General features: G+C 46.4%; 4 protein-coding genes and 1 long non-coding RNA gene across 6 annotated transcripts in view; all 5 read left to right on the top strand.

Annotated features, from left to right (window-relative positions):
• The window catches only part of LOC120703712, a 4276-nt gene extending 534 nt beyond the window's left edge, over positions 1-3742 (top strand). The window contains exons 1-2 of the mRNA XM_039987873.1: positions 1-2209; positions 2245-3742. The exon at positions 1-2209 is cut by the window's left edge and continues 534 nt beyond it. Of these exons, the coding sequence (XP_039843807.1) occupies positions 331-1476 (1146 nt within the window). The 5' untranslated portion in view covers positions 1-330 and the 3' untranslated portion in view covers positions 1477-2209; positions 2245-3742. The remainder of the gene's footprint in view (positions 2210-2244) is intronic.
• A 21389-nt stretch (positions 3743-25131) lies between these two features.
• On the top strand, positions 25132-26844 carry LOC120703711 (GDSL esterase/lipase At5g55050-like). Of its 2 annotated transcripts, XM_039987872.1 has the most exons (5): positions 25132-25427; positions 25581-25714; positions 25808-25920; positions 25993-26068; positions 26144-26844. In XM_039987872.1, exons 1-5 carry the CDS (start codon positions 25163-25165, stop codon positions 26630-26632), a joined length of 1077 nt encoding a protein of 358 aa, XP_039843806.1. In that variant the 5' UTR covers positions 25132-25162; the 3' UTR covers positions 26633-26844. The 2 variants fall into 2 exon arrangements, with proteins under 2 accessions (XP_039843806.1, XP_039843805.1); XM_039987871.1 differs by having other exon boundaries at positions 25808-26068.
• Positions 26845-27394: 550 nt separating this feature from the next.
• On the top strand, positions 27395-28307 carry LOC120703710. The gene is made up of 3 exons (XR_005687173.1): positions 27395-27694; positions 27929-28062; positions 28164-28307. It is a non-coding gene; the product is annotated as an uncharacterized LOC120703710 (long non-coding RNA).
• Positions 28308-33373: 5066 nt separating this feature from the next.
• Positions 33374-35475, top strand: LOC120703709. Its single transcript, XM_039987870.1, has 7 exons — positions 33374-33535; positions 33619-33832; positions 33926-34123; positions 34198-34371; positions 34450-34839; positions 34921-35142; positions 35217-35475. Exons 4-7 carry the CDS (start codon positions 34309-34311, stop codon positions 35307-35309), a joined length of 768 nt encoding a protein of 255 aa, XP_039843804.1. The 5' UTR covers positions 33374-33535; positions 33619-33832; positions 33926-34123; positions 34198-34308; the 3' UTR covers positions 35310-35475.
• A 689-nt stretch (positions 35476-36164) lies between these two features.
• LOC120702170 (GDSL esterase/lipase At2g23540-like) lies at positions 36165-37342 on the top strand. Its single transcript, XM_039985915.1, has 2 exons — positions 36165-36508; positions 37209-37342. The coding sequence occupies exons 1-2, from the start codon at positions 36165-36167 to the stop codon at positions 37336-37338; spliced, it is 474 nt and encodes a 157-aa protein (XP_039841849.1). The 3' UTR covers positions 37339-37342.
• The last annotated feature ends 33859 nt before the right edge of the window (positions 37343-71201 follow it).

Genomic DNA, 71201 nt, shown 5'->3' with positions numbered 1-71201 from the left:
TGACGAACCAGTAGAGTCGCAGGCGCCTGAGCAACAGCAAGAAGAAGAGACGCTAGACGACTCCCACATCGAGCTCAGAGGAGAACGCGAGTTCCAAGCCTACAACATCTTGAGAAACAGGACCTTCGGCCACACGTGAGTGTTCGACGAAGAACTGCTGAAGAAGACAGGTATGGACACCGAATTCGCTAGTATTTGGAAGGCCGTGGGATGGTCAACTTTTGCTGAAATTTCTGAAGAAGGTTCCCGGGATTTGACGATTCAATTTCTTTGCATCTTGTGGAAACTGAAAATGGTGTTTCATTTCGATTTTTCGGGAATGAGTTTTCAATGACTTGGAAAGATTTGAGCACTCTTTTGGGTTTTCATCCAAGATGCACTACTGATATTGAGCACGTAATCCGTGCATACCACAAGGAAAGTTTTTGGCAGTCCATCTCGGGATTAGCCTCGTATATGCAGCCCCATTGTAATGATATTCAACATCCGATCTTGCGTCTGATGCATAAATGGGTTGCACTTATGTGTTTTCCAAGGGAGGATCTTCGAACGGTTCAGGTTGATGAACTTCGTATTCTTTATGCCATGGTGAACAAAATTAAAATTGCCCCCGTTAAAGAAATGGTTTGCCAGTGGCTTGGGGATTTCAGAATGGTTGAGCCTGTTGAATGTACTTCACTTATTACGCGGATTGCTAATGGTTTGGGTGTGTTAACTTGGGCTCAAATTACTTATATTGCGGCACCCCGTATGCAAATTGATTTGGCTTATTTGGTACAAGGACATACTTTAAAGAGTGCTCTAGATGGCTCGATTATATTTTTCTTTCCCGGCTATGTAAACGAAATCCCGCTTCCTAACCCGGGGCTTCGTTTATATAAGAGCAGGAGCCTAACATTTGAACTGCAGCCTATGGAAGCACCTCGCAGGAGTAGTGTGTCCGGAAGAATGACCAGGAGTAGGTCCCGGAATGCTGCAATGGACATGCTGCCGCCTCCGCCACATCCTTTTCATGGTTATGCAGGGTATGCTCTAGCTGGAGGGATGGCCGGATCCTCGTTCGAACATCAACCTAGTTGGGACCAGCACATCCCGCAACCCGAGGCCGGTGGGTCATCATGGCAGAGTGCAGGAAGCTCCGACTGGGAGCAAGCCGCCAGGGCCAATTGTGGCTACAGTGGTAGCTCCAGTTCAAGTGGGGCACCCCCGCTCTTCGCGGCCCGACACTCATTTTCAGCACGAAGCTACCATGATCTCCGTCAAGGGATCCATGATATCAACCTTAGGACGGATGACATTGAGCATACTACGCAGCAAATCCAGAGCACCCTCAACATACATATTGAAGACACAATGCAGCAACATGCCCAGCAGCAAAGAGATCATATCACCATGATGAATTTCCTGAAGAAGCAACAAGAGGACAATCTGGCTTTCTACTGGTACCATGGTTATGATCCTGGACCCGGACAATAAGCCAGCTTGCGGGGGAGAGCTCCCGGAAGGTAACATGTATCCTTGCATTTGCTTATTTCCCTTTTCTCACCCATTGCATTGCATCGCATAAAAACTTAAAAATGACAAAAATATTTGCTATCATTTCCTTTAGTTCATTTGCTTATTTTCCATGAGCAATTATGCTCAGTTGACATGATGAACAGTTGCTCTATTTTATTCTCTCTATTATGCTCAGTTTACAACTTGTATTCTCCAAGAATTGGGTTTGTTGGTTGGAAGAATTTAACTTGAACCTGAAATTTTGTGGGTTGCAAGTGCATGATCCAAGTCTAAGTTGTTGAGAAATATAATATGATGAATTAGAGTTACTACAAACTTGTTCCAAACAAAACTTTACGTCCAAAATTTTTATTTGCTCAAATGACAAAATGAAAAGTTCCTCAATGATGAGAAAATTCCTACCAGAGCCATATGCATGCATGAAGCCCTCATTGATCAAACTAGTACACATGCTGCTTATTATCATTTTGAGCTTTGTCAAACTTTGTTACCTTTGTGAGTTTCATTTCATGCTCTCATGATAGAGATCACACACACACCACCATCACTTGCTAAACCTTCCACAACGGAGGTTAGCAACCATTCGCCACTTATTTACCATCCAAATACTCCGCAAATATAAAATGATCTCTCTCTCTAGTACTACACCTAGAAGGGCATGAGCTAAAAAAATATATGTGGGCACATGAAGGTCCATGAATAGAAAAAAAATGTGGGCACATGAAGGTCCATGAGTAGAAGAAAAAAAAGAGAGAAAACCTAGCCATGTCCTAAAATAGAATGAGGAGAGAGATCATATACATGGAGTTTCATTTATTCATTTCCCTTACCATCCATCCACCACACACATGCACATCTCGATCATGGTTATATGACTTGTTTACTCTATTAGGTTCAGTTTTTGACTTAGCAAATATTTGATACAAGTGTGCCTTATCATTCTTCCTATCCATGAGCTCCACATAAACCATTATAGAATAGTAGGAAGAAGGCACACTCAGGCCTTGGTTAGGGTTCAAACACATTGAGCGATTCGAGAGCGTCATTTGAGGAACTCAGTTTTATTTCTAAAATCTTTGAAAACCTCCGGATGTGAAGATGAGCAAAGAATGAATGAGTAGTGCTTTATGAGTCATTCTATCTTTCAACCGCCCAAGATAAGGAAAATGCATGATGCCCCATGGATACTAAGGTAAAATGGTAAGAACTATTGCCAACTTATTCAATTCAAGGTAGAATATTTTGTTGTAATATGAGCATGGTAAAGAAATGAGATATTGTAGCAACTCCTGATCAACAACCTTAAGTTTAGCTTTGCTCAGGGACGAGCAAAAGTTCAGCTTGGGGGGATTTGTTGATGCTCAATTCAGACCATTTCTGAGCGTCTATATGATTAAAATAAATGGAAGAGCTTGCATTTCTTGCACTCATGATGCTAATAAATCACCGAATTCCACATGTCCCTTTAGAACTTTATGAGTGCAGGTTTTTAGCTGAAATGGAGGGCAATCATACCCTTTTGATCCAAGGAAGAAGACGCCGTCCAATCACGTGCTGACACACAAGCAACACATGGATTGGAGGGCCCACCAGAAGCACAACCCGACTTAACACAAGCCGTGTCATCAACTAGGGGTATGAGGGCCCACATGTCAATGCCTCAGCCAAAGGGGAAGGCAGGTGGGGCCGGACCATGGCCGGCCGACCACCATGGTCGGCCGATGGCCCATGGGCCCCACCGCCTTACTCCTTCGACGTGGCACTCTCTCATTGGATGACAATGTCGGTTTGAGGTTCAAGAGCTGCAGAAACCAGCCGAGGAGAAGGTGACACCCTCCTATAAATATTAGTGGAGGGGTCTCAAATGAAGACACACCAAGAGTTGGAGAAAATTCATATTTTGTGCAAGATGTAGTCTTCATCTTCACTTGTAGAGGTCCTAGGCTAGTGAAAAATTCAGGTGTGGAGTTGTAGTAAAGGGCCTAGAGTCTTAATGACTACGTTTGAATGTGATTCTATCCCACGGTTTGTAGAGGTAGCCGGCAGGTGGTGATAGCCCTGTCCGTGTCCTAGTAATCCTCCATGTTCGGGTAGGATGGTAGGAGGTGCATAAAGCCGTATGGTTGGGTTGAACTCTTCTTCCCCGCTAGTAGCGGTCTCCCTTATCCATGATCTAGGTTCAATCTTTGTGTATGAACGAATCAATTCAATTATATTTCATGCATGCTAGATAGTAAATAAACTCCGTTATACTTGTCTACACTCTAACTTTGTGCTAACCTAAGATAAATATTAGTTGAGTGCCTCTCTTGTGTCACACTACCCATTTATCATCAACTGTTTATCCCTGGTTAGACCCTGATTATTAATCCATAATAACTTCCATGCTTAATAAACTTTTTACACCACCGCCTTCCCTGCGAAAATATAAATGACACCCCAGGTGCTCTCGGGTAAACTGCTACGGCGGTACTCCGTGCGCTTGCGGATTTATTCGTGGCTCATGAACTACCTGCCATCTCATTGACATCTGCGGGCATCGTCGTTCGAGATCACTTGATTTCTGCGATGATGTTGGTTGGCGTCAACATTTAGCTGGGAAACCATCAGGGCCAGACGCCTTATTATGTTCCATCTAGAATACTGCCTCCCAAACTTCTTCATAAGAGAACATAGCTTGTAGTTTATCTTTTTCAATATATGTTACCTGTAGAATATCATCCCTACGACTCTCATCCAAAGAAAGGAAACTTGGGTTTGAAGGGCCAAATCCATGATAGTAATCTGTAATGTGTTTTTTTAATTCTGCATCTCCCTGAATTATTTTATCTCCATCCTCTAGCTGGAAAATTCTGGTTTTCCTATGTTTTCCATTTGCTACGATGTGAAAATATTTGGTGTTCATATCACCAAACAAGAGCTTCAAGATTTTTCCTCTTTGATACAACTTAATCTCTTCCTCTCAGAGGAGTTGAATTAGTCGTGACTTTAAAGTTTGTTTCAAATCAATCTCCCACTGTTGTAGTGCTTGAGTTTTTGATTTTTTGTTAAGCACATCTAACTTGGAGATGAGTTCTTTTTTCTCCTTGTAATACCTGTTTTGTTTTTGGCCCAACCCCTGAGAAATTGACGGAGCCGTCTAATTTTAATTTGCCATATCTCAAGGGGAGAGATCCCGCTGCAACTTTGCCGCCACGAATCTATCACTACCTCTCGGAAGTCATCATGTGTCAGCCAACCCAATTCAAATCTGAACAAAGGTTGGGATGAACCTGGTGATAAACCAAAGGAGAGTAAAAGTGGCGTATGATTAGAAGAAATCTCTCTTAAAAGGGCTTGAACTGTGGCCCTTGGGAATTTCAGCTCCCAATCAGTGGAGACCAGAACCTTGTCCAACCTCTCAAAGGTAGGTTCTGGAAGGGAGTTAGCCCAAGTGTAATTTCGACCAGTTAATTCAAGCTCTTTGAGGTCTAGACTATTTATGACCGCGTCTATTTATGACCGCGTTAAACAGTGATGGCCACCGATCATCATAGCGATCATTATTTTTAGTGAAGCGGCTTGTCCGATGGGATTAGAGTCGTTTTCAAAATCTTCGGTAAAACGGCTTCATTCTCCATGTGATGTTAGGAGGTGCCGGAGAAGCCACAAATTTCGGCTTTATTCTTTTAATGGAAGCCGTTTTGGGCTTCTTCTCCGGCTTCAGTCTACGTTTTGCAAATCAGCTTTTAGTAGAGCTTCATATGAAACTGGTCGAGAAGCCCCCTTTAAGGCCCTGTTTAGCACAGCTCCGCGAAGGGCTTCTCCCCTGGCTTCACGTGGAGCTGTGCCAAACGGTTCCAAATCAAACAGCTTCACCGTCCAAGCCCCTGAAAATCCGTTCGCAAATTAAGTGAGGGAGCCGGAGCCACCCCGCAGCTCCTTCCTTATCCCAGATGCGGAAGACCCATGCTACCCTCAGAGCTGCGACGGGAAAGAAGAGAGATGCACAGGGATGTTGCCTACCGACGGTACAAGGCGTGGCTGCTTGGTGGTGCTCGTCGTCGCCGACGGGGCTCGTGCTCAGCAAGACGGAGTGTGCGACGCGGCCGGTGCTCAGCGAGTCGGAGTGCACGACGGGGCAGTGCTCGGCTGGGCTGGAGGGCGCGGCGGGGCCAGAGCTCGGCAGGACCTGAGCGCGGCAGGCCGGAGTGGAGCCGCCGTTCAGCGGCGCTGCGCGCAGCTGTGTGTGGAGCGAGCGGTGAGCACTGAGCAGTCTCCGTGAAAGGAAGAGGATAAGGTAGAACCGTAGAAAGAAAGTGGAATTGGTAGGAAAAAAAGTAGGAAGAAAAAATTAAAAATAAAAGAAAGAAAAAAAGAAAAAAAATGCATTATTAATAATGATATTACTTTTTTATTATAACTGTAATTACGTTATAATAATGGTGAATGCAAACATCAAACTTATGTGTATAATGAAATATAATAGGCAAGGGTATATTGGACATTTGATATCTTTAATTCTATTCATGAAGAGAAGCCGTTTTACCAAATATTTTTCAAAACGGCTCCAGCTCCATTAGAGAAGTTGGTTTGTTAAAGAAGCAATAGCCGGAGCCATTTTAGGAGGAGCCGGAACTCTACCAAAACATGCCCAAAGCTCTACCAAAGGGGCTCTAATACAGTCGCCCGCCGCCATTTGTCAATGGTAGTGCTGCTTCATCATCATCAGAAACGAAATCAAATGAGTATGGCTGCTGAAATTTATTTGTACACTTGGTCCACAAGTACGTGCACTTGCATTATAATAGGGGATCGGAAATCTGGTATTATTCCTATAGCTAGTTAGGAAAAGAAGAAATCAATCTGGCATGTTGTCTGGTTATTTATTAACCGCCCCACTTTCCACCACCGCCACCCCCTCCCGACCTCCTCTCCACCTCACCGCCGCCGGAGCAGGGCACCGGAAGCCCGTGCGCCTGCTGGGAAGGCGGCGGTGGGGCTCCACTCAACTTCCCAAGGTGCTCCCGTCCCCTGGTCACCAATGTGCTCCCGTCCCCTGGTCACCAATGTGCCGGCGCCGGGCATGGAGGCGGCTGCGGCGGCGGCGGCCTGGAGCTACAGATCCGGTGTCCTATAGCCCGGATCCGATGATCCCGGGGCCGGATCTTCGCGGTGCGGTGGCGGCGGTTTCCCCCCTCGGCTGTGGCGCGTGGGCCATCGGCTCCGTGAGGTGGCCCGGGCGGCGTGACTTCATGGTCTGTGCCTGCGTCTGCCGCCGGTGGCGCGAGGGGGCCCTTATCCTCGCCTCGCTCAAGCTGCGGCTACGGCCGCGGCTCATGGCGACAGCGTCCCCGAGCTCGCACGGGCGAGACTCCGGTGGCCAGGTTGGCGTCGCAGCCGAGAGCGGCGGTGGACGCGGAGGTGGAGCCAATGATGCGCATGGGCGCAGGTGGGCAACGGCTGCTGTCGGTTGGAAGCGGCCGGTGCCAGTGCCAGCAGCGACAGCCTAGTCGGAGGGGATGTACGACACAGCTGTGCGGCTGCCGCTTGCAACCGGTGCGTCGATGCCCTCTCTGACGACCATGGCTACAACTCAAGACGCTGCGATGTGCCTCGCTGCAACACTCACACACGTGTGGTTCTTTAGCAATAGCAGGTCAAATCTTGTTGCTTTCAGTGTGATCTTGGTGATTGATGGGTGCTGGGCGAAAGCTTTGCCCGGTGTAATGCCGGTGCCGGCGGCGGTGATGTCCTTGGGCTTCACATTCCTTCATGGAGGCGCCGCCGTAGAACCCCTAAACCAAGTTCCATTATGAGGGATTTCGGGTGAAAACCCATTCCGATCTTCCTGTCTAGTGGTGGTGGCGTCGGTTCGACATCGTTCCCTTGGTGAAGGCATCGCTTTTGAAGATCCCCTCGTACCGCCGTTCACAATGCCCCCTATGCTCCTGGCGATACCGGGTGCCTTTGTTTTCCTTCTACTAACGTTCTTTTGGAACTTCTGATACAGGCCGTTGCCTTGCATCGTGGCTCGGTGAGTGCCTCCATTTGGCGCCTCTACTCTGTCGACGCTCCTCTTGATGGTGGCATCAAATCTTATGCCAGGTGGTGTTTCCATCTCTTCCATCATTCCCCTACGAGGCTTCCTCCCCTTGTACGGCATTGGATGGCAGTGGGTGGAGCCCGGATGCGCTACAAAAGGTGTTACCATCAGCTTCAAGGGGGGTCTTCGTGTCCCGTGAGTCCTGGTTTGCGCACCTTCTACCATTTTTAGTCCCCACTCCATTGGCCTGACTCTCAGATGGAGGGTGACAGCGGAACGGCGTAGCTACGAGGCATGGTATGGATGTGGAACGGTCATGGCTCTTTGGGCGAGCATGTTGTTCAATGGCGGTTCTAGTGAGCGATTGGTGGTCATTCTCCGGCTTGTACCTTATCTTCTGAAAGTGTATGTGGCGTCGATGTTGTATCCGGGTGTACCTTTTCCTCCGTTTTTATTGCTAAAAATCTTGTAATATTTTTACGTACCCAAGGTCCTTTAAATGAAATTCAGGTGGGGATGCCCCCCCCATGGTATCCAGTTATATATATTTGGCAGCATTATATTGTTAATTTCCTTGTGCTCATCATGAGCTGGTACGTACTATCTGGTTAGTTAGTTTTATATAACTACTAGTTGACCATAACTACCAAACTAGTAGTAATATAATGAACAAGCAAGATTATATAGCGCTAGAGAATGTAGACATGGCAGGCACGTCGTGTATACTGTATAGAAAATTGTCGCAACAACTGTGCCGACAGAGATAGATACTCACTCTAATCTAAAATTGTAGATCGTTTTAGCTTTCTAAGTGCGTAGATTTTGTTACGTAATTACATACACTAGATATATATTAAAACCTATGTATCTAAATATGTCAAAACAACTTATACTTTGGAACAGGAGAGTACATAGTTCGTTTGTAGTTTATTTAACAATATATAGGCCTAACTTTTTTAACCTCTAGCTAGTATTGCTACATAGGTAGATATATGTATTTGTTTGTTTAATTTACTGCAGGTGTACGTGGTTGTGCATAACTTTTCACGATTAGGAATGAAGAATTCTGCAGCCATCTCATACGTGCTGTTTGATTTTGTTTTTCGCGACCGTACTTGAGCACGTTTTTCATTAAGAGGGAGAGAAAACAAAGGTACAAAAAGATTGGTTTCGGAGACCTGAAACCAATCCAGTACAGGGTTGCAAAACGATTACATGTTTAAGACTGCGCGACCTAAAGACCTGCCTAACGCGGGCAGAGCCAGCTCTAAACACCTGTAACCAGCCTGGAACCATAACAAGACTTCATCAGCGATCCTAGATAGGACATCAGCTATCGTGCCGACACGACGATTAAAGATCCGGTTATTCCGCTCCTTCCAAAAGAGCCAGCAAACCAATATCGCCAAAGCGTCAAAGCATTCGCGGCCGTCCTTACTGATTCTCTTCCTGGCGCCCGTCCACCAGTCAGCAAAGGAGTGAGAGAGCCCGGAAGGGGTCACCTCGGCCCAGCCGAGCCTACGTAGGACCAAGAACCAAATTTCTCTGGAGAAGACACAGTTAATTAGAAGGTGGTCGGCTGTTTCAGACGTCTGTGAACATAGGATGCAAGAATCGTCGTCCTGTAGGCCATGTCTCTTGCGGCGCTCCGCCGTCCAGCATCTATTGGGGAGCACTAGCCATAAGAAAAATTTGCATTTTGCCGGTGCCCTGGCCTTGTAGAAGATTTTGCCTCCCTCGATACGGCGCGCGTTTGATTTTGTTATGTCTCCTTTTTTTTTGAGATACTGTTATGTCTCCTTTCTGATCAAGCACTCACTATAGGACTAATTATTGTAAGCAAGCAGCAGCAGTGGGCTGGTTCACTATATACATGTCCTCTCTCTACTGGGCCACGTGATCTTAGGCCACATAGTAAGCAAGGCTGCACTGAAATTTATTTGTTGGACCTGTCCCATGGGCCGCCCCCTCTCTCTCCTCCTTTTGCACAGGCCCATAGTGTTAATAAAACCCATACATAGACACAGAAGACCTCTTCTTCTTCTTGGTCTTTTTTTTTTTTTGCGACTTTCTTCTTCTTGGTCGGTCATGCATGCTACCAAAAAGATCATATCGAGCTCACAGAATCACAGCTAGGTCCAGTAATTAAGATTAGCTGCATGCACCATATCATATCTTCTCAGTCTCAGCACTCCGCGCCATGACGGTCGACATATCAGAGTGCTTGTCACGCTGTGGAAGTTGTGGCAATGGATGTTTAATTACTCAAACAATGGTTGGCGATTCCATTTTAGATTATGCGACTGAGATATGAGTTATCATATAGCTAGTCTAGCTAGGATCATTTTACCAATACCATTTGTCAAACACTCAAACATATCACTTATATGATGATGCATGTAATAATCAACTATAGCCGCATGCATCATCTGATCCAATACAAAAAGGTTTACTACTACAGAACAGGCCTTTGGTCCAAGTGATTTGTCCCGGCTGCCTTTGGACCCGGGACCAAAGAGTGCTTTAGTCCCGGGTCCAACAGCTAGCCGGGCAGTGTGGGGTGGGGGGGGGGGGGGGGGGGCAGAGGCTTTTTGTCCCGGTTGGAGCCACCAACCGGGACCAAATCTCCTCCATTTGTCCCGGTTGGTGGCTCCATCCGGAACCATTGGTCCCCGGGGGAGCTTGTTCCTCTCATCATTCATTTTTTGTTTAGCTCAGTTTTTATTGTTTAGAAATAGAGAAATAATGGGAGGTTTCATTGTGAAAGTTTCTTCATTTTTATACCATTTGAACTCAAATGTGTGTGGTACTTTTAGCTGTGCATATATAGACAGATTTACTTGTTTTAGTTTACCTAGATGAGTATAGAGAGTTGATGTGTGATTTTCTTGTATAGAGAGTTGATGTGTGATTTTCCATGTATAGAGAGTTCATATTATTATTATAAATGAAAACTAAATTTTTATTTACAATGTGAGTATATATATTACAATGTGAGTATGTATATATTACAATGTGACTATTTATTATTTTATTAATTTTTTTTGTATTATTAATAATTAGTTGTATTTTGTATGTGTCTTCATTATGTTGTTGTAAAGATAAGTGTAGAGAGTATGAGTTTGCCACCTGTGAGTACATTGGAGCGTTGGGAGTCCGCTTGGGCGGCGGTACACAATCAAATGGAGCCCACCGGACATTCCCTTGAGTTCAGACCTGAGGAGCGTGTTGGACTTCTGAGATGTCGTATTCGTCGTTGGTTTAAGAGAGCATTTCAATGCTTTGAACTTGGTCGAGAAAATCGCAAATTTCAGCGTGAATTTAATGTCGAACTACATGGTACGGATGACGATCGCGAGTTGATGGCTCGATATAATGTAAGACGTGAAGCGTCAGGGCTAGCAGAATTTGACCGTAATGTGGAGAGACTTCGCGAGGTGGTTCACAAGGCCTCGGTCAATAGGTCTCGTGAGTACTTTGTATTAGCATGCATGTATTGTATTTGCTATTATTTCAGCTTGGACCATTTATATTATTATGTTTGTGTGATGGATTATGTAGACCTTTTAATTAATCGTTGTGTATGAGTAATGTTATTACTTTGGACCATTTATTTTTCTATTCATGTTATTCAAACAATGCAGATGGACTGGCAATGGATGTACAAAGCTGACCGACGTACCAAAGAGTTCATTGATGGCTTGTATTATTTTTTGAATGTCGCCGAGGCAAACAAGCAGAATGGTTTCATGTGCTGCCCATGCTTACACTGCCAGAATAACAAAGATTATTCCTCTAGAACAACCCTTCACAATCACATTTTCCGTCAAGGTTTCATGCCCAATTACTTATGTTGGACCAAACATGGAGAAAAGGGTGTTATGATGGAAGACAATGAAGAAGTAGATTATGATGATGCCCAAATTCCAATCCATGCTGGATTCGGTGCCTTTTACGATGATACTGCCATGGAAGAGCCTGAAGCAGATGATGCAGAAAATGAGCCCACCGACGAGCTTGGGCAGGCATTGTGCGGTGAGCGGGAAGATTGTGAGAGTGAAAAAGAGAGGCTAAAGTTTCAGCAGATGATAGAGGATCATCGCAAGTTGTTGTACCCAGGATGTGAGGATGGGTTGAAGAAGCTTGGCACCACACTGGAGTTGCTGCAATGGAAGGCAACATATGGTGTATCAGACAAGGGATTTGGTGAATTACTAAAACTTTTGAAAAAAATACTTCCTAAAGACAACGAATTGCCTAGCACGACGTACGAAGCGAAACAGCTTGTTTGCCATCTAAGATTGGAGGTACAGAAGATACATGCATGTCCCAATGACTGCATCCTCTACCGAGGTGACTACGAGAATTTGGATGCTTGCCCCGTATGCTGTGCATTACGTTACAAGATCCGAAAAGATGATCCTAGGGAAGTCGAGGGGGAGCATCCCCGGAAGAGAGTTCCCGCCAAGGTCATGTGGTACTCGCCTATAATACCACGTCTGAAGCGTCTGTTTAGAAATAAAGATAATGCTAAGTTGATGCGATGGCACAAAGAGGAACGCAAGCAAGACTCAATGTTGAGACACCCAGCGGATGGGTCACAGTGGAGAAAAATAGATAAAACATACACTGACTTTGCCTTGGATGCGAGAAACATAAGGTTTGGTTTGAGATGGCATGAATCCTTTCGGTGAGATGAGCAGTGGGCACAGCACTTGGCCTATCACTCTATGCATATACAATCTTCCACCATGGCTATGCATGAAGCGAAAATTCATCATGATGCCTATACTTATCCCGGGCCCAAAGCAGCCCGGAAATGACATCGATGTATACTTAAGACCATTGGTCGAGAAACTATTATTGTTATGGCATAAAGAAGGAGTACGGATGTGGGACGAATACAAACAAGAGGACTTCAACCTACGAGCATTGTTGTTTGTAACCATCAATGACTGGCCTGCTCTTAGTAACCTGTCGGGACAATCGAACAAGGGATATAGAGCGTGCACACACTGTTTGGAAGATACCGATAGTATATGGTTGACTCACTGCAGAAAATGTGTATACATGGGTCATCGTCGGTTTCTTCCCATCAGACATCAGGTACGAAGGAAAGGCAAGCATTTCAAAGGGCAGGCGGACCACCGAACAAAACCGAAGCACCATACTAGTAGCGACATCTTGGAAATGGTCAAAGATCTAGAAGTAGTATTTGGAAAGGGACCAGGTAGCCAACCTGTTCCGAGCGAAAACGGATTGGCGCCCATGTGGAAGAAGAAGTCTATTTTTTGGGAGCTACCATATTGGGAAGTCTTATATGTTCGCCATGCAATTGATGTGATGCACCTCACAAAGAATCTTTGCGTCAATCTGATAGGATTCTTGGGAGTGTACGGAAAGAATAAAGATACACTAGAAGCACGTCAGGAATTGCAATGAATGGAAGACAGAGATGCCCTACATCCTGAAAAGCGAGACAATGGACGACACTATTTAAGTCCCGCCAGCTATACTCTTAGCAAAGAAGAAAAGAAAAGTATGTTTGAATGCTTGAGTAGTGTCAAGGTTCAATCTGGATACTCATCGAATATAAAAGGAATCCTAAATTTGCAAGAGAAGAAATTGACAAACCTAAAGTCTCACGACTATCACGTGCTTATGACTGAACTTCTTCCCATTGTGCTGCGGGGGATTCTGCCTGAGAACGTGCGGTTAACCATCGTGAAGCTATGTGCCTTCCTCAACGCAATTTCTTAAAAGATAATTGACCCAGACAATCTGACAAAGCTGCAGAACGATGTGGTACAGTGTCTTGTTGGATTTGAGCTGATATTTCCACCATCATTCTTCAACATTATGACAAATCTTCTAGTGCACCTTGTGAAAGAGATTGATATCCTCGGACCTGTATTTATACACAACATGTTCCCCTTCGAGAGGTTCATGGGTGTACTAAAGAAATGTGTTCGTAACTGTGCTCGTACAGAAGAAAGCATCGCCAGTGCATACGGAACAGAGGAGGTTATTGATTTTTGTGTTGATTTTATTGATGATCTTAAACCGATTGGGTCCCTGAATCGCGGTATGAGGGGAGACTAAGTGGAAAGGGCACACTAGGAAAAAAAATCTCATGTCTACACAGATGATGACTCATTCAAGAAAGCGCATTACGCGGTTCTTCAACAATCGTCCTTGGTGGATCCGTATATCGAGAAACATAAGAAGATTGTAACCTCGGAATTCCCAGAAAAGTCTGAGACTTGGATTACACGTCAACACATCGGCACTTTAGGCAGCTGGTTGCGGAGACATCTAATGCATAACATGGATATAGGTGAACAACTGTTCTTGTTGTCTAGGGGACCATCCTGGAATATCTTAACGTACCAAGGGTACGAGATAAATGGGAACACATTTTACACGGCAACCCAAGATAAAAATAGCACAAATCAAAATAGTGGTGTGCGTATGGACGCCACAGACAGCAATGAAAAAAAGGAGACATTTTATGGTTATATTGAAGAGATATGGGAACTGGATTACGGTCCAATTTCAAGGTGCCCCTGTTTCGGTGCCAGTGGGTGAAGCTGACTGGAGTAACAAAAGATCAATAGGGTATGACAATAGTTGATCTTAACAATCTTGGGTACAGAGACGAGCCATTCGTCCTAGCCCAGGATGTTTCTCAGGTTTTCTACGTTAAGGACATGTCTAGCAAACCAAATAAGGGGATCAATAAGCAAACCGATGCGCCAAAGCGACACATAGTCCTTTCAAGTAAAAGAAATATCATTAGAGTCGAGGACATGATAGACTTGTCAGAGGACTATAATAACTTTGCTGACATTCCACCTTTCACAGTCAATGCTGATCCATGCATCCTGCTAGCCAATGAGGATGATCCATACTTGCGCCGTGATCATAATCAAGGGACATTTGTGAAGAGAAAGTCTGTTATCGTACCAATACCTGCTGATCCTTGATGTATTAGAAACTTTTTATGTAATATTTCATAAACATGTGATGGGAAATTTGAAAATTTTGATTTATATATGTGTTGCATCAATTTCTCCTCGCACATTGACACCCTATATATGAGAATTGATTAAGTTATATGTGAAAATCACTTTTTTAACGTTAATGTGCTGAGGAAACTCATTTTATTTCGAAAGCCAATATTTTGAAATATTTCTATTATCTAATACATATTTGCATGGTCAAAATAAAAATTATAATATATATAAAGTTATATAAATTATGAGTCCTATCACTTAAATAAAATGCAATATTTTTGCTAGACATATAGAATCTAAATTCATAGAGAAACTTTTTTTGATAATTTTTGGACTCAATATTTTCTTTCTACGCAATTAAAAGCTGATAGTCCATTTTAAAAGAACAAATTAAAAAGGAAATGAAAAAAAAAGCTGATAGCCCAAAGTTTTGGCGCCAGAATGAAAAACGGGCCTCATTTTCGTCGCGACCCGCCAAAACACCCTTTGATCCCGGGTCATGGCTTCACCTGGGGCCAAAGGGGGGGGGGGGGCCTTTGGTCCCGGTTCCAGCCACCACCGGGGACCAAAGACCCTTTGGTCCCGGGTGGTGGCTGGAACCGGGACCAAATGCTCCCACCCTATATATCCAGGCGCCCTTCTCCCCTGCCTCCTCCCCAACACTTGGTGGTTTTCTTGATCCGTCCGCAGCCGCCGCCGGTCGATTGCCATCGTTGTGCCCTGCCCTAGAGCGCCGCCGCCTCATCATCCCCGCCCCGAGCGCCGCCGCCTCGTCGACACCATGCACCGCCCTCGCGCCACCGTCCCCCGCGCGTTCCCGGCCCCCGGAGCACCGCGCTGCCACCGTCCACCGCTTTCGAGAGCACGTGCCGCCGCCTCGACCCCCGCGCCGCTGCCCCGAGCGTCCGCCCCGAGCGCTGCCCCGAGCGTCCGCCCCGAGTGCCGCCGCGCCGTCGTCCCCTGCTGTGAGCTGCACCCCGATCCCCCTGCCCACGCCGGCATTGCACGCCAGCGGGCGGCCCTACAGAGCATTGCACGCTTGATGGAACAGTAGCCCCAAATGTTTTAGGTTCAAATTTGAGGGCTACTATTTTTTTATTATTCAATTTGTATGTAATTTAAGTCCCAAATTTCTGGATTAATTTGAGGTTCAAATTTAGTGCATTAATTTGTTTGTAATTCAAGTCCCATTTGTTTTGTAATTGAAGTTAATTTGGTGTGATTCACATTAATTTGTTTAGTGCATTAATTTGTTTGTAATTTAACCTCAATTTGGATGTATTTAGATGGAAATTTAGTTTGAAAATTTAGTATGGAAATGATTGACGGAAATTTAGATGGAAATTTAGTAATGCTGAGGACAGCTGGTGATGATTGCATCCGGTAGCGCCACGACAGCTGGTAATGCCGAGGACACCGGTGATGCCACCAATACCGACATATACCTCAATATGTCCGGTGGCGATGAAATTTATCAACCAACAGCTGATGCTGATGACCAGGAACCAAACGTATATATCTTAACATCGATCATTCTTTTTATTTGTCGTACTTACAATGAGTAATCACCATGAATATATATGAATTTTTTTTGAAGCCATCTGGATCATCAAGTCAGGCCAAAAAAACAAAGCGAGGCCTGACCAAGAAATTGGAAGGGCGATTTATCATAACAGAAGTGGCTCCAGATGGTGAACCGATCGCTCCAGAAGTAGCCGCAAAGAAATACATTAGGCAATGTGGTTGTCTTGTTCGGGACCACATCCCTATCAGCTTCAGGTTATGGAAAGATAACAATCCAAGCGAGCAAAGGGATGTGGTGCCTGAAAGAGAAAACGAGTGGCTCTGGCGGGAGCTGAAGAAGAACTTCAGGTTCCGGCTGAATCAGAAGAAGCTGCTAAGCGCTGGACCCTGAGCAAGATGGCCGAACAACTTCAAACATTCAAGAAGAATCTAACAAAGAATTATATCAAGAAAGGGAAAACGCCAGAGTTCACTGGAGACCTTGTAAAGTAGAAGGACCACTGGAATGCCTTTGTGGCATATAAGTCTTCAGAGCTTGGGATTCGAAACGTGCAAAAGGCCAAGGAAAATGCCTCCAAGAAAGTATATCATCACACTCTTGGGCAAGGTGGGTACAAGATGGCAAAACCAAAATAGGAGAAGATGGAGCAGGATTTGATTGACAAAGATATCACGCCTGCGACCATCACCTGGTCTGAACGTTCAAAGAACTGGTACTATGCTCATGGTGGACGGTTGGACCCATAAAATTCAGCAAGTGGCCCGCAGACTACAGGAGGTCATACAAGCAGTTAGCCGAGGCAGATTCCAGCCTGATCGAGAAAAGGACGAACTGACATACGCCCTTCAGAACCTAGAACATCCGGGGTGTACAAGGGGTAAGTGAGTGGTTGCGTGGAAATATGGCTTCAGAGATTACATCGATACATATAGAAGACGGGATAGAAGGAAGAACGAGGAGCGCCTTCACTTGCGAAGGCTAGAGGAACAGCTCCTCTCACAAGATGAAAGAATGGCAGAGGAGGTTAAATGCCCGGTGGCTGTTGGTATTTTGTAACGTCACGAATAAAATCCGCAAGCGCACGGATACCGCTGTAGCTTTCACCCAAGAGTATTCCAGGGTATTGTATCCACTAGGGAACATGAGTACACTACCTACGGGTTCAGGCTGTCCAATGACACACACACACTGGTGTAGGAGGATAGGAAAGAGAGGACTTTCTAATATCTAGAATCTATGTTTAGAAGAAGAAATCACATCGCCGTTATACTTCGAGCTGAAGGTATCGACCGGCTTATACAAGCCGATAGTTCCAATATTTGCTCTATCCAATATCCGAATGTGGAGGATTACTAAAAGGCTCGAACAGGGCTATCACCACCTGCCAGCTACCTCTACAAACCGTGAGACTATCAGACAACTGAGTGGTATAGTCCAGCCTAGACACCACATCTACGCCTTTCCCTACTAACTCTAGAGGCGATCAGGGTTATCCTTTTCTATTCGGAGCTCATTCTAGAGTCAAATGCTACTCGCTAGCATGCACATCATCTAATATAAGGCAAAGATGATAACTTACGATATAAACTCTAATTCTAAATAAACAAAGAAAGTCTCGAACACTTACAACCAAATAAGCATCCGTCGAGGTACAAGCGGAGAAGAGCGCCGACAAGCCCGGCACATCCCCCGACTATCTCCCTCACTCTCGTAGAGGTACAATTTGGAGAAGAGCGCCATTGCCGATGCCCCTCCTGAGTACCTCTACTCCTAAACTCCCTAAGACTACTCTCACTCAAGTGAGAACTCAAGAGAGGAGATGGTGTGGTGTGTGGTGTGTGTCTCTATTCTCACCCCTCCCCTTGTATTTATAGGAGAGAACCACCAGCCTCTTGCCCGGGAATCAAGCCAAACCACCATGGAGCACCAACCACACACTGCCACGCGTCATCTGAGAGTCGGTGGGGCCCATGGGCCGTCACCACTGGGTCGGCCGACCTAGCTGGTCGGCCGACCGTGGGCTGGCTCCGTTTGCCCCGGTCTTTGGTCAGAAGACTGTTAGGTGGGCCCCCATGTCATGTATATGGGTAAGGGCCTGTCTTGAGTCGGTTTTGGTACTCTAGTGGGCCCGTAGATTCGGGAGAGGGCTCAACAGATGAATATTGGGATGTGAAAGGTGGAAGCTCAGATTCGATTGTTGAGTGACTCTCATGGCTTGACGCGGATTCCTTCCGGCGGGGTTCTCCTCGGTCGGTGGGAAAGGAAGAGTTTCCTAAGAAATTATCTAAGATTGCTCTCCCTTCCGCTGGAGTTAGGTGTGCAAATGAACCTCCGGCGGCGAAGTCGAGTTTAAGGGCAGACTCCATGTCTAAACCCGAGCAAAAGATGTTCAATGATACATCATCGGTTACAGATAAGTCTGAGCTAGATGCCAAAAGGCGTAAAAATCTAGCCCAAGCTACACCTATAGATTCCTTCTCTAATTGCTCGAAGTCGAGGATGTCAATCGGTAGGGAGTTTATGCGTTTAATGAGAGAGAACGAGTGACAAAAGTCAGCTCGAAACTCTTCCCAATCAACATTCATACTTCCTATCGTGAGGGTGTACTATTGTTCCGCGCTCCTAATGAGAGAGAAAGGAAACAATTTCCACCGCAATATTTCCTGTGTCATGCCTGAGATTACCAAGCTCGAACACAGTTTCTCAAGTTCTCGCAAATGGTCAAGGGGATCATCATTGATCGCTCCAGAGAAGGGTCATTTCCGAACCATGGCTATAAAGCCTGGGTCGAGTTCATAGCTAGATGAGGAAGATGGTAATGGCTCAGAGAACTCGCCCATTGGGGTAGAGAGCTGTGGAAAGGATAGCTGCTCCATGGGTAGCGGGGGTAAAGGTAGAAGGAAAGAAAAGGAAAAAGATACGAGGACGACTGAGTCCGAAGATAATGTAGCTGCTGTTCCCTGGCAACGGCGCCAGAAAGCTTGTTTGTATTTTGTAACATCACGAATAAAATCTACAAGCGCACGGATACCGCTGTAGCTTTCACCCAAGAGTATTCCAAGGTATCGTATCCACTAGGAAACATGAGTACACTACCTACGGGTTCAGGCTGACCAAGGACACACACACTAGTGTAGGAGGATAGGAAAGAGAGGATTTTCTAAGATCTAAAATCTATATTTAGAAGAAGAAATCACGTCGCCGTTATACTTCGAACTAAAGGTATCGACTGGCTTATACAAGCCGATAGTTCCTCCTGAGTACAATTTGGAGAAGAGCGCTATTGCCGGCGCTCCTCCTGAGTACCTCTACTCCTAAACTCCCTAAGACTACTCTCACTCAAGTGAGAACTCAAGAGAGGAGATGGTGTGGTGTGTGGTGTGGGTCTCTATTCTCACCCCCTCCCCTTGTATTTATAAGAGGGAACCACCAGCCTCTTGCCCGGGAATCGAGCCAAACCACCATGGAGCACCAACCACACACTGCCACATGTCATCTAAGAGTCGGTGGGGCCCGTGGGCCGTCACCACTGGGCCGGCCGACCTAGCTGGTCGGCCGACCGTGGGCTGGCTCCATTTGCCCCAGTCTTTGGTCAGAAGACTGTTAGGTGGGCCCCCATTTCATGTATATGGGTACGGGCCTGTCTTGAGTTGGTTTTAGTACTCTGGTGGGCCCGTAGATCCTCATGAATGCGTCTGATTCGTCGAGAGCTTGTTGCTTCGGATCAACGACGTGTCCCCTTACTTTTGGGGCTGCGTTCTCCTCTCATTTCCAAGCATAAGCAACCTGCACATAAATGTACACCAACACTCTGTGGAATTTGTTAGTAATAACTCCTACCACTAGTGTTGACGCTCGTCCTTTATACGCTCATGCAGGAGCTGATAGCCTGCTCTGATGGTCGGGTTTGTATCTTGAGGCTTGAAGCCTATTTTACCTGCATTTCTGGCCAAATTCCAATGTAGCAATATTTCTAAGAGAAAATGTGAAATTGGCTCTTTCTGAATAACATAGGCAGGTATGAGACTTTATTCTCATGATTTCAGGCCCTAGGTGACACTAGAAATGAGTCGTTAGTGAGCGTCAACAGTGACCTTAGCAATGAGCCAGCAGCAACAATAGCAAACAGAGCCTGCAGAGCCTATTGTCGATGCGGCCGGCCTATCTCAACGTAAAAGTAGCTGTGCCTCCACGGGCCTCCCTGCCGATACGGGAATCGCCGCTATTGATACGACAGTCGAGCAGCACTATCTAGTGGATGAGATCACCCAGTGGACACCTTGTGCGCTTTAAACTTGCAGTAAGAACTTAAGCTTCACGGTAGCGTACGGTTCCGCCATGCCAAGCACACCGGGTGAGGTGTACCATGGGCGGGAGATCCCGGCTGGATACGCTAAAGTTGGGGTCGAGGAGGTGTGCAATGATTGGAAGAATCTCAAGCTCGATATTCCTGGAGGTGACGGGGAGACAACACTAGCAGACGCTGTTCATGATTACATCCTATGGGACAAGCGGTACATCATCCTCAAGCCTACCGATCAGGGATCAAGGCCGGCATCGCCGCAACCCGTTCATCGTTCACCTCCTCTGCCACCGTCTCCGGGAGCTGCCCCAGAACACTCTGCTGCTGAGCCGCCATCTCCTAGGCAGCCATTGACTACTCTTGCTGAGCCGCCATCTCCTAGCTCACCTCCTCCGTCACCGCCAAAGAAGCGAAAAAAGACAGAGCCAGAGAATAAGGATAAACCACTGGACCCTTAAAAATTAAAAATTTTTATTGGAATGAAGGAATCGAATAGGAGAAAGTTCATTGAGAAACCGCTGCTTTCGGACTACGACCGCTCGATTAAGAAATCATACGACAAGAGAAAATCAGGGTCGTCATCGTCCGGTGTTCCACAGCTCGGGGCCCAACAGAAACAATCAATAGAACCGCTAGTTGTTCTAAACCAGGAACAACAAGGCTTTCTTGGGTTCTTGCAATCATCAAAGCTAACTACTGATCAGATAATAGGGACTTCAAATCCAGATCCGAATCCGCTGAAAGAGTATCCGATAGCTCCAGTGGTGAAATAGCACTATAAGGAGGGCACCAGCCTTGTCCCCCCAGACATTGTGCAGCTCCTTCCAATGCAAATGCGAAGGCTACATGACTTGTACATGAAGGCAATGAGAGAATGCAACTTCATGCAGGGCACAAAGATTGGAGATAAAGATTTCTTTCGTGGAGAGGCCATCATATGGATTGATTGGGAAGAAGTGTACCAATTATACCATCAGGACTCCCTCGACATCTCTATGGTCGCTTTGTGGCTTCTGTAAGTGTGTTCTTTAATTCTTGTTCATTACCATATATAACTAACGATGGAGATTCCTTACTTCATTTTGTATCCCGTAGGATGGAGACTCAAACATGCCGGAAAAAAGGGTATTACTACATCGGCTTTGTCGACCCACAGGTTGTGAATTGCAAGAATCTCCTGAGCAATCCTGCAGAAACATTCAAAAACTTATACAAGTTCCTAACCATTCAACATTACAAGAGTCTCATTCTATTTCCATACAACTTTGCGTAAGTCTTTTCTACCATGTAACTATTTTTGTTCTGTATAATTGAATTTTATTAACCGTACATGAAATCTTGCAGAGATCACTGGATACTAGTTGTCATATTTCCGGACTTGAGCTTAGCAGTTGTTATGGACTCTTTGCGGAGAGATCCAGACCAATACAAAGACATGAGCGCATATTGAACAAGTAATTAATTCTTCTCATACCATCTCAATCACCATTGTTTTTGAAATCAACTATCTTTAATTATTCGTCTGGGTTCATGTTCAGGGTTTGGAAGAAATTCGTTCGAAAGTATAGTGGCAATTTCAGCGCCGAACTAAAATGGAAGAAAAACTTTCCGGTACGGATGGGATTCTACTTTATTTGCATGTTCCATATCCTTTAATATATATGTATACATTGATAGCTAATTACTTCATTTATTTCTCTTAAAGTGTCGGAGGCAGGCGCAAGGAACTAATTTATGCACATACTATGTCATAGAGAATATCCATGGCCTGGTATGTCCTCAAAAGACCGAAAGCGACTGGGAGAAGGAAGTAAGTAAAAAACTTTATCATAGTTGCATGCAACTCATTTTGTTATGTTCTAATCAATATTCTCATTTTACCACAGGTTTATCAAATGCATGATACACTCATACCAGAGGAAAGGATCCTGGCGATTCAAGAAGCCTTGAGCGGATTTCTTGTTCACGAGGTCCTCGACCCGGCAGGAGAATTCTACTATGATGGCGTGTCAAACATAGATAATAGGAGTAAATATGACAAAATTAAGTAAAACTTTAGTTGCACTTTCTATGTAATTGACTTTTGTGTTGCACTTTGTATGTAATTGACTCTTGTATTACACTTTATATGAATAAATGAATATATATTTATATTACTGCAGTTCATACTCCACTTAAATTCCAATACAAAATTCAATCTGAAATGGAATAGAAATAACCCAAAAGAAACAGGAAAAAAAGGGAGCCTTTGTCCCGGTTGGTAATACCAACCGGGACCAAAGGGGGTGCCTGCCACGTTGGCGCTGGCAGACCCTTTGGTCCCAAAGGCCGTCATTTGTCCCGGTTGCCTAACCCGGGACAAAAAGGGGTATCATTTTGTCCCGCCTTGGCGGTCTCGGTTGGGAAACCAGGACAAAAGGCCTTTCCCAACCGGGACAAAAGGTCTGGTCTATAGTAGTGGTTGGAACTTTATCCTTTAATTTACCCAAAAAAATGTCTTATGCACTTGAAGCACTGACCTTGGTGGAATGTACGTGTGGTCATGTATGCAGAAATACTGCTAGTGCTACCAACCACGCGAACGTCTAACCAAGGACGTGCATGATTATTGGTTGATTCAGCAGCTAAGCCTGGTCAGATCAAGTGTGGTGGCCTGTGTTTGGTGTGTTTTGCAGTTTGCACGTGCATCATATATATTGCGTAAAGTACGCAGGTGGTCAACATTTTTAAGGTTGCATTGCATATAATTAACATCTCTATTTATTTGAGAATGAAGGGAGTAATTTTTTTATATGGCCAGGAATAATAATAAAATGTTAACTCAATTCGCAAAAATAATAAAAAAGTTATAGTAGCAACTACCACAACTGATGAAGCCTAAAATTTAAAATCTAGGGGAACTGCCACAGATTCAATTTTAACTCTTCTTTTTGGCTTCGTTGCTGAATGGTAATGAAATCCGGGCGTGGCCCATGATGGGAAAAAAAAAACTCTTCTTTTTGGCATGGACTAAGGGGACTATATATCATGGCATGGTGAAGGCACGGTGTTGCCAATGGACAATTTAAAAGACCTCCGAAGAGGTTTTGGGGGGTGTAAAATTACTGTCTTTTTGCTTGAAAAGTATATATTATTACCACAAAGTCAGATATAAACAAGGTATCGGAATACTCTGTGGTCAAAGTCATGACATCTACTATAGACATCTTGCTTGTTGGTTGCCATTGTTAGAATAAATGGGCCAAGAGCCTATTTAATAAAATGATCAATAAATCCCAAGGCCCATATTTTTAAGGGGTAGTTACAATTGTGATAATACCACGTTGATGGCCATCAACAAATAACCAGAAACTGATCTTTCAATAGCTAGTTAATGGTTGTTAACAAATGACCAAAAACTGATCTTTTAATGGCTGGTTGATGGCATTAACCTGGGTACTCAAAGGTTGGCTGGTTGATGGCATTAACCTTGGTACTCAAAGGTTGGCTGGTTGATGGCATTAATCTGGGTACTCAAAGGTCTCCCCTAAAGCCTAATAAGAGAGGCATCACGTCCTTTGTCTTTCACGGGAAAAAGGAGAGAGCTCCACTACTGTGCTGCATTTTTGCTCATTCCCGTTACGGCGATCTGAGTGCACGGACTTCGCCGGAAGAGCAGGCCTCCGAAGTTGCGCCCTCACCGAGACTCTGCACCCGAGGAGTACAGGAGCGATCAAGTTTTTGGGGAACGCACTTGCGTGACTACTCGCTGCGAACGACTACTTCGTCTACTTCCCGGAGTCGCCTCTGCACAGCGAACACCTGCACGGCATCGAGTTTGATCGGCTACATCGAACAGGCTCGACTAGCGATGTTGGGTACTTTCTGAACTTAATGTTCATGTTTATTATTTTTGTTACTAGCACGTTGGATCATGCTCTTATTTTTATCTATAGAAATGTTATGATTTATGCTCTAATTTTTGGAATTAGAATGAACCGTAATTGGCCTCTAATTCTAGCAGCCATTTCTTGCGTTCCATTTTTTCTATAACAATTTCTTTAAAATAGCTCAAAGACACATGCTTCATTATATTGATTTATTTCAAATAGAATTGGAGCCCCGACTAAAAAAGTTGCAGGGATTGAAACTAATAAGGTGGCAGTCATGTCCAGGATCATTGATGGTGACCCAACAAAACCTAATCAGTTAACCATGAGTTATTTTCGTATGTGGTGGGTTCTGTAGCTGAAATTGAAATTGGAGGTTTTGAGTAGAATGGACACCCACGCCAACCAATTTCGTTGTGTGTGGGCACAGTCGTTCTTGGAAGGAAATTAAGACAGCACAACCAATAATTAACTATGGTGAATTCAAAAAAAAATTGACTATGGTCACCACATATATATATGTGTTGATGCCGTACTACAACCCAGCCATGTTTTCTACATTTCGTTAAGTTCATCAGTTGCGATCACTCACAACTTTCCATAAAACTATATGTATTAGGTCTGAAGCAATCACTATATCTGAAGCAACTTTTTTTTTTTTTTTTTTTTTTGCAGAACAAGCCACGACTAATGGGAAAATTTGGGTTACTCTCCTACCATACAACATTACTTTTATTGTTTTGAAATGCGGATCAGTGTAATTTGGTTGAGCATCAGGTCGTCCTGTGATGTGATGTGAAGAAAGAAAAGTTAAAGTTTTTGGCCTAAGAAAAGTTATAGTTAAGTTTTTGGCCTATAAATAAGAGTGCTACTTCAACTTGAGAAAAGTACCCTACCGACGGAACCATGATCATGGCCTTCAAGTTGGCCATGGAGGGCTTTATTGTGCTGTGCCTTGTGATATCGTCCATGGATGTCCTCGGCGCCATCGCCTCCGGCGTCCTGCAGCCACCACCGATATATGTGTTGGGTGACTCGACATTAGACGTTGGAAACAACAACTTCCTACCAGGACCATCCGTTCCCAGAGCCAAAATGTACTACGGCATCGACTCCCCAGGCGTTCCTGCCGGAAGGTACAGCAACGGCTTCAACGTCGCTGACTTCATCGGTAGGTTTTGCTAACTAACATCGTAATGCTATGTTTTTATTTCATATTCATGCATATTGTTTATCGGCATTTATTTGTAGTTCTTGTAGTAATGCATATGGGGAATAATATAATTCTTTGTTTGGTGTATCTATGTGGTTACATACGCCGCAGCAAAGAGCATGGGATTCTTGAGTAGCCCTCCGCCTTATCTGATGCTGGCGCCAAGCACAGGCCTTCTGGTCTCCACCGCTCTCGAAACTGGTGTGAACTATGCTTCCGGAGGATCTGGCATCCTTGACGTCACTGTAATAATAAGTGCACTCCATCTCCTACCACGACCTTTACTTTGCATCAAGAAACTTTAATAAACAAGCATGCTGCATGCTTGCGTAATGCAGAACGCCTGGCAACAGATCATCCCGCTGTCGAAGCAGGTGCAGTATTTCAATGACACCAGGGCTAAGATGGTCGCCGCCGTGGGCTCTGCTGCGGCGGACGCCCTGCTCGCCAGGTCCGTGTTCCTCATCAGCGTCGCTAACAACGACCTCTCCGGGTTCACCATTTGGGAGCTGATGCAGAATAGGTCGGCTGCGCAACAGCCCAGTGACGCGGCTGCGTTCTTGGCATACCTCATCTCAAACTACTCGGCCACCATCACGGTACGTACGGCACCCACCGATCATGATCGATCTTCCCTGCTCGATCATTAATTGCACCCACATGTGTGTATGCAGGAGCTGTACGCCATGGGCGCAAGGAAGTTTGCCATCGTCAACGCGGCGCTCATCGGGTGCACGCCGGCGGCGCGGGTAGTGTCCCAACCGTTGGGAGCGTGCGCCGAGGGCGTGAACCTGCTCGCCGCCGGCTTCAACGTCGCACTCCGGTCGCTGCTCGCCACCGACCTCGCCCCAAGGCTGCCGGGCCTCGTATACTCCCTCGCCGACTCCTTCGTCCTCATGAAGGACTTCTTCGCCGACCCACCGGCGTGGGGGTTCACCAACATCGCCAGCGCGTGCTGCGGCGATGGCTTCCTGCTCGCGCAGTCAGCCTGCATGCCCACCTCCAAGGTCTGCCCCACCAGATACGAGCGTGACCAGCACATCTTCTGGGATCCCTTCCACTTTTCCCAGCGGGCCTCTTTCCTCACGGCCCAAGCATTCTACGATGGGCCGTCCAAATACACCACGCCCATCAACTTCATGCAGCTGGCACAGTCCATTTAACGATAACAAGGAAATAATGCTATCTCCGTTCAAGAAAGAATTCCAAGAAGAAGATAGTATAGTGTATATATACACACACACACACACACGAGGAGATTGTTGTGCTCGATCACGTATAGTACATGTAATGTTATCGAGAAAAAAACATATATATGCAATCATGAATAAATTTAATTACTCCCGCATATATATAGTAAATGGCCCTTGAGAAATTTGCTTCGACAAGTAATAAATATCCATATATTGCATTGGAAGATGTTGTCAGTTAACCATGAGTTATTTTCGTATGTGGTGGACTGGTGGGTGCTGTAGCTGAGATTGAAATGGAGGTTTTGAGTAGAATGCACGCCCACGCCAACCAAGTTCGTCGTTGGATTGAAATTAAGACAGAACAACCAATTGACTATGGACACCACAAATATATGTGTTGATGCCGTACTACAACCCAGCCATGTTTTCTACATTTCGTTAAGTTCCTCAGTCGCGATCACGCACAATCAACTTTCTATAAAATTAAACTATATGTATTAGGTCTGAAGCAATCTGAAGCAACTTTTTCCTTTTTTTGCAGAACAAGCCACGGCTAATGGGAAATTTTGTGTTGCTGTTCTACCATATAACATTATTTTTCTTGTTTTGAAATGTGGATCAGTGTAGTTTGGTTGAGCTTCAGGTCGTCCCATGATGTGATGTGATGTGACGTGAAGAAAGAAAAACCATAACTATTAAGTTTTTGGCCTATAAATAAGTGTTACTTCAAGTTGAGCAGCAGGTACCCTACCGACACAACCATTGGTCATGGCCTACAAGTTGGCCATGGGGGGCTTTTTTTCCTAGTATGCCTTGTGATATCCTCCATGGATGTCCTCGGCGCCGTCGCCAGCAGCGTCCTGCCACCGCCGCCGATGTATGTGTTGGGGGACTCGACGATGGACGTTGGAAACAACAACTTCCTACCGGGGCCATTCGTTCCCAGAGCCAACATGCCCTACTACGGCATCGACTTCCCAAGCGTTCCTACCGGAAGGTACAGCAACAGCTTCAACATCGCTGACTTCATCGGTAGGTTTTATCTGCTAATTAACTTACATCGTAATGCTATGTATGTTTTTTATTTCATATTAATCATGCATATTGTTTATTGGCAATATTTGTAGTTCATGTAGTAATAATGCATATTGAGAATATATATATATATATATATATATATATATATATATATATATATATATATATATATATAATGCTTTGTTTGGTCTGTACATGCATGCGGTTACATGTACACATATGCCACAGCAAAGAGCATGGGATTCTTGAGTAGCCCTCCGCCTTATCTGATGCTGGCGCCAAGCACAGGCCTTCTGGTCTCCACCGCTCTCGAAAGTGGTGTGAACTATGCTTCCGGAGGATCTGGCATCCTTGACATCACTGTAAGTGCTGCATATGCACTAGGCCTCTACTATTTTGCATCAAGAAACGACTTTAATAAATAAATAAACAAGCATGCATGCTGCATGGATGCGTGATGCAGAACGCCTAGCAACAGAACATCCCACTGTCGAGGCAGGTGCAGTACTTCAACGACACCAGGGCAAAGATGGTCGCTGCCGTGGGCTCCGCTGCGGCGGTGGATGCCCTGCTCGCCAGGTCCATGTTCCTCATCAGCGTCGGCAACAACACTACCGGAAAACACAAAATTGCTGAGTGTCTCCAGCTTTGCCGAGTGCCACACCACGGGCAAAAAAGCTGGCACACGGCATGACCAATTTTTAGCGAGTGCTGGCCCTCGGCAAACAAGGGCACTCGGCAAAGCTCAAACTTTGCCGAGTGCCTATATCTGCCACTCGACAAAGTATCTTTCGCCGAGTGCCCAGTCTCTAGCACTCGGCAAACTTGCTTAAAAATTCTTTTTTTGGACCTTCAAATTTTTTTGTTCTCTACTTAAATTTGAGAATTTAATCCCTAGTAACATAAAATACTTTTATTGATTAGTTTAATATATTCTATTATTTTTTTGCAGGGAATAATCGGTCGAAGTTAATTTAAAATTAGAAGAGGGTCAAAATTTATGTACCTAAATCAAAACTGATGCCGTATGCGCGAAAGAACTTAAAAGTTGAAGCATCTTTATCAGAAAACTTGATCACAAGCGTGTGCACCGACGTTCGGAAAAAACCCAAAATAGCATACAATGTCTGAAAATCATGGGACTTGTGCAAATCGCTTGGTTTCATGGGAGGATAGTGTGGAAAAAAAATTGACAGTGTTTCTGACACGTGACAAGGTACACCGCTTACAAGCCCGAGGATCTCCGAAAAAGTTTCAGAGAGCACGTAGTATCCGGTTGGATTTTTTGTTGAAATGAAAGTCAAATAGGATTTTCAATGTGAAACTTTTTATATAGAGAAATAACAACAAAATATGTGTCCTGTGAAAATTTGGTTAATTTTTTATTTTGTTATCTGTATATAAAATTATTTTTGGCACACATTGAAAATCAATATATTTAGTTTCAACTTGATCTCTACACGCATGAAATAATAGGGTTTTTTGCATGAAATTATGAACCATAAATTGTTGCATTATTTTGGCAAATTATTTAGTTGATAGTCACTAAATTTTTGTTACATACCTCATAAAAACGAATTTGTTGATATAAATTAAATTTGACTTTAGAAACACATGAAATAATAGGTTTTCTTGCATAAAATCATGAAACTTGAAATACAAATTGTTTTAATTTGAGTTTAAAATAATTATGCATGAAACTTTGTTTTTAAATTTGTATCTTAATTATATTTATTTTGCAAGTAAGAAGTGAAATGTAAAAAAAATGTATTTGCCGAGTGCCGGGCACTCGGCGAACCATTACTTTGCCGAGTGGCTGCGATCCGGCACTCGGCAAAGAGCTGATTAAATTTTTTTTAACTCTTTGCCGAGTGCCAGGTCGAGCGGCACTCGGCAAAGCCGATCCGACACTCGGCAAAGAGCGCATCAGGACTCTAATTGGGGCGCCCCGCACTCGACTCCCCACACTCATTCCTCTCCAAGCCGCCCTCCTCCACGCCGCGTCCTGTCGACTCCCCATGCCCTCCTGCACGCCGCCCGCCTCCCGCCACCCTCCTGCCCGCCGCCGCCTCCCGCCGCCTCCCCGCGCATCCCGTGCGGTTCCCGCCTCATCTCACCGCCTCCCCGCGGGCCCCGACGCCGCCGGAACGTCTCCCCGCCGCCGCCGGAACGTCTCCCCGCCGCCTCCCGCCGCTCTGCACCGCCCGGCGGCCGAGGCCCGCGGTCGCCGCGCCTCCACGCTGCCCGGCGCAGGAGGGCGCGACCCGCCGCCGGGACTGCCGGTCCTCGGCGCCCGAGGACGCGCCATTCAGCGCCGGCGACTGCCTCCCCACTGCCGTGGAGGCGCCACCCCATCTTCCTTAAGGTAATTTGTTTATTTTTTTAAGTAAATTGTTAAGTTGGATTTGTTTGTTGTAAATTAGATTAGTATTATATTCTTTAGGTAGATTTAGTTTTTAGATAGATATAGATATTATTTATTTAGTTTATTTAGAATGATTTAGTTTATTTAGTTTAGGTAGATATAGATTTTTAGGTAGATATGCATATTGTTTATTTAGTTTATTTAAAATGATTTAGTTTATTTAGTTTAGGTAGATATAAATTTAGAGATTAATTGTTTAATTAGTTTAGTTAAACTTGTTTAGTTTAGGTACATATTAATTGTTAATTGTTTATTTAATTTATTTAGACTTTTTAGCTTACATATACTAGTTTAGTTTATTTAGACTGATTTTAGATGTTAATTGTTTATTTAGTTTTTAAGACTGGTTTAGTTTATTGATAACAAAATGATATATTTAGTTAGTTTATTCATAATTATATTTTGAAAATCAACATACACCAGTTATGCGTCTCCCGTTCGAAATAGATACGGTTGCAAATATGCAGATATTTGCATATTGATGGCCGTATCTGTTTCGAATTGTCCACGTTTTTGGACAGCCCGAGGATGCGTAGATGGGGTTAGTTTATATGGTCCACTCCGATCCGAGGCAGAGTTTCGGCATCATCTCCCTGTTGTTCTTCAGATACACAATCTCCCTTTCGCTGACATCTTTGAAGATGAATGACCGTGAGTGGATGTACACCGGCCGGGTAACTCGAGCTAGCATGACCAATGAATGGATTGAGAAGACCAACGAGTTCTTGGAAGGGGCATGGGCGCAAGCTGAAGGGTCGAGTTTTATGTGGTGTCCCTGCAGCAGTTGTGGAAACCAGAAACGAAAGACAAAGAAGGTCATGGGCGAACATCTTGTCAAGTATGGGTTTACGCCAGACTATACCCAGTGGATCTTTCACGGTGAAGCGCATCGTATGAGGGACGAGGTCGTGAGGCAACGCATCGATGAATGTGATGCTGCTGGTGGGATTGGAGACATGTTAGACGACTATGAGGAGGCAAATTTCGGTGAAGGACCGCAGGAGGAGGAGCCAGAGGCAACCACAAAGGCATTTTACGAGATGTTGGAGGCGGCACAGAAGCCCCTTCATGGCCAAATAAAGGTTTCTCAGCTGGACGGCATTGGACGCCTAATGGCCTTGAAGTCCCAGTTTGGGCTGAGTCGTGACGCCTTTGATAATATGTTGACCGTTTTTTGCAGCATGCTTTTGGAAGATCACATTCTGCCCAAGATAATGTATCAGGCGACGAAAATCCTTAGTGCACTGAAGATGCCATATGAGCGGATACAGTCTTGTCCTAATGGGTGCATCTTATTTAGGAAAGAGCACGAGGATGAAACTTACTATCCAAAATGCAAAGCCTCAAGGTTCCTGGAGGTGGATGCTGGTGACGATCAGCCTAAGAGGCAGCTCACGATTCCTGTGAAAATCGTACGTTACCTTCTGTTCATTAAGAGGATCCAAAGGCTCTATATGACCAAGGAAACCGCGAAACAGATGACATGGCACAAAAAAGGTGTTCGATACAACCCAGATAAGATGGTGCATCCCTCCGACGGTGAGTCATGGACTCATTTTGATGAGATTCATCATGAGAAAGCTAAAGAAGGTCGTAATGTACGTGTTGCGTTGGCAACCAATGGGTTCAATCCTTATGGTATGATGGCCGCATCGTACTCATGTTGGCCCGTGTTCGTTATTCCCTTGAATCTCCCCCCCCCCCCGGCGTTTTCTTTCAACGACAAACCATATTTGTGTCGTTGATTATTCCTGAGCACCCAGGGAATAAAATGAGTGTTTACATGGAGCCTCTAATTGATGAGTTGATCAAAGCATGGGAGAAGGGGGTGTGGACGTACGATCGAGCGACAAAGACAAACTTCAGAATGTATGTGTGGTACCACTACTCCCTGCATGACCTCCCAGCGTATGGCATTTTCTGCGGATGGTGTACTCATGGAAAGTTCCCATGCCCAACATGCAAGGCAACTCTACAGTTCATTTGATTGAGAAACGGGGGCAAGTATTCGTTGTTTGACAAACATCGACAATTCCTTCCTGCTGACCATCCATTTAGAAGAGACATTAAGAACTTCACGAAAGATGTCGTAGTTACACAACCTGCACCGCAGATGCTGACGGGTGTCGTGCTTCATGCTCAGATAGATGCTCTCCAGGTCAATGATGCAGGTGGTTTTGTGGGATATGGCGAAGAACATTCCTGGACTTAGATCTCTGGCTTGTGGAGGCTTCCCTATATTAATGATCTTCTCCTTCCACACAACATTGATGCCATGCACACCGAAAATAATTGGGGCGAGGCTCTTTTTGGATCTGTCATGGACATCCCTGATAAGACGAAGGACAACATCAAGGCTCGAGTGGATCTGGCAACATTTTGCGATAGACCAAGATACGAAATGAAGACTCTGAGACCAGGGAGACAATGGAGGAAGACTCCGGCGGATTTCATCCTAACGAGGCCCCAAAAAACGGAAGCACTAGAGTGGATCCAAAAGTTACAATTTCCAGATGGGTATGCAGCGAATCTGAGGAGGGGAGTTAATTTGACTATGATGCGAATCAACGGGCTAAAGAGTCATGACTACCACATATGGATTGAGTGGCTTCTTCCGTTGATGGTTCGAGGCTATTTCCCTGATAATATATGGCGAGTGCTGGCAGAGTTGAGCAATTTCTTCCGCCAGCTGTGTGCTAAGGAGTTATCTCGGGCCGTCATTTTGGACATGGAAAAAGTGGCCCCTGTGTTGCTATGTAAGCTGGAGAAGATCTTTCCACCCGCCTTCTTCAATCCGATGCAGCATTTGCTTCTATACCTTCCGTACGAGGCACGGATGGGGGGCCTGTGTAGTATTGTTTATCTTGACTAATTCGTTCACTCCTTTTGATTTCAGGTAACTAAACAAAGATGCCAGGCGGTCACAAGATGACTTGGCTGAGCTCCTTGTACAGGGGCAGTGGTGGAGGAGGCGACAGTGGGTCCGACGCACCCGAGGGGTCCGGGAGCCGTAGTGTTCGCAAAGGTGGTGGAGGAGGGGAAGGAAAAGGGAGAGGGAGAGGGAGGGGTGGTGGAGGAGGTAGTGGGAGTGGTGGAGGAGGTAAGGTGAGGAGGAGGAGGGAGATGACCCCTTCTCCTATAGAGGACGAGGAGGAGGAGGAGGAGGAGGAGGAGAAGAAGGAGGAGAGAGAGGAGCAGGGGAGCGAGGAGGAGGAGGAGGAGGAGTAGCAAAGGGTGGAGGACCAGGGGAGCGAGGACGAGGAGGAGCACGTGGTGGGGGAGGACGAGGAGGAGGCCGAGGAGAGGGTGGAAGGAGGTGAGCGCGAGGTGTGGTTGCGTGGACCGTCGCAACTCCCGCGACGTCTGATACTTCTAGCGAGACGCCCGATGATTCGGCCACTAGAGCCTAAGTATGTTAGTACTTATTTATTATGCATCACATATATTTAAAATCACAATACTAACTAAAATTTTACCTTAAATACTCTTGCAGGGGGTGGTTTTTTGTGCAGCCTGGTGAGCACAAACGGAAGCCCAATGGTATCTTGGGTCTTCTATGCCGGCTGCACTTCCCCGGGCTTGTGATGCATGCTGGGGTCCTGGAGCCGGCATACACGTGGGACCACTACATGGCCAGCCCAGACGCTACTGATCGCGAAGGAAGGAACTTCACCACCAAAGTGAGGTGGGTGGTCGGGGAGTTGTGGGTAAGTCATCCTCGCACTAAAATGGTCGAAATATCGCATTTTGTTTCAATTTTTGGAATGATGATTGCAATTATCTTGTGAGTATATATGCAGGATTTCTACAGGTGAAAGGAAGGCTATGAGGCCCAGGCGAACGAGTAGGCTCACCAGGCTTGCTACAAGCTGGTGAAGGACCTGCACTACGAGGCACGTGTTCAGGCCGTCGTTGTGTACTGCGCCGAATTCGAGAAGAGGATAGTCAAGAAACCAGCCGCAAGGGACATCTTCCTCACGTGAGACCAGTACTTAAGGGTAAATAAATGCCATCTCTACTCATTTATCTTATATTTGATATTACAATATGTCATGCACTTCATTACATTTAGGTGCCTCCGAACTGGTGCGCAAACAAGGCCGAGTGCTGGTCTATGATGGTGGACAAGTGGATCAGCAAGGACTGAGCCCGCCAGCACGCCTTATGCCGGGAGCGCCGCTTGATGATGCCGGGTCCGGCACATCATCAAGGGAGCCTTAGCCTCGGCGAGTACAAGAAAACTTGGGTAAGTTCACTAATTTCTCCATTCTTTCTAAAGCTATATTTTGAATTCTTACTAATCATCTTGTTGATTTCTTGGCAGTCGGAGTCTCATCCAGGCCAGTTTTGCAATGACTTCACGGCGTACGCCATGTCTCACATGGGCAGGGCGACGTCGGACGTGGCCTACAACCCGGCGGCTCCACCAGAGGCCTACACAAACCCAACCATCCACGCGCGCATCAATGCGTACACGGAGGTGGGAAGGGCGCTCCACGGGGAGACTTGGGATCCGGCCACCGTGCCACTCTCCGGAGAAGCCATCATGAGGGCGGGACAAGGGAAGAAGCACGGGTGGTACTGGATCGCCAACAGCTTGGTCGACACGGCGAGTAGGCCCAGTCTCTCGCAGCTTAGGGCAAGTACCACCGACTCGACCCCGCCCATATGCTCACGGCCTGAGACTTCAGTGGCCAGCGTGCACCAGAGACAGGTTAGTTTAGATTTAGTTGTCGTTCTATGATTAAAATGAAACTTTGCTTCGTATTGTAACATGGAGGTTAAAATCTTGTAGGCCGAGATGGAGGCAAAGTTTGAGGAAAAGAGGAGGCGCCGAATGGAGATCGAGGCCAAGCTGGAGCAGGAGCGGAAGCTGAGGGAGGAGCAGTCGGTTATATTGCACAGCATGGTCACCTGGATGCAAGGACTTGGCGCGTCGATGAACTATGCAGCGCCGCCTCCTCCCTTCGCCTTACCAGCTCAGGCTTACTCTCCTGCAGGACCTTCTGGCACTCCCGTGAGTATGCTTTGTTAGTAGATATTATTATATTTTTTGTTATGCTTCTTCAATTTATGTGTTCCTAATTGCAGAATCAGTCGTGGAACGCATCGAACGACCCTCCTCCGGACCAGAACTCGCCGGCGGCCCAGTGGCCAACTTGGTCCCACGGACCTGAGCAGTAAGTGCCTTGTAGTACTAGTGGACTTGTGACATTAATCGGGGACATATTCTATGTATTGGACTCATTCTGTGTATCGGACTTATTATACGTACCGGACTCATTCTATGTGATGGACTTGTGTTATGTATCGGACTTGTGATATATGTGATGGACTTGTGTTATTTGTATCGGTGTTATTGTCGTATTTATCAATTATATATTTGTTATAATAACTGCCTGTAATGTCCATGTATTTAGATATATTTCTGTTATATTTGTATGAAAAAACAAAGAAAAGTGAAACCAAAAAAAAAATTGTCCACTTTGCCGAGTGCATAAGTCAAAATACTCGGCAAAGTGGCCTTCACAGGATCAGCAGAAAAGATTCTTTGCCGAGTGCTAAACTCCTGGCACTCGGCAAAGCTTTGAAAGTTTGCCGAGTTAATTGCCGAGTGTCGGCATCTGGCACTCGGCAAAGCCCCCGGCAACAGTCGCCCCACGTGGCGGCTTTGCCGAGCGCCAAGGCTCTCGGCAAACTCTTTGCCGGCAAAGCCCCTTTTGCCATCAGGGGCTTTGCCGAGTGGGCTTTGCCGAGTGTTACACTCGACAAAGACTTCACCGAGTGTAAACAGGCCTTTGCCGATTGTAACTGGCACTCAGCAAAGTCTAGAAGTCCGGTAGTGAACGACCTCTTCGGGTCGCTGCTGCGCAACAGCAGAGTGACGCCGCCGCGTTCTTGGCATACCTCATCTCAAATTACTCGGCCACCATCACGGTACGTACGGCACCCAGCGATCATGCGTGATCGATCTTCATCCCCGCTCGATCGATCCAGAGCTAACAACGCATGCGTACGTGTATGCAGGAGCTGTACGCGATGGGCGCCAGGAACGTCATCAACTCGGGGCTCATCGGTTGCGTGCCGGCGGCGCGGGAGTTCCAACCGTTGGGAGCGTGCGCCGAGGGCGTGAACCTGCTCGCCGCCGGCTTCAACGTCACCCTTCGGTCGCTGCTCGCCACCGACCTCGCCCCAAGGCTGCCGGGCCTCGTATACTCCCTCACTGACTCCTTCGTCCTCATGAAGGACTTCTTCGCCGACCCACCGGCGTCGGGGTTCACCGACATCGCTAGCACGTGCTGCGGCGATGGCTTCCTGCTCGCGCAGACACTCCAGTGCCTGCCCACCTCCAAGGTCTGCCCCACCAGATCCGAGCGCGACCAGCACGTCTTCTGGGGAGCGGCTGTACGATAGACACGGAAACCATCGCCCGAAAGATATTAGATGGGGCGTGATCAGTCCAACAATTGGACTGTTTAGTCACGATGATGTCACTTATGTGCATATAAATTTGAAACTAAAAAAAGCTACAAGTATAAAACCAAGCATCCAAATTAAATTTGGATTATATCATTGTCTTTTTTATGATAAAATCTTCAAAACAAGACCACACTTGTCCATGTTTGCATAATATTTTTTAAAAATATTTTATTTTACACTAAATAATTATTTTCAGATTCTGGGAACAAATAATTTAACAAGACGAACAAAACATTAAACATAACGAACAAATAATAATATACAACGAACAAAATACTAAACATCGCAAACAAATGGATAAACATCACGAAACAATTTTATTCTACAAAGCGAACAAATAGATTAATGTCACGGAACATTTGATTGTATATGAGCTTTAGAATAAAAAAGAGAGAAAAAGAAAAATAATAAATACAAAGCAGGAAAAAGAAATGCGTGATGAGAGCTGCCGCTGGTTGCCCAACGAGCTCCACTGGCGGGCGCGCTCATGCTGTGCTCGTTACAGGTTGGACAGCAAATTAATTAATGGGCCGGATTATTCGCACCATCAGCCCACTAGTATTCCTTGAGGCGATAGCATCGCCCATGCGATATATAGCTATCGCACGTCTTCTGGGATCCCTACCACTTTTCCCAGCAGGCCTGTTTCCTCACGGCCCAGGCATTCTACAACGGGCCAACCAAGTACACCAAGTCCATCAACTTCATGCAGCTGGCGCAGTCCTCCACTTAATAATGATAATAACACATTAACACGGAAGTGCTCTCCCCCGTCCAAGAAATAATTTCCAGAAGAAGAGAGTAAAGTTCCAATAGCATATATCCAACCAAAGGAGACTCTATGCACCTACGAGGCAACTCCATTTTTTGAGTCTTAATGTTCTGAAAGAACCATAGATAAGTGAATAGGGCACTCGTCCACTGAGGAACTATGATGAAACGATCAATCAATAATCAACCAAGTACAAGTATTCAATAAAAATCAAGAGCAAAAACCAATTGGTTACCCGTCTGGCTGAACTTTCGCTTCCTATATGTCATTCCTTGAGATTCGACCGATTTGTTGGTGGCTTGAACTCAAGGCTACCGGCTGCGCACGCACTCAATTACTCAAAGTCTTAAGCGCGTCAATGCCGCCGGCACCGGCGAGCTGCCGGCCGCAGCTAGCGCCCCAGCCCACCAGCCAAATGCCCCCGTGCAGGCCGCAAGCGCAAGTGGTTTCTCCTCCTCAAACTGGAATTAGGAATGTTGCTTCGCTACCTCGCGGGAGGAATTGGGAACGTCGCTTCGCTGCCTGCGCAGGAGGAATTGCACTATCTAAGAAAAGATCTACAGCGACGGGCATCATCTCCCTAAGATGACGTGCATCACGCCCGTCACTTCTATTGCATCACTGTTTTGAACTGAAAGGTGACGAACAACACCCATCACCTATATGAGTCATAGGTGACGGTCTTCACTAGAGAACCGTCACCTTTCATGGTGACTAGACCCCCCCCCCCCTATGAAGTCTCCGCCCGTTACCTTTGTCAAATACATGTGACGGACGTAACATAACGCCCGTCACCTATGATTCTATCATAAGTGACGGGCGCAGGATAACGCACATCACTTGAAGTTTTGCAAAGGTGACGGGCGTAGGAGTTTGTACGTCACATGGAGTTTTGCAAAGGTGACGGGCTGTGCTTCCAGGAGCCATCACCTGGCAATGTTAAAGGCGACGTGCTTTGCTCGTTGTTGCCCATCACCTTAGACTTTAGACCCTTGCAGGGCCATTTTTGCTTCTGGCTGCATCCTGGAGCACAGCCAGGATTTGGCAGCCGCATCTTGATCCTGCAAATTAACAAACAAAATAGAAGACCTTTGCATTTCTACTATATTGTGACAAACTTTTGTGAAACTATACAAACTATTGTATCTTTCCACAACAAACAATACAATAATCACATGAAAGTGTACATGAATATATCCAACAGTACATGAAAGGACTCAGTTCAAAATCAATGACAGTGGAAGTTGCCTTTGTCGCATATGACGTCTACCAGCAAGAAGGAAGCAAATTTTTCTCTAATAGCCACGAGCTGCTTCTTCTCCAATCTGTTGTCTTTGTCATCCGGCATGTCCTAGCAAGAAGTACAGGGAGTCAAATATATATATCGTACATGCACTCATCATTTGACTTTCAAAAATCTGCAACTTTCAAATATAATATTATATTTGACTAAAGCTTACTTTTGCTCCTTTAAGATTTTTGAAAGTTGCAGTAAGCCGGATCATGTGGTATGCAACATAAAATCCGCATTCATTTCCAGATCCTCGTTGCATGCACTGTACAAGATGATATACTATTAGGTCAAATATATTTGGTGAAATCATGAAAAGATAGAATGCAGACAGTCAGAGATATACAGGAAAATCGGTCACGTGTCTCAATCTGGTTTTCGGAAGATGGTGGTCGGCTCGAAAGGAGGAGAAGCCACCGCATTAGGTGTTATGGATGTCGTTAGCTGCAAATTAAATATGTGACAGGTTCCAAATGAGAAAATTGCAAATGTGGTAACTAGAGATATACCTATCGATAACCGCCTTGATGCTGGTGTAGTCTCGTTGTCCTAAACTGCCGTCGTCATTGCGAGGTCTTAAAGAATTCAAGTACCACACAATTTCCCACTTCAGGCAGATGACGATTTGGAAGTAGTGGGAACCTGTGTGGTGCGGAGCAAGCACACAACCTGCTCCGGCGGAAGACTTCAAGACCTCTGAGATGGTAGACTTTACGTGGTCCTCTTCCCGATTGATGACGGTGGTAGAGAACTGTTGGGTCAATGAACGCAACACCAAGCTGACGTTTCTTTGATTCTTTGGCCAATTGCTTACATAGAAATATATTAGTTTTTAGGTAGATGACATATAGGTGGTTACGAAGTAATATAAGAATGACTGTGAATAATCCTTTGTACTATATATACTCACAGTGTCAAGCAATAGATGAATGAGATATCCAAGGCATCGAGGTTGAAGAGGTCGTAGAGATCAGACCACACAATGGAGAAATAACCAGACCCACTGTGCAAGTCCCCGGCCTTGAATGCACCCACGATTGACGTATTATCTTTGTGCATGGCATGGGTGATGTAGTGGTTGTTGAGTCGCCTGGTATTCACCCCTGCACTGGCCAGCTCCTCCGTTGACCGCATTGGCTTGCCCATTACAAATTTGGAGTGAGCAGAAGTCCATACACTCTTTGCCCGCATTTTTTGCAATTTAGCCTTTTTCGGAAAAGAATTTCACATATAGGCCCTTTTCGTAACAAATTGCAGAAATGGACCCTGGGGATCGGCGCCGTGGTCTGCGGCGCCGAGATAACACGTCTCGGTGCCACGGACCATGGCGCCGATCCCCGCGGCCCATTCCACATCCGAGGTTGAGGTGGCAGCCGATGTGGCAGGGCTCGGCACCATAAATTATGGCGCCGAGCATGCTGGCCTATATCTCCCCTTTCTTCCCGAGCTTGCATCATTATTCCACCCCCTTCTCATTTTTTACCTCAATCCCCACTAGCTCACCCATTTCTGTAACACTCTAATTTAAATTTTAGTATTTAATAATAAATTTAATTGGCTTTATTTAATTTTCTAAGGTCTATATGCTTAGCCTTGCATTTAAATCAATTTTCTTTCACAAGTAATTAAAATTTATCTTAGGTTCAACTTGTCTGTGCATTCATGCTGGTGCATAAGTTTTCTTTGTATGAGTGCATAGGAGTTTGAATTCAAATTTTGAATTCAAATTAGTCTGAATGTGTTTGGAAAAGAAGAGAGAAGGAAAATCCAGAAAACAGGAATCCCAAACCGGCCCAAACCCCAGCGTCGGCCCAGCCCACGACCTTCCTTTCCCTTTCCCCGCTCAGCCCTTAGCGCCAGACCCCAGCCCAGCTCAACCTCCTCTCTGCGGCCCACCTTCCCACGCCCCCGCACATGGCCCAGCACGCGGCCCAGCTCGCCTTCCTTACCGATCCGCAGAACAGCTTCAGCCCGCGCGCGCACTCCGACCGCGGACACGGCGGACCCACGCGTCCGCCCGTTCGCCGGCAGCCGCGCGCGCTCACCCGTTCCACGCTCGCTCTGAGACTGACACCGCGGCCCCAGCCCGTCAGCGCCTCCCTCTTCCTTTCTTTCTTCCTCCTTGCGCCCGACCTCGCTGTTTCCGCTCCGCCTCGCCCTCCTTCCACGCCGCGAATCTCGCCACCTGCCTTCCAAACCCACATGCCGAGATCGCCGGCCCCTTCTTTAAACCGCCCCGCACCCCTGCGCCCTCTCCACCCCGCGGCTACCACCAGGAAAACCTAGCCCCACCCGCTCCACGCCACCCTGCAGCACAGAGGCTCTGCGCCACCGTGGCCACGCCGCTCCGCCGCACCCCAACCTCGACCAGCCCGCGCAACATTTTCGCCGATGCACCAGGAGCATCCCCGAACCCGTTGATCCCCAAGCTCGGCCGCGCCTCGCTGGGATTTTCGCCTGGACGCCACCACAAGTGAACTAAACCCGCCACCCCGATTCCTCGCCGCCGTTGACCCTCTGGCCGTCCTGACCCCCGTGACTCCATCACAGGAACCCCACGCATCGATCTGTGATGCCCAGGAGCCTGGAGAACCTCTGCAGCAACCTGTCCACATGCGCAGTGCAACCCTCGACGCCGGCCTCCCTGCGTCACGCGTCCGCCGTCCTGAGCCCTCGGTGAGCTACACCCCGACCTCCTCTTCCTTTTGCTCAAGTTCCCGTAGCCGTAGCTCGAGTCAACACCCAGAGCGACGCACGCCGGCATTCCGCCGCCGCGCCTGCGCTACCTGGCCGTGGCGAGCCCTCTGCAGTGCAGCCCAGCCACACACGAACCCTGCCTAGGTGTGCTTTGGCTCTGCGCACGCACGCAGAACCCCCAGCACCCGGATCCGAGCCCCAAAGCCGCCACGCGCGTGCGCTCCGGCGAGCGCCGCCGCGCAGAGCTGCCACCGCCGTCGAACCCGCCGCTCCAGGCCTCCCCGAGCCCAGCTTAGGCCACAGGTGGATCACGCATGAAGCGTTGATCACCCCAGACCCAAGACCGGGTCGATTTATCCCCCATAACGCCGGAATTGGTGAAGTCCGGCGAATTTTGCCGCGCGCCACCGCGGAATAGCTCGCCGACGACTGATCACCGCTGCCCCACGCGTCCAACTCTCCCTAGCCGCCCGATCTGGAAGCGGCGGCCCTGATTAGATCAAACATACCCCTTCATCCAGAGCCCTTCGATCTCAATCCAACGGCCGAGATCCGTGGATACCGTTTCGGCCGACCTTTTTTCTAAAGAGCCCCCGGGTTTCCACTGAATGAACTCGCAGTCCTTGTCAGTTGAAAAGAAATTCCAAATCCGCCCCTGCTTTTATGTTTTAGACACTGAGCTTCTGTAAAATCATGTCCGCCTTCCCTGGACGTGTGGTTTTGCAGTATAAACCCTAGACCTATGGTTTAATTACATATAGGTCCCTGGTTCTTGCAGAAAACTCCTGGAAACTTAGTTTTTCTTGCAGAAAAGCCCCTAGACCTTGTTTTAAGCCTAGTTTTCACGTTCTAGCTCCGTTTTAGATGTTCTTTATGTCCACGCGATCGTTGTAATGCTGTAGCGAAAATGGTCTCTCATGCCATATTTCAATATAATGTTTTGGCGATTGATGACACACACAACACTTGGACTAATATGATTGTTAAGATGACCATTCTCAGGCTTTTAGGTTCAAGTGATGACAAAGAGAAGATAGGCGTAGCTAGGCCCAAAGGACAAGAATCGAAGAGACCGTGAAGAAATTCAATACACCGGTTGAACCGATGATAAGGAAAAGACACACGCCGGTGTAATTGTCCAGAAGCTGGAAACTGAAGATACACTCACCGGTTAAACCGATGTTGAAGAAAATACATACGTCGGTGCATTGGCAGATGAAGACCAGGAAAAACACATACACCGGTTGATCCGATGTATAACCGGTCAAACACATCGGTGCAGTTGTCCAGAAGGATGGTTTTCCATGGAAGGTGAAGAAGTTACACTCACCGGTTGAACCGACGTTTATTTTACATTCACCGGTTGATTACGTCGGTCGATTGAGGTAGCCGTTGAAGTATAACGGCTAGTTGGAAAATGCACTCACCGGTTAAACCGGTGATGACAAAAATGGGAGCATCGGTTTAACCGGTGATAGCACTTTTTGTCAGCCTTTTTCCAACGGCTAGTTTGGGGTGTGTGGGCTATATATATGCCACCCCACGGCTCATTTGAGTGTGCTGGAGACCAAGAAAGTATACAAGAGCCAAAGATCATCTCCAACCACCTTAGAACATCATTGTACATCATATAGGCTTAAGCACACTTGTGAGAGTGCTTAGTGCTTGTAATAGGGTTTAGTTCTTGCGAGAGCTCCCTTGAGAGAAGTCTTGATGCGGCAAGCAATCCTTGTGATCCGTCGTGTGACCCTCCGACTTGGTGTGGAGTGGCAACGACACTTTGTGCGGGGGAAGAGGAGACCCCCTCCTTGGTGGAGAAGCTCCGTAGTGGATTTCGGCCGGGTGACCGAGAGAGACGGTGGCGGTGCACGAGACTCGGTGTCTTGTGGGCACTTGCCTTTGCTTGCCGGCATCGCCTTGGTGGCGTAGTGCAAGACGGTGATCAGAAGAGTCTCGGTGTCCCGTGGACGTAGGCGTTTGTGCCGAACCACGTTACATGACCGTGTCTACTCGGGAGTTTGCATCCCTCTTGCACTTACCTCTTTACTTACCGTATTACGTTTCCGCATTTACTCTATCTTGTGTGCCTTTACTTTCCTAGTTAGTTTGATTAGGATTGGCTATAGGTTGCAAGTCTTTTAAGGGGTAAGTAGAGAGTAGCATAGATAAACCTTAGTCATAACTAGCATGTGTAGGACGTGTTAGATTTATCTTGTGCAAATAGATTGAGCCCTAGGTTAAAAACCGATTAGCGACCCTATTCACCCCCTCCCCCTCTAGGATCGGACACCCCGGTGATCCTTACAAACGCGTAGAATAGTTCTAGCTTAGTTTTGTTTGCTGTTTTTATGTATTGTTGTATTGTTTCTTAGTGTTCGCTCTTATTTGCATGTATGTGTATGTGCTAGACTTGTTTTTGGCGTTGCGATCGTGAGTAGACGTTGATCCTTCGGAGGAGTACCAGGAGCCATCTTCTGAGCAGTTTGAGCAGCAGGAGAACTTTGAGGAAGGCAAGTATAACATGAACACCACCTATCACTTTTAAATACAATTTCATACTGCATTTTAATATTGTATGCCTATAAGGATTTTCCTAGCCACTTTATATCCTTTATATATATCCCTTGGGTTACATTTTGGTTAGTTGTGCTAGGTTGCTGCGCTATAACACACTTGGTCCTTTTTAATTAATTTGATTAATGGCATATGCAACTTAATTCTGGGAGTGGCCCGCTTGAGTGGCTCATGTCTCGTTAAAAATTGGTTTTTCTAGAAACTTGGTTTAGGGGACTCGCACTGTGTTTTGTGCTAGCTAGTCTCCATAAGGACCGTACGTCATTAGAGCGACAACCTTGGACAACCACGTAACCACAAGACTGGAATGGGACGGTCTTGGCTTACTAATTAGGTCTTTTTGGTTTGGAGTAACTTACCTGCGGGGCAAGGGTGGTAAGCTTCAATGGTCCCTGCTCCTCCGACTTGGTCTGTGCTCCGTGTCTTGTACCCCCGTGAGGTGGGCCCCATCGTCGCTGATCCAACTCTTCGCGGTTATGCCTTACCAACGAGATTCTTTGTAACGGCCTCGTAGTGTGTTTGCTAGTCATCTCACCTAAGGAAGTGTGATGAACAACTAGTGTAACTCACGACTTGTGGGTAAAGATGTGCAACCTCTGCAGAGTGTAAAACTGTTATACTAGCCGTGCTCACGGTCATGAGCGGCCCGGATCCTCCTTTTGATTAGTGGGGTTACCTTGGTAGTTTGGTTTGGTTCTTAGTAGTTCATAATTAATTTTGATTAATTACTATGTAACTGAGTTTATGGTAAATCATCAACTTGTAGTAATTAGCTTTAATAAAATTTTGCCAAGACTTAAAAGCTAATGCAGTTAACTCAGCCAACCTTAGAGCCTCATAGTTTGTGTTATACTTGTTGAGTACAAGTTGTCTACTCACTCTTTTTACTCTACTCTTTTCCTCTTGTTCTTTTTGGGGATACTCTACTGCTGCTCAGTTCCTGCCGACGCGAGGGAGTTCACTCAGAGCTACCAGGAGTACGAGGACTTCTAGGCGTTCATCTCCCAGTCGACATCCCTGTGGCGCCCAGCTTTCGAGTTCCGTACCTGTTTTACACTTCCGCATACTCTGTACCTGACATTTTGTCATTAATGTAATAAATAACATTCGTATTCGCTTTTTTATATCTTTTTACGTGATATGTGCTGTGATATATTGTTCATTCTATTGTATATACGTGTGACTTGATCCTGGCACGTATATGATTGCTCAGTTTATGTCCTTTTATAAACCGGGTGTTACAGAGTGGTATCAGAGCTATATCGACTGTAGGACAAAAGCCTAGGTAGGACTGGTCGAGTTTTAGGTCTTCTTCTCTCTAAGCCTTGTCTGCTGAAACTATTTTGCTATTATATTCCTTGAATTCTAAGATTTTTACTCGTCTTGCCTTGACTTTTCTCTATAGAATAGTTTCCGTAGATTTTGGCCTGAAGTAAGTCGACTGACCATAATAGGTGTAAGCTAAACGACCCTTTATAATAGCACGATAGAACGTTCTGCGACGCATTGTGTTAGTCAAGTCGTGTGCTAAACTCGACTAAAGTGTGAACTTTTGGATGCTTGTCTTTATGCAACATGTTTGATTTGGATTTTTTTGGTTGATTGCATAGTTTAGCTGTTGAACTTGTTCAAATGTAAATCGGCTCTTAAGTTAAATTTGAATTAAGTAATAAAATGAGTTAGATCGTTGGGGGTAAAACCATACACTCTGTTCCCTCTACCTTATCATGCCTTGGGTTTCTCCTGTTTCGCTTGTTGAGAAGAAGGATAGTGCGAAAAGGATGTGATATCCAGGGATTCACCGACGAGGTCATCGGTTTCTGTAAGGGGGTAGGGATGTGACACTCCGGCCTACAGATAGTACATGAGAATTTGAGAATCTCTCGGACGAGGCAGAAGAGTTATGCTATAGCTCCCTTTTTCGGAGTTATATAACACCTATCTGGAGTTAGCAGCAGTGATGCATGGGTAGTGTCGTCTAAATAAGATAGAACGTTACATAGTGGGGTTTTCTCTCTTCTTTGACCTTACCAATCTATGCTTCCTTTTATCCCAGCTCAGATGTCGGTAAAACAAAAAGTCCTTGGAGACAGTGCAGTGGATGATGGTGTTCATGCAACAGTTTCCGTGGAGCAGCCGATAACGGTACAAGATCAGTCGTCGCAAACAACGTACCACCCGAAGAATGGTGAGAAAGCTTGCCCGTGTTGCCAATTCTATGGCGTTCCTTGTCGTCAAGTTCGTGCGACTGAAGATGAAGCAACAACTAGGAGGAACTAGAGGTTGTTCTCCAGTACAAAGAGAAAGATGTCTCATCAAGAGCAGCTAGCAGAGGATTCCCTTTTCCTTGACTCCCCATCGGTCGATGAGCTACAGACCATCCAGAAGAGAAAGGATCCTAAGTGCTCTAGAGATACACAGGTCAAGAACCAAGCACTCTATGATTATGTGGATGGGTTGACTATCACTATGAATGCGATTCAGCCACGCGGTCGCAAGGAGTCCAAAAAGCAAGCAGCGGAAATAATGCAAGATGGGATGTTAAGTTCACAGGGAGGTCAACCAAGTAGCGCTATTCACCGCCGGTGCATGTGCTACCAATGCGGGCAAAAAGGTCATTATGCCAAAAGTTGTCCACAGGATCACATGTCACCGGTAGCACCAGTCCAGGACCTTTCACCAATCCCGCGTACCAGTGGTGACGAGGCCCACCTTATTTCCGGGAACTGCTCCAAGCAGGGTGCCCAGAATGATCAGGATCAGCAGCAGGTGATACCAGGTGTGCGTAGAGCTTAATCTCATCCTTGTTTCTCTTTGCTAGCCAGCCCAGAATCTCGGGATGAGATTCCTGTAAGGGGGTAGGATTTGTAACACTCTAATTTAAATTTTAGTATTTAATAATAAATTTAATTGGCTTTATTTAATTTTCTAAGGTTTATATGCTTAGCCTTGCATTTAAATCAATTTTCTTTCACAAGTAATTAAAATTTATCTTAGGTTCAACTTGTCTCTGCATTCATGCTGGTGCATAAGTTTTCTTTGTTTGAGTGCATAGGAGCTTGAATTCAAATTAGTTTGAATTCAAATTAGTTTGAGTGTGTTTGGAAAACAAGAGAGAAGGAAAATCCAGAAAACAGGAAACCCAAACCGGCCCAAACCCCAGCATCGGCCCAGCCCACGACCTTCCTTTCCCTTTCCCCGCTCAGCCTGTAGCGCCAGACCCCAGCCCAGCTCAACCTCCTCTCTGCGGCCCGCCTTCCCACGCCCCCGCACATGGCCCAGCACGCGGCCCAGCTCGCCTTCCTCACCGATCCGCTGACCAGCTTCAGCCCGCGTGCGCACTCCGACCGCGGACACGGCGGACCCACGCGTCAGCCCGTTCGCCCGCAGCCGCACGCGCTCACCCGTTCCACGCTCGCTCTGAGACTGACACCGCGGCCCCAGCCCGTCAGCACCTTCCTCTTCCTTTCTTTCTTCCTCATTGCGCCCGACCCCGCTATTTCCGCTCCGCCTCGCCCTCCTTCCCCGCCTCAAATCTCGCCACCTGCCTTCCCAACCCACACGCCGAGATCGCCGGGCCCTTGTTTAAACCGCCCCGCACCCCTGCGCCCTCTCCACCCCGCGGCTGCCACTAGGAAAACCTAGCCCCACCCGCTGCATGCCACCCCGCAGTGCAGAGGCTCTGCGCCACCGCGGCCACGCCGCTCTGCCGCACCCCAACCTCGACCAGCCCACGCAACGTCTTCGCCAATCCACCAGGAGCATCCCCGAACCCGTTGACCCCAAGCTCGGCCGCGCCTCGCCGAGATTTTCGCCCGAACGCCACCACATGTGATCTCGGCCAGCCACCCCGATTCCTCGCCGCCGTTGACCCTCCGGCCGTCCTGACCCCCGTGACTCCATCACAGGAACCCCACGCATCGACCCGTGACGCCCAGGAGCCTGGAGAACCTCTGCAGCAACCTGTCCACGTGCGCAGTGGCAACCCTCGCCGCCGGACCTCAACGCCGGCCTCCCTGCGTCACGCATTTGCCGTCCCGAGCCCTCGGTGAGCTACACCCCGACCTCCTCTTCCTTTTGCGCAAGTTCCCGTAGCCGTAGCTCGCGTCAGCACCCAGAGCGACGCACGCCGGCATTCCGCCACCGCGCCGGCGCTACCTCGCCATGGCGAGCCCTCTGCAGTGCAGCCCAGCCACACACGAACCCTGCCTAGGTGTGCTTTGGCTCTGTGCACGCACCCAGAACCCCCAGCACCCAGATCCGAGCCCCAAAGCCGCCCAGTGCGTGCGCTCTGGCGAGCGCCGCCGTGCAGAGCTGCCACCGCCATCGAACCCGCCGCTCCAGGCCTCCCCGAGCCCAGCTTAGGCCACAGGTGGATCATGCATGAAGCGCTGATCACCCCAGACCCAAGACCGGGTCGATTTAGCCCACAGAACGCCGGAATTAGTGAAGTCCGGCGAATTTTGCCGCGCGCCACCGCGGAATAGCTCGCCGGCGACTGATCGCCGCCGCCCCGCGCGCCCAACTCTCCCTGGCCGCCCGATCTGGAAGCGGCGGCCCTGATTAGATCAAACATACCCCTTCATCCAGAGCCCTTCGATCTCAATCCAACGGCCGAGATCCGTGCATACCGTTTCGGCCGGCCTGTTTTCTAAAGATTCCCTGGGTTTCCACTGAATGAACCCGCAGTCCTTCTCAGTCGAAAAGAAATTCCAAATCCGCCCCTGCTTTTATGTTTTAGACCCTGAGCTTCTGTAAAATCATGTCCGCCATCCCTGGACGTGTGGTTTTGCAGTCTAAACCCCAGACCGAAGGTTTAATTATGTATAGGTCCCTGATTTTTGCAGAAAATTCCTGGAAACTTAGTTTTTCTTGCAGAAAAACCCCTAGACCTTGTTTTAAGCCTAGTTTTCACGTTCTAGCTCCGTTTTAGGTGTTCTTTATGTCCACGCGATCGTTGTAATGCGTAGAATAGTTCTAGCTTAGTTTTGTTCACTGATTTTATGTATTGTTGTACTGTTTCTTAGTGTTCGCTCTTATTTGCATGTATGTGTATGTGCTGGACTTGTTTTTGGCGTTGCGATCATGAGTAGACGTTGATCCTTCGGAGGAGTACCAGGAGCCATCTTCTGAGCAGTTTGAGCAGCAAGAGAACTTTGAGGAAGGCAAGTATAACATGAACACCACCTATCGCTTTTAAATACAATTTCATACTGCATTTTAATATTGTATGCCTATAAGGATTTTCCTAGCCACTTTATATCCTTTATATATATCCCTTGGGTTGCATTTTGGTTAGTTGTGCTAGGTTGCTGTGCTATAACACACTTGGTCCTTTTTAATTAATTTGATTAATGGCATATACAACTTAATTCTGGGAGTGGCCTGCTTGAGTGGCTCACGTCTCGTTAAAAATTGGTTTTTCTAGAAACTTGGTTTAGGGGGCTCGCACTGTGTTTTGTGCTAGCTACTCTCCATAAGGACCGTACGTCGTTAGAGCGACAACCTGGGACAATCTCGCAACCACAAGACTGGAATGGGACGGTCTTGGCTTACTAATTAGGTCTTTTTGGTTTGGAGTAACTTACCTGCGGGGCAAGGGTGGTAAGCTTCAATGGTCCCTGCTCCTCCGGCTTGGTCTGTGCTCCGTGTCTTGTACCCCCGTGAGGTGGGCCCATCGTCGCTGATCCAACTCTTCGCGGTTACGCCTTACCAACGAGATTCTTTGTAACGGCCTCGTAGTGTGTTTGCTAGTCATCTCACCTAAGGAAGTGTGATGAACAACTAGTGTAACTCACGACTTGGGGGTAAGGATGTGCAACCTCTGCAGAGTGTAAAACTGGTATACTAGCCGTGCTCACGGTTATGAGCGGCCCGGATCCTCCTTTTGATTAGTGGGGTTACCTTGGTGGTTTGGTTTGGTTCTTAGTAGTTCATAATTAATTTTGATTAATTACTATGTAACTGGGTTTATGGTAAATCATCAACTTGTAGTAATTAGCTTTAATAAAATTTTGCCAAGACTTAAAAGCTAATGCAGTTAAGTCAGCCAACCTTAGAGCCTCATAGTTTGTGTTATACTTGTTGAGTACAAGTTGTGTACTCACTCTTGCCTACTCTACTCTTTTTCTCTTGTTCTTTTTGGGGATACTCTACTGCTGCTCAGTTCTTGCCGACGCGAGGGAGTTCACTCAGAGCTACCAGGAGTACGAGGACTTCTAGGCATTCGTCTCCCAGTCGACGTCCCTGTGGCGCCTAGCTTCCGAGTTCCGTACCTGTTTTACGCCTCCGCATACTCTGTACCAGACATTTTGTCATTAATATAATAAATAACATTCGTATTTACTTTATTATATCTTTTTACGTGATATGTGTTCTGATATATTGTTCATTCTGTTGTATATACGTGTGACTTGATCCTGGCACATATATGATTGCTCGGTTTATGTCCTTTAATAAACCGGGTGTTACAGAGTGGTATCAGAGGTATATCGACTGTAGGACGAAAGCCTAGGTAGAACTGGTCGAGTTTTAGGTCTTCTTCTCTCTAAGCCTTGTCTGCTAAAACTATTTTGCTATTATATTCCTTGAATTCTAAGATTTTTACTCGTCTTGCCTTGACTTTTCTCTATAGAATAGTTTCCGTAGATTTTGGCCTGATGTAAGTCGACTGACCATCATAGGTGTAAGCTAAACGGCCCTTTATAATAGCACGATAGAACATTTTGCGACGCGTTGTGTTAGTCGAGTCGTGTGCTAAACTCGACTAAAGTGTGAACTTTTGGATGCTTGTCTTTATGCAACATGTTTGATTTGGATTTTTGGTTGATTGCATAGTTTAGCTGTTGAACTTGTTCAAATGTAAATTGGCTCTTAAGTTAAATTTGAATTAAGTAATAAATTGAGTTAGATCGTTGGGGGTAAAACCATACACTCTGTTCCCTCTACCTTATCATGCCTTGGGTTTCTCCTGTTTTGCTTGTTGAGAAGAAGGATAGTGCGAAAAGGATGTGATATCCAGGGATTCACCGACGAGGTCATCGGTTTCTGTAAGGGGGTAGGGATGTGACACTCCGGCCTACAGATAGTACACTCCGGCCTACATAGTGGGGTTTTCTCTCTTCTTTGACCTTACCAATCTATATTCCTTTTATCCCAGCTCAGATGTCGGCAGAACAAAAAGTCCTTGGAGACAGTGCAATGGATGATGGTGTTCATGCAACAGTTTCCGTGGAGCAGCTGATAACGGTACAAGATCAGTCGTCGCAAACAACATACCACCCGAAGAATGGTGAGAAAGCTTGCCCGTGTTGCCAATTCTATGGCGTTCCTTGTCGTCAAGTTCGTGTGACTGAAGATGAAGCCACAACTAGGAGGAACCAGAGGTTGTTCTCCAGTACAAAGAGAAAGATGTCTCATCAAGAGCAGCTAGCAGAGGATTCCCTTTTCCTTGACTCCCCATCGGTCGATGAGCTACAGACCATCCAGAAGAGAAAGGATCCTGAGTGCTCTAGAGATACACAGGTCAAGAACCAAGCACTCTATGATTATGTGGATGGGTTGACTATCACTATGAATGTGATTCAGCCACGCGGTCGCAGGGAGTCCAAAAAGCAAGCAGCGGAAATAATGCAAGATGGGATGTTAAGTTCACTGGGAGGTCAACCAAGTAACGCCATTCACCGCCGCCGCATGTGCTACCAATGCGGGCAAAAAGGTCATTATACCAAAAGTTGTCCACAGAATCACCTGTCACCGGTAGCACCAGTCCAGGACCTTTCACCAATCCCGCGTACCAGTGGTGACGAGGCCCACCTTATTTCTGGGAACTGCTCCAAGCAGGGTGCCCAGAATGATCAGGATCAGCAGCAGGTGATACCAGGTGTGCGTAGAGCTTAATCTCATCCTTGTTTCTCTTTTCTAGCCAGCCCAGAATCTCGGGATGAGATTCCTGTAAGGAGGTAGGATTTGTAACACTCTAATTTAAATTTCAGTATTTAATAATAAATTTAATTGGCTTTATTTAATTTTCTAAGGTTTATATGCTTAGCCTTGCATTTAAATGAATTTTCTTTCACAAGTAATTAAAATTCGAAAGCGAGAGAGGGCACACCGTGCGAAGGAAGCCGGGCCCGAAGCAATTAGAAAGGGCAAATATCCTCGGTGCACTCAGTAGAGTAGTACCATGTAATCCTGGCATTTTACATTCCCTAAGGCATGGTAGATTTAGATGCAACAAGAAGTCACCTTGTCGCGTGTACATGCCACTACAGTTAGTTGTTTATGTTTTATGTTGGGAGCTTGACTCTATGTCTTGTAACTTGTATTATTAATTTGCAGTGCTAGCCGGGAATCTATGAAACGTTGAAACTAGTCTTTACTATTTTAGGAGCATTTGAGGTAACTATATGACTGCATAGCATAATAAAAAGCACTCATTAAAAAGTACACTAAGAAGTACGAACTACATTACATAATGTAAAATGCCGGGATTACATCGTGAACTAACGCTAGCGAAACACGCATCACACATGCAGTGGCATATCAGAACCCATTGCAAACTACGGTAAACAGATCCTGAACTAATCTAACATGCCTTAGGTAATTTAAAGAAACAACAAACACAATGATCTAGCATGTCACTAGCACAAGGTAATCCTAGTATTGTTCCCACATAGCAAACTGTGTTGAGCCTTCTCCACAGTATCCGTCCATTGCAGGTGGCGGCGGCAGCGGTGGCGGAAGCGTAGGCCCCTTGTTCTTGTGACCAGGGCAGTTGCAATAAGAAATAGTGCATGGTTCATCCTGTGAACCGGTAGCATTGCTGGTATCATCATCTTCATCGTCTTTGTTACCCTCGCTCACTTCCTCATAATGGTGCACTTTCGTTTCCAGATCAAAGATACGAATCTGGAGGTACTCGATGTACTCCTGAACCGGATCAATTGGTGCAGGATCGACCCACCTAGCAAAACCACAGTTTTCTAGATCATCGGAAGACTGCAAACGAAATTTCATGTAAGCTGTCGAAATGAAGATAAAGATATGCAACAACCGAATATAATGCGCGTGGGCATTTGAAGAAACGACGACCGTCATCCATCCCATCGGTGCACATCTGCAATAAGCAGTCCTCACTATGCCCGCATTTTGGCCACGGTTCCCTACGGTCCTTGTATCGTCTAAGAGGAGTCTCCTTGGTGAATTCACTCTTGTGCTGTGGTGGAAACTCAAACACCGGTTCTGAAAACAAATCAGGTCCAAGAGGCCCGTCCCAAATAATGGGATCTCCCTTTCTTCCCACTTTTCGTTTTCCACTACCGTAACGCTTCCTGCTAGACGCACCTCCCGACATTGGGTCTACAATGAGCTTTGGTGTTTGAGTGCTGCTGGGATTGCACCAACTTGGAGTATTTATAGGTGCACAAAGGTCGGCTACCCGGAGTGTGGACGTCTAAATGCACCTGAAAAGCCTACATGACAACACACTGAAAAGGCTATATGACTGCACATTGAAAAGGATAGATGACAACACAGTGAAGAGGCTAGATGACCGGACACTGAAAAGGCTAGATTCGATTCTCGAACTAACTACTCGATGCATCTCTGTCCATGCAGAGCATCTTTGTGCATGCACAGCATAGACACTGTAACTCGCACGCCAAGCCTCGCCGCAGACCCACGCCACTACAGCCTTGCAGCCCCATCGATCGCGCCTAGGTGGTGCCTTCCCCACTAGATGCCACCAACCATGCCGATAGGCCCATCGTCCTCACCACAAAGCCAGCTTTGAAGGAGAGCTGGTGTGCTTGCCGCGCCCCCACCTCGATGTAGCTTTGTTCGCCAGCCAAACCCGCCCTCATCGCTTGCGCCACTTAACTGATCCACAAAAGGTGGAAGGACACTTAAAAGGCCGTGTTGTCACATCTATCTACAAAGATGGAAGGACACTTGTGGCAACCCGTGATCCCCATGCTGAGCAGTGCCAACCCGTGATCCCGTACTTGTAGCTAGACCCACTATGCCCCTAATTTGAGCTATACGAGCACAACATGAAGCGAACACTGTATGCCACGTCCTTTAATTTGTCATTGATTAAATCACAGAAAAAAATTGCAAGAGCTTCCCTTGTTTCACGAACATTATGGAACCCACAAACATAACAAGTTCACATCGATAATATCCATAGAAACAAATGACAAGTGCAATATGACCATCACAAACAACCGAAATCCGAACAGTCTAAATAGTCCATAGTGTTCAAACATAAAAAATAGCAAATTCAGACAGTCCATAAAGTTTATATGTACACTCCAAACAATCCCTCACTACCTGCTACTCCTACCCTTGCCCTTCCCAAGAGCATCCGTGCCTGGAGTGTAGTGTGCCCTAGGACGGCGCCGCCTATGCGCGCGAGGCTGCGTCTGCTATGTCGAAGGAGCATCCCGCAGTTGAGAGATTCCAATCTCCTTGGGGCCGTAGTTGAAAGTATCCTGTGTACTACGGGACGAGCTTTGTCCTGCTAAGGCTGCGACGGAGGGCATAGAAGTGCCAACGCCTGGAAAGGTGTGGGTGACGCCGTGCACATCCCTTTGCATCGAAGTCCTGCATCCAAAATGGCTAGCAACACAGTGCAACCGTTTTGCAACTCTCTCTATATTGAAACATTTAGTAAGTGTACAAATCTGATGAATAGGTTGTTGTTAGTACACATCAGCGTAGCGGACTTACTTTTAAAAAAGTGTTAAGTGTGCCCTCGTCCACATTTCGACGTGGAAATCCCTCGATGTCGAGTATGGTCTGCCTCAACGAGTTGCCCTGAAAACAACCAAAGCAAATGGTTAGTTGTCATATGTAACGGGATTATGGTAACATTTTTCATTGTATGCAATAATGTAGTTGGAAGCTAACATACCACATGATCGAACATAGGTCCAGCCTCAACAGCCCGACTCTCACGAGTAGAACGGTCGTACGCGGTGTCCTTGTCATCTGAAGACTCAATGTCGGCGTAGTCAACTCCTGTCCACTGCTGCCGTAGCCTCGTGCGTGTCACCCTGGAGTACCAAGCTAGGTACTCACGGAACTGCTCGTTGCTGTGGGGTTGCTGGTCATCCTCGACCAGGTCCGTTTCCTGGTCCCACAGCTCGATGTACTCTCGGTGTAGGTGCTCAAAATCGTTCGTCTTCTTTTGCTTCTAGCGATCAATCCTGTAAGACAGAAATACCATTGCGTTGTAGCACAAATAATTTAAATAGATGATACAAGTCATTGAAACAAGTAATCGAAACAAGTCTTTTAAATAGGTCGTTAAGCATATGATCATGTTAGATTATGCAATACAAACTTTTAAATAGGTCATTAAGCATATGTGCATCATCAAGGATACATTCTTCCATTACGTAGTTGAAAGTAAAACTCGTGGTCCTACTAAATGAACTTTCTAGATGCTCATTATGCAATACAAACTTTTAAATAGGTCATTAAGCGTATGTAGGTATGAAAAGCAAACGATTTGCAGGCGTTAACACGAAGAATCGGACTAACCATGGATGGAGTTAGTGTGTCTAACTCGTTCGTGTACTCGACGTAAGTGCGCTCAGGTCTGGCCTAGGGAGTGCGAACCTGGTCCCACAAGTAAGCAGCAGTGGGTCTTAGCCGATGGCCGACGACCTCAAACCACGGACGTGGATCAAGTGTCTGTAGCCGGCCAATTGGTAACCGAAACCACATCCACATCTGAAGAAGGTACACACAACCCCCAGTGGATGGGTTCTCTGAAGTGCGGCGACATGCCTCGCAGAGGTTGCGATATAAGAAACCCAACACTGCGGATCCCCAGCTGTAACCACCCGTAGTGTCCCAATCCACAGGCAAGGGGGGTACATCCAAGAAGTACTGTCACCTGTGCCAGAGAAAACACAAACCAATTATTCCAAGCCGAACAACAATATTAAAGAATCAATGTAATCTACGTTTCAAATGAGGACGAGTTCTCACCAGTGCTGTTCGGAAAGAGAATAGAGCCAAACAAGTGAAGGATCCAAGCTTTGCAGTAGAAGGTGACTGTGTTGGTGTTAGCCTCCTCCGGACATTCGCCAAAGTTTTCATGGAGCCAAGAAAGAGGTACTCCCGAGGTCCGGGTATTCGGCGCCACTGGGGGCAGACCTCTGCCCAGGAAGGCCTCCACTCGGTCCCTCCAACCCTGAGACACGCACATGCCGGTGACTGCACATCCTCTAATACTAAGACCAAGGATCTTCTGAGCGTCCTGAAGTGTCATTGTCATCTCTCCACAAGGTAAGTGGAAACTATGAGTTTCTGGCCTCCATCTACACAAAGAAGCACATGTTCAGTACAATGAGTTTATGCTCCATTTTCAAATTGAAAAAATAATGGAGTAGCCATTAAGTCTCGTACCTATCAACCAAAGTTGTGATCGCAGCGGGGTTGATTTCAGGCAACCCGCGGTGAAACTGGTACGATACAACGTCCAGGCCAGCCCTCTGCAAGAGAGGGGTGTACCTGTTGTCGTACCGCATCTCCAAGAACCTAGCATGGGTTCGAGGACGAAGGAGGGGCAGTACCTGCACAAATGTAAATTACCCATTAGTATCGTACAACACAGTGCAAAAATAGAGAAAGAAAGGTAAAAACAATTACCTCCCCTGCTGCAATGCATCGTCCTCGATGGTTCTCCTCGTCGTAGTGCTCCAGCAGGTGGGGTAGCGCCATCCTACAAAAAATAATACATGTTAGACGCATAGTTTTCCAATGAAATTACCATGACAAATCATTAAAGACTAAGAATAATATATCAATTAATTCTACAAAATAGTGTAATACCAATTGTAGGAATTTATATATATGGTTTATTTGCACCTGACTAAGAGGCCAGAAGCATGTCCGTGAATTGTGCCCCAGTCTGCCACAGCGACTACACAGGTTTTGCTCCGGCTCTTCCACGAAGGGTCTCGTTCTTCCCCTCTTTGTCCTTCCAGAAACCTAGTCCATAGCCATATCATGTCTAGATCTCTTCCTGCTTCCACGTTTGTCCCAACGGCATGATCGATCGGCAATGTATACCGGACCCGTGTATGGTGGCCACTGTCCCTCGTCAAGGAACGGCTCGAACTGCGGAGACCATGTGCGCACAAGTTTATCTACAGTAAACTCCAATGGTATCCTGCTCGTGTAGGAGAAATTGCGATGTCGTGCTGCTGCAATGTAATGAGAGCATGGGAAGTGGTACTGTCTCGGTATCCCACATGTGCATGAGAAATTAAGTAGAACCACAACGTATCTCCTTGGAGGCCGCACCTCTCCATCAGACGTTGTACCACCCCGTTCTATTACCTCATATTTCCCGTGTTTAGGTCGAAGCATGTGACTTGATGTGTGCGGGCCCAACCCTTCGCATCATTAAGGTGACGTGCGGGTTTAGATGGCAATAACTCACCCTTGTTTTGAAGTTTGACAGCGTCTTCGTGGTGTTTGTTGAACATTGATACTAACTTCATGAAGGTGAACTCTACGATAGCATTGACTGGCATGCCACGTATACCCTTGAGGACACTGTTAAAAGACTTGACCATGTTGCTAGTCTGAAATGAATACCTCCAACCAGCTTCGTCGTAAGCCCTTGTCCATTTCTCACGATGCCTCAACAATCCTGTTAGCCACCTCCTGCCTTGATCATTTGTTGTCGTTTTAAGCTGCTCCAACTTCTCCTCAAAGAATTGCACCTCCAGCTGACGAGCTAATAACTCAAATAGTGCGAAGTTGTCCTTGTCACCATCTTTCTTAAACAAATTCTCTGCAAGGTGCCGAGTGCACCAACGGTGGGTATCCCAGAATCTGCTCCTCTACAGCACTCAATATACCCTGATTCCTATCTGAAATGACACAAACTGATCTGCCAGGACCTGCAACATGTCTCCGAACAAGCCGCAAGAACCATCCCCAGCTGTCTTTGTTCTCCCTCTCCACCAAAGCAAACGCCAAAGGAACCAGTGAATTGTTAGCATCACATGCAATGGCTATCAATAGAGTGCCCATATACTTGCCTAGGAGGAAAGTACCATCAATGGAAAACACCGGACGACAATGCATGAAGGCCTCCACGGACTGGGAAAAAAAACCAGAAAGCACGGAAGAATATCAGTCTCCCGTTCCTCCTTTCATCAGGCTTTGGGATGTACTCATAATGCATGCCTGGATTAGCTGCTTTCATTGCATTAAACAATGCTGGCAACTTCTCATAAGCCTCCTCCGAGTCCCCATATATCATCTTCTAGGCCCGTTGCTTTGCCCGCCATGCTTTTTCGTACTTTATCCTGTATTGAAATAGCTTCTCAGTGATTTCAATAATTGACTTAACCTTCATATTGGGCTGCCCCTTTAGTATGGAGCACAACCTTGCTGCAATGAGAGTAGATGTCAGCTGTCGATGTCTCTGTTCTAACTCTTTCTCGGTACAAGTGTGTGGGCGTACAACCTTTGTGATCTTGAACTTTCCCGTGACTTTCTGTTTCCGAGAACAGACCCGCCAATTGCAATTTGACTTGTCGCACACAACTGTATAACGCCTCTGCACATAAGAATGCCTCACCTTGAAAGGCCTTTTCCGTTTCACTGCATACTCCTGCAACCACCTCCGCAGTGTAGGCAAGTCCCTGAAAATAATTCCCTTCTGAATTTCAATGACTTCATCATCACCATGCTCACCGCACTCTAGGAGATCATCTTCTCTTCCTTCAGCACATGCCTTGTCAAGATTCCAGACATCACTAAATTCTGGAATGTTTGGATCAATATCAGGACAAAGTTGTCTGATGAGCTCTCTATCTTCAGCACTCAATGGGGGTACATGACGGTTTTCATCTGAATCTACAGCTCTTTCAGTCTCGTAAGGCTCCTCTTGATCATCAATCGTGCATTCCACATTATTAGAGCCCCGCACAGTATTATTAGAGACCTCTCCTGCATTTCGTCGACATAAAGAAAAATTCATCGGTACCAACAATTGGAATGAACGGTGAAAATGAGCTAGCAATGAAAATATTTAACAAAGTGACTTACTTCGATGATCCTGGCCCATAGGTATGTTCTGAGTAGACATACCAGCATCATGAAAAATCCCAGCTACATTCGGGATGGATTGAGCATCAGGGACCCGAACCACTTCGTCAACATCGGTCTGAATATTTGCTAACGGCGGTTCTACGGGTGTCGAATTAACCATTTCTGGCGATAGCACATGAGGGGTTGGAACATCATTATGAAGTGAACACACTTGTGGGGTGGGATCATTTGACACCTTCCACATAACTAAATCTAAACATTGGATCTCATTCTTCATGACAATATTGACATACCTCTCCCACCCAACCTCTGATGCAATCCGAACTTGCCGGCTAAAAACACGCCCTGATTTACCATAATGCAATACCCCCTGCAACTGAGATGTCATCCTCATTTGAATTCCATTCTAGCTCCTCACGAGCTCTGGAAATCACCTCACTAAACAATGGCCGAGCATCGAACATCAACGAAACACTATCCATTCCAACAAATGTGACATTCGAAAACTCATCTGTCTCCACAATTCCTCCATGATGCACGGTCACTACATTCTCCATCTACGAAACTTGATATTAGAATGATAAATTTCTTAACTAAACTTGATCATATAATTAATAAGCTATATATAAGATTTCCTAACAAAACTATAACAATTTCGTAACAAAACTAAATATCCTCCATTCCTAGCATACTCACTAGCTAACATACTGACTACCTTAACATACTCACTAGCTAACATATCTAAATATATAGTTAATAACTACAGATGGTCTATCCATTCCTAAATAAATTTGATAACTAAATAACATAAGTATATAGCTATTTACATTTCTATAAAAAAATTCTAACTAAATATCAACTAAACTAATTATACTAAACAACTATATCAATCAACTAAACTAATTAGATTAAATTTCTACAATTGTCGAACTATTTTTAGAAAAAAAAAGAATTTTGGGAGCGCCGGTGTACCTCGAGAGGTGCCGCAGCGGCTCGGGACGCGCGGTCGCCAAGCGCCGTGGGCAAGAGGCGGCGCGTGCCTGCGACCACCTTTGCGGCTCCGAACACACGGGCGGGAAGCACCGCGGGCATGAAGCGGCGGCCGGCCGCAGCGCGCGGGGGCGTGCGCCTGCGGGACGGGCTCCCGGCGGAGGCGAGGCCGGGGGGCGACGACAAACCCGGGGCGGCGCCGGGGAGGGGACGCGAACTGGATGGCGGCGCCGCAAGCAGGACACAGCGGCCGGCCGCAGCCCGCCCGCCGCGTGGGCGCGTGCGCGCGCCCTGCGGGACGGGGTCCCGGCGGCGCCGGGGAGGGCCGGCGAGCGACAACGACAACGCCGGCGGAAGGCAGGCGCGGGTGGCGGCGGCGGCGGCAGCGGCAAGCCGAGGTGTTGAAGTTAGAAGGCGGGGGGAGGCACGGTAAAAGGTAACCCCCCGGTCAAACCTTACGGTTAAAAGGGCTCGGCGCCGTGATCTGCGGTACCGAGCCCCGCCACGTCGGCTGCCGCCTCAACGCGTATGTGGAATGGGCCGCGGAGCTCAGCGCCATGGTCCGTGGCGCCGAGATGTGTTATCTCAGCGCCGCAGACCACGGCGCCGACCACCAGGGTCCATTTCTGCAATTTGTTACGAAAAGGGCCTATATGTGAAATTCTTTTCTGAAAAGGGCTAATTCTTTGCTGATTCCTTGGGTGTTGTCTTTGCTGATTCCTTGGGTGTCATCTTACCCTTTGCTTCCGTTGCTTTTTTTTGCTGCTGCCGCATTACCCCTTCCCTTTTTCTTTGGGGTAGTTCGTCCCTTTTTCTTTGGGGGGCTGCCTGCGGTGACATTCACAGGTTCAGGCGTTGGGGTGTGTGGCCGCTTTTGTTCACCAGTAGCTGAGGGTCGTCCTGAAGACGATGCAATGGACTGACCAATGGGCGGGATGAGAATACCACTTTTCTTCCATTGGATCCGGGTGTTACGGGCATCCTCCAAAGTAAAAATCTCGGCATCTGCCATCGGGATGTCGAGAGGGATGGGTTGGAGTTTTGATGGACGTGATCAATCTTCACCATGACATACCCATCCTGCACAGGCACCGTGTGGCAGAACTTGTCCTCCGGTAGCACGACCCCCTGTGCTAGCTCATCAACAATGTTGACAAATCTCTAGTTATAAGGCTGCAGGGGGTTGGACCATTTAGCCTGTTGAATGTGTCCAGTTCATCATGACTAGAACCTAGGCATTTTTCGGGAACCAGCATGCTACGTCGACCGGGGGAGGGGGGCTATGTTCGCCTGCTGGTGCTGCTAGTTGCTGTTCCACCTCCTTAGTGGCGCAACTGCTCTTGCCATGGGACGCACCTAATGCTACTTCAACATCAATCCCCGCTACCCTGAGGTTCCCAAATATTTCATCCATTATCTCTTTTTTCAATCGGTCTGGATCCACATATGACCTTTTCTTCTTCTTCTTCCACAAGCCTTCATTTTCTTTGCCAAAGGCTTCCTTCCAACCCTTGGAACTGGAGACTCCACACACGCGACCTCTGTGCTCTGGCGTATCAATGGCAGTGGAGAGGATGTCATATTCTCTTACACTACTCTCATGATCCTTCAGCTGGATCACTCGGTCGGCCAGCCTCTTGGCACCGTCGCTACTCTAGGTGATTTCCCTGTTGGATGGTGTTGGAGTAACCCTAGCCCTTAAATATGGTGCTGAGCGTCCAGAAAACTGTCTCCAAGGGTTCTCTGGCCCCGCCTCCTCCATTACTGCGTCCTCTTTGTGCCATTTCCCCTTCTCCTTCCCAGCATAGCCCTCGGGACCAAGGCGATGGTTGTCCGTGATCCTACCACGAAGGTTCTTGAAGTGCTCACTCTTCTCTAAGAACTGCTCAGTGGTGGTACTCTCGACGAACATCTTCCAGTCTAGACGATCCAAGTGCTTGTGCACCTCGAAGGGCTCTGTACCTTCATTGACAAAATTTCGTACCAGATTGGACTTGAAGTGCCTGTGGAGCTTGGCGATTGACTTCCAAGCCGCCCCTCTTGTACAATTCATCTGTGCCTCGGTTGTACCCTCAGGAAACTCCAAGTATTCCTTCATGATCTCGAACCAGCCCTGTCGCACGGGCTCATCCACATCCTCAAATTTGACATTGATTCCAACCCTTTGCCGGGCGATTAATCCACAGATCAGTCGCCACCGTTTCAGACCATCATCATTTGTTGGGAACCCCTCACCGTCGATGCCTGCGACTTTTACGACATCATTTGTCCACTTTGTCTGTGCTCTTGGCTTCCTACGGTGAGAGGTGCTATATGCAGCTGTCTATCCAGACACTTCTTGATTGTCCTCTTGGTCATGTTGTGCACTTGAAGTGTTGGAGGATCCAGTTTGAGACATGGCTGCTTGCAGTGATTCGGCAAAAATATGCAGCAAATTAAATCACTATTTGAAGAAATAGACAGCAAATTAAATCACTATTTAGAGAAATAGGCAGCAAATTAAATCACTATTTGCAAAAATAGATAACAAATTAAATCACTATTTGTAAAAATAGGCAGCAAATTAAATCACTATTTGCAAAAATAGGCAACAAATTAAATCACTATTTGCAATTTCAATATGAACAGCAAGTATATATATGACAGCAAGAACATTATTTACCATTTCAAAAAAGTCATCAGAACTGGGAGAGATATGTTTGGATTATAACAATCCATGAAGACCTCAACCTCAAAAGGCAAAAGCTACTGTATACTTTTGAGGCAGAGGTGTTCATGTGCAAGTACACTATAGCTTATAAGAACAATCTGCTTTAATTTGTACTCTCGTACCGATCTCTCAATCTATCCTGGTGAACACTGAGGTGGAGGTTGAGATGGATGTTATTTGGGCAATGAGTGCTTCACTCTCCCATATCATCATTTACCAACAAATATCAGTAGAATTTGCGGCAAGAACATTATTTTCGTGATGTTCATTCAATTAATGAAAAGTATCTAGATCTGTCTAAAAACAATATCAAATACCGACAGCGGCGGAGAGGAACGGCGGTGGCGAAAAAGCTAAGAAGGTGGAGATCAGTGCTGGGGACGACGGGCGCGACGGCATGCCCAGTTCTAGATCTTGCCTGCGGGCGGCGGCTCGGCGGTGGCGGGCGGGCGCCTGGTGGCGCGATGAGGATGCAGCGAAGAGGGCGGCGCGACCGGAGGAGACGAGGAGGTGGGCGAGGAGGAGGCGAGGAGGTAGGCGGGACCTAGGGTTTCAAATGGGAGTCGTAAAGAACTAAGTCAAAGGGGTGGCTTCAAGTCCAGTTCAAATTTGGCTTAGGTGACGGGCAAGGTTTGTGGCGCGTTACCCATACCACGTAGGTGACGGGCAACACATGTGTAACCCGTCACCTTTAGCGGACCGTCCGCTTCAGATTGTTTCCAGTGTGGCCCATCACCTTTGTCTTAGGTGACGGGCAAGGGTTGTGGCCCGTCACCTATATCTCATAGGTGATGGGCCCCGTCATCTATATCTGATAGGTGATGGGCTTTGCAGTTGCAGTTGCACTTTCAGAATGCAATTCCAGGCTACACTTGCACTTCCAGACTTGCACTTGCAATATATTACATCAAAATTCAGATAACAATTAATGTACATTACACTAGAAATATATTACATCAAGATTCAAGGTTTGGCCCTCACTTCAATTCAAAATGAAAATTCAATTTGGGACATCAAATTTCAGACAATAATTAATGTACATTAATGTATATTACATAAAAAAGACATTGTTAAGGAAGGGAATCCAAATTACACTAGGTTTCTTTACGTCCACGTCCACGACCTGACTTTGACCTCACACGGATTTTTTCGTTATGGTCGGTCCGCAGGTACGGAGTCTTCTCGTTGGCAGTTAGGCGGGGAAGTTCACAAGTTGCAAAAGGAGGGATTTCATCAAATTGATTAAACTTCTCGTCATCCACTGCATTTTGCACTCCAACGATCCTACTCTTGCCAGGAAGGACAATATGTCACATCGTCCTTACTGTATCAGGCACATAAAACACTTGTTGCACATCTTTTGCCAAAATAAAGGGTTCTGTTTTGTACCCAACATTGCGAAGATCAACACTGACAAACTCATTCTTGTCACGTGTCGCTCCCTGTGACCCTTGAACACATTGACATTTGAATAGGGTAACCTTGAATTCTAGGTAGTTGAGCTCCCATATCTCCTCTATTTGACCATAGTATGGGGCCTTTTGCATGTTGTTATCATAAGCATCAATGCGGACTCCACTGTTTTGGTAGATGCTTTTCTTGTCCTGCTGTACTGTATAAAATGTGTATCCATTGATATCATAAGCCCGATATGTTGTCACAGTGAATATAGGGCCTACAGCTAGTTTCTTAATGTCATCAATCGATACATCGCTTGCTGTCACACGGTCTTTGAACCAATTGTTGAACTCTTTCATGTGCTTTTTGGCAACCCAAGTATCACCTCTCCCAGGATTTTGCTGCACAAGAAATTGTTTATGCTTGAGTACATGTGGCTCCACCACCTCCATATGTTCTAGGACAAGAAAATGGGCTTGATCGTATGATTTTCATTCCGGATTCGTAGTCTTCTTGCCCAGAGTCCCAACCCCATCTAACCTCCCTTCGTGTCTTGAATGAGGCACTCCAATTGGGTTATCTATGGCATTGAAGAAGAAGCAAAGGCTTATGACTGTCTCATGAACCTTCACAAGGAGCACATTTCTGATTGCTACAGGCAGTAATGACGTCATAAGCACGTGACAGTCATGAGACTTCATCATGGCAAAATTCAGCTTCAGTTCTTTCATGTTGACAAGCCTGGCAAAGTTCGAACCGTATCCTGAGGGAAATTTTACACTATACAAGAATTTGCATAATTCTTTCTTCTCCTTTTTGGACATTGTGGTGGCGGCTACAGGAATGTCTTTTCCATTTTCCGCTTCTTGGATGTAAAGCTCAGGACGAATGCCCATCTCTTCCAGATTAGCTTTGGCGTTCTCGTGGTCCTTTCCTTTACCCTTCGTGTACATGATTGTACCAACAAGGCTCTCACAAATGTTTTTCTTTAAATGCATGGTATCAATTGAATGTCGGACTGCTAAGATGTGCCAATACTCTAACTCCCATAGTATGGATTTCTTATTCTAGATCCCTTTGTCATCTTCATGAACTCCATGTTTCCGCTTGCCGAGAACTGGAGTGACATCCTTAACCTGATTGTACACATCACTCCTTGAGAAATGTGCTAGAGGAGATCGTGACTCCCTTGTACCATCAAACTGTCTGTCCATGCTTCGGTATGGGTGATTCCTCGGAAGCCATCGTCTGTGGCCCATGTATGCAAATTTGTTCAAGTTCTGCAGCCACAAGGAACATGTCTCTGACAAGCAGTGGGAGCAACCTTGACCCTTCCTTTTGCTCTGCCCGGACAAATTACGATGAGCCGGATTATCACTGATCGTGGTCATCAGCATAGCATGCAAAGTGAAGTGCTAATTGATGACAGCATCCCTAACGACCACACCTTTCCAAAGGAGCTAAAGATCATCTATGAGGGGCCGGAGGAACACATCAATTCTATCACCAGGTTGTTTTGGTCCAGAGACCAATGTTGACAACATGATATACTTGCGTTTATTGCAAAGCCATAGCGGAAGATTCATGATTGACAATAGAACACGCCACGTGCTATGTGAGGTACTCATGTTTCCATAGGGATTCATTCCATCTATGCTCAGAGCAAACCTGATATTCCTAGGATCATCCCCGAACCAGCCATAGGTGTTATCAATATGTCTCCATTGAGCACAATCTGCAGGGTGACGTAGCATTGTGTCTTTATTACGACCCTCCTCATGCCAACGCAACAACTTTGCCTCCTCCTTGTTTGCGAACATCCGCTGCAATATGGAAATTAGAGGAAAGTACCATGCAACTTTTCTAAGAGTCCCCTTCTTCCTCTTATTGATGTTGTCGTCTCCATCACCACCACCATCCTTTTGACGCTTGTTCCTCGATGTTCCACATTCAGGGCAATGGTCCAGATCTTCATTCTCTCCACGAAAGGAGTACACAATTACGATAGCATGCATGAATTTTTTCAATTTTAGGAGAAGAAGCAATGCTTTGGAACTCTTGACCGTCCAACCATGAGCAGCCTTTAGTTGCAGAAGCTTCAGGTCTCCGGTTACCCGCAAGTACTTCTCACAATGGGGATAAAGAGGTTTTTTGGAATCTTCAATAAATTGCTTGTATTTACGCAGCTTAGCTTCCGTCATATCATCTTCTCCCCTTACATCACGGATCATGTCTTCAACATTGTCAACCAAGGCATCAAACTGGTCATCATTGCACTGCCAAATGCACTCCTCATTGATGTCATCATAAGCTTGACCGTCATCACCGTTGCCTTGTTCTCCATCCTGATCACCGTCCTGCATTTCCCTACTATTGGGCCCTTCTTGATGATCGGCAACCCATTCCCCCCTTTCATTAGGCCCTTCCTCTCCGTGCTTATTCCAACAAGTGTAATTTGGTAGAAATCCACGAACGATCAAATGTGCATATACTACTTCAAAGTCAGAGTATTTTCTTTCATTTCTGCAATCCGAGCACAGACAGTAGATTGTTGTTTTTGACCTCACTTCCATGTCAACCCTCGCAAAATCCATGAAAGACTTCAAACCTCCCAAGTACTGCGAATAACAATGGCTAGAAAGACCCATCCAACTTTTATCCTCCATCTACATCACGGATCTTAGCTTCCGTCATATCATCTTCTCCCCTTACATCACGGATCATGTCTTCAACATTGTCAACCAAGGCATCAAACTGGTCATCATTGCACTCCCAAATGCACTCCTCATTGATGTCATCATAAGCTTGACCGTCATCACCGTTGCCTTGTTCTCCATCCTGATCACCGTCCTGCATTTCCCTACGGTTGGGCCCTTCTTGATGATCGGCGACCCATTCCCCCCTTTCATTAGGCCCTTCCTCTCCGTGCTTATTCCAACAAGTGTAATTTGGTAGAAATCCACGAACGATCAAATGCGCATATACTACTTCAAAGTCAGAGTATTTTCTTTCATTTCTGCAATCCCAGCACAGACAGTAGATTGTTGTTTTTGACCTCACTTCCATGTCAACCCTCGCAAACTCCATGAAAGACTTCAAACCTCCCAAGTACTGCGAATAACAATGGCTAGAAAGACCCATCCAACTTTTATCCTCCATCTACATCACGGATCTTAGCTTCCGTCATATCATCTTCTCCCCTTACATCACGGATCATGTCTTCAACATTGTCAACCAAGGCATCAAACTGGTCATCATTGCATTCCCAAATGCACTCCTCATTGATGTCATCATAAGCATGACCGTCATCACCGTTGCCTTGTTCTCCATCCTGATCACCGTCCTGCATTTTCCTACGGTTGAGCCCTTCTTGATGATCGGCGACCCATTCCCCCCTTTCATTAGGCCCTTCCTCTCCGTGCTTATTCCAACAAGTGTAATTTGGTAGAAATCCACGAAGGATCAAATGCGCATATACTACTTCAAAGTCAGAGTATTTTCTTTCATTTCTGCAATCCGAGCACAGACAGTAGATTGTTGTTTTTGACCTCACTTCCATGTCAACCCTCGCAAACTCCATGAAAGACTTGAAACCTCCCAAGTACTGCGAATAACAATGGCTAGAAAGACCCATCCAACTTTTATCCTCCATCTACATCACGGATCTTAGCTTCCGTCATATCATCTTCTCCCCTTACATCACGGATCATGTCTTCAACATTGTCAACCAAGGCATCAAACTAGTCATCATTGCACTCCCAAATGCACTCCTCATTGATGTCATCATAAGCTTGACCGTCATCATCGTTGCCTTGTTCTCCATCCTGATCACCGTCCTGCATTTCCCTACGGTTGGGCCCTTCTTGATGATCGGCGACCCATTCCCCCATTTCATTAGGCCCTTCCTCTCCGTGCTTATTCCAACAAGTGTAATTTGGTAGAAATCCACGAACGATCAAATGCGCATATACTACTTCAAAGTCAGAGTATTTTCTTTCATTTCTGCAATCCCAGCACAGACAGTAGATTGTTGTTTTTGACCTCACTTCCATGTCAACCCTCGCAAACTCCATGAAAGACTTCAAACCTCCCAAGTACTGTGAATAACAATGGCTAGAAAGACCCATCCAACTTTTATCCTCCATCTACATCCGCAAGAACACAAGATTTTTCAACAATTAATAGAGACAAAAAAAATTGAAGAGGAGGCTTGCTAGTACCAACAAAGGGAAGGGAGGAGGGGGAGGAGGTGAATGGGAGGCCTGCTATCCTAGTAGCAATAAATCAAGGAAGAGTTCTAGCCTTGGATGAGAGGAGGGGGAGGAGACCAATGGGAGGCTACCTTGCTTGCTAGTAGCAACTAATAAATTAATAAAAAAATAGATCTAACCTTTGGATGGGGAGGGGGGAGGGAATAGGGGGGACTAAGGAAAGGGAGAGGGGAACAATTTGGAGATCTAACCTTGCAGGAGCTCTAAATCGCTCAAAATGACCGTCACCGGCTTCAGCAGCTGCCTCCTCCAACTGCCTGCCCGAGCAGTGGCTGGCAGAGGGAAATAGTAGGTCAATCTCAAAGGTGACGAAAAACACTGGAGCCCGTCACTTTTGTTTTTCACAAAGGTGACGGGCTTCATGAAACGACAGTCACCTTCGTCTACCAGGTCAAGACCTGTCACCTATGACCTGAATAGAGGTGACGGGCTTCATGAGCCGCGTCACCTGTATTATAGGTGACGGGCTTCATGAGCCGCGTCATCAATGTTCTATGAAAGGTGATGGGCCACACTTTGCCGGGACCCCGATGAGGAACAAAAGGTGACGTGCGTCCTCTGTGCTCGTCACCGTTGTAATAGGGGTGACGCGCTACATAAGCTCGTCACCTTTGTGCGGGTCACTATAGGGCGGTTCTTACGTAGTGTTGGGAACGTCACTTCATTGTCTGTGCTGGAGGAATTGGAATGTTGCACTGCTCCTCTCTGGTTCTATACTTTACGTACCGGCCTAATTAAGTTGGGCTGCCAGTGGGCAGTGACCCGTGGTTTTTTTTTCTGCCTGGGCGCTGACCTATATGAAGGTCCACTGCTCAGCGAGGAGCCTGGGCAGGCACCGAGGCTCACCGGGCCTAGGGTCCCCCCTGATGTGACCTATGTATATGTTTTTTTTGAACAATATGTGACCTATGTATATGAAGATAGAGTATATGTCACACCTGGTTTCAGAAAGAATCTGAATGCTTAACTATATATATGTCAGGATCATGTTTCATACATATAGCAACATTAACAGTGATTGTATCGAAAGACAGTGTTCAAAAATGTAAAGTATTAGAGAACTTTATTACACTCTTGAAAATAGACTCGAAGGTCTTAAACCGTTCAATGATAACTTAACACAAAAAGCTGCAAAACCATCTTCATCCACAGGCAGTCGACTGGTGAATGCAAGCCTCAGAACTCAACGAACTCATTGCAGAATTCTCCATCATCAACATCTTCTGAACAATTTTTGAGTAAGGATGAGTACACTTATGGTTGGTACTCAACAATTTGGGGAATATGCAAGGCTTCCAAGAAGAGGCTTAAAGGTTTATAGCGGTTAGCCTTTTAGTTGGTCAAATTTTATTAGCAAGCACCTAGTTACTAGATGTAAATTTATACCAACCCAATTTAACATATATAAATCAGCATCATATCAAAACCATAAAACCACAATTTAATTCATATTTGAGTTCAATTATCATGTGAGGGTCCAGGCCACTCATAACCGCGAGCTCGGGTGACAAACGCAACCAGCGATGTGCGATGGCGGACGGCCATGTTCGGCGAGGTGGCGCATGGACTAGAGAGTGAGATAGGGAGCGAGGGCATGGCGTGGAAGTTCCTTACCACAACACCAAGCTCCAGAACAGGCTCTATGCGACAGCAAGGTGGCGAAACGGCGGATCGACGGCAGCCGGCGGAAGCTAGGGTGCGGCGGCGTTGTGAGAGGTGGAGAGGGGTGGAGGGGAAGCTCAGGCGGGGATGCTCGGTTTTTATAGGCCAAAGAGAGGAATGGAGAGGCCTCAGTTGGAAGAGGAGGGGGCGGCCGACAGTGGGGGCTCCTGTGATGGCCATCAATGGTGGTGGCGGCCGTTTGTGGTGGAACGAAGAGGAGGTGAGGCGATGCGATTGGTGAGCCAGGCGGGTGCGGCGCACTCAAGGGATTTGGGCAAACGCGGCGGGAGGCGAGATGCAGCGGCAGACGAGCCGGCGTGGCTGGTTCGGGTACGGTCGGGCGCGAGCAGTGAGAGAACGACGAGAGGAGGGAGATGACAGGTGGGGGGTCCAACTGTCGGCGAGAGAAGGGAGGGAGAGATAGATGGGCCGCGGGTGAGCTGGGCCAAGAGGTAGCTGGGCTGGCTGAGCTGTGGGAGAGGAAAGGAAAGACGGGCCGAACTGAGCTGATGGGCAGACTAAGAGAGTTTGGGCTTTTCCCGGGAAAGAAAGAAGTAGAAGACCTGCTGGTTGAAAGAGAGAGAGGGGGGGATTTAAGGTTTTGGTTAAAGGAATTTAATTTTGGTTTTGGGATAAAGATATTTTATTTTCAAACTTTAAACTTTAGTTTTCAAAAGAGATTTAAAACATTTCCAAGTTTGAAACTAATTTTTCAAACAAAATTACAAAACTCTATGCAAACGGCATGAAATGCAACAAACACTTGTTGAGTCTAGAAATTAGTTCGAGTGTTGTTTAATTATTTTAAAGGCCAAAAATTTATTCTCCGGTTTATTAAATCCTTAGAGGGAAAAAAATAAACCGGCAAGTTGCTTATATTAATTTCTTTGTGATGGACTTGTGGGTGTTACAGTATACTCCCTCCGTTGTCGATTCTAAGGGCAAGTACAATAGTACAGACAGCTGCTATTTTTCTATCACGAATAGAGAACAGACAACTTGTACAATGGGTTGTCTATGTGGTTATCTGCAGCGTGATTAATTTATCCTTTGACACATAAATTTATATATATATAATTATTTATATATATAGTAGTACTACACGATACTCTGAGTACCGAATAACTATTCAGTACCCGAGCCCGCC

Source organism: Panicum virgatum, chromosome 4K (genome assembly GCF_016808335.1).
Source record: "Panicum virgatum strain AP13 chromosome 4K, P.virgatum_v5, whole genome shotgun sequence".
In the NCBI taxonomy this organism is placed as follows: Eukaryota; Viridiplantae; Streptophyta; class Magnoliopsida; order Poales; family Poaceae; genus Panicum; species Panicum virgatum.
This window is presented reverse-complemented; position numbering and strand designations above follow the sequence as displayed.

What these genes read in the sequence shown, in the direction of transcription:
- LOC120703711 (XM_039987871.1), top strand. Translation starts at nt 25,163, where the DNA reads ATGATCATGGCCTTCAAGTTGGCCATGGAGGGCTTTATTGTGCTGTGC. An exon ending in CAACGTCGCTGACTTCATCG is followed by an intron (nt 25,428 to 25,580) that starts GTAGGTTTTGCT and finishes CATACGCCGCAG; the next exon opens with CAAAGAGCATGGGATTCTTG. An exon ending in ACTACTCGGCCACCATCACG is followed by an intron (nt 26,069 to 26,143) that starts GTACGTACGGCA and finishes GTGTGTATGCAG; the next exon opens with GAGCTGTACGCCATGGGCGC.
- LOC120703709 (XM_039987870.1), top strand. Translation starts at nt 34,309, where the DNA reads ATGATGCCGGGTCCGGCACATCATCAAGGGAGCCTTAGCCTCGGCGAG. An exon ending in GCGAGTACAAGAAAACTTGG is followed by an intron (nt 34,372 to 34,449) that starts GTAAGTTCACTA and finishes ATTTCTTGGCAG; the next exon opens with TCGGAGTCTCATCCAGGCCA. An exon ending in CAGGACCTTCTGGCACTCCC is followed by an intron (nt 35,143 to 35,216) that starts GTGAGTATGCTT and finishes TCCTAATTGCAG; the next exon opens with AATCAGTCGTGGAACGCATC.
- LOC120702170 (XM_039985915.1), top strand. Translation starts at nt 36,165, where the DNA reads ATGGGCGCCAGGAACGTCATCAACTCGGGGCTCATCGGTTGCGTGCCG. An exon ending in ACCAGATCCGAGCGCGACCA is followed by an intron (nt 36,509 to 37,208) that starts GCACGTCTTCTG and finishes TATATAGCTATC; the next exon opens with GCACGTCTTCTGGGATCCCT.